This window comes from Oncorhynchus mykiss, chromosome 30 (genome assembly GCF_057628025.1).
Source record: "Oncorhynchus mykiss isolate SJ-2025 chromosome 30, ASM5762802v1, whole genome shotgun sequence".
Taxonomy (NCBI): Eukaryota; Metazoa; Chordata; class Actinopteri; order Salmoniformes; family Salmonidae; genus Oncorhynchus; species Oncorhynchus mykiss.
In genome coordinates this window covers 28,997,913-29,070,001 of record NC_143051.1, presented here as the reverse complement: position 1 = coordinate 29,070,001, position 72,089 = coordinate 28,997,913, and the positions used below count along the sequence as shown (strand labels likewise).

At 42.1% G+C, this 72,089-nt stretch overlaps 2 protein-coding genes across 5 annotated transcripts; both read right to left on the bottom strand.

The window, feature by feature from the left end:
* Positions 1-15,215: 15,215 nt before the first annotated feature.
* On the bottom strand, positions 15,216-23,180 carry LOC110488226 (DNA-directed RNA polymerase III subunit RPC7-like). Of its 3 annotated transcripts, none has more exons than XM_021560362.3 (8): positions 23,068-23,180; positions 22,100-22,248; positions 21,606-21,735; positions 20,892-20,960; positions 20,452-20,508; positions 17,007-17,077; positions 16,744-16,863; positions 15,216-15,926 (listed from the first exon to the last, which is right to left on the bottom strand). In XM_021560362.3, exons 2-8 carry the CDS (start codon positions 22,217-22,219, stop codon positions 15,840-15,842), a joined length of 654 nt encoding a protein of 217 aa, XP_021416037.1. In that variant the 5' UTR covers positions 22,220-22,248; positions 23,068-23,180; the 3' UTR covers positions 15,216-15,839. The 3 variants fall into 3 exon arrangements, with proteins under 3 accessions (XP_021416037.1, XP_021416039.1, XP_021416038.1); XM_021560364.3 differs by having other exon boundaries at positions 22,747-23,140; XM_021560363.3 differs by lacking the exon at positions 23,068-23,180 and adding an exon at positions 22,373-22,662.
* A 525-nt stretch (positions 23,181-23,705) lies between these two features.
* LOC110488225 (transcriptional repressor p66-beta) lies at positions 23,706-66,033 on the bottom strand. Of its 2 annotated transcripts, none has more exons than XM_021560360.3 (11): positions 65,712-66,033; positions 36,276-36,669; positions 35,877-36,006; positions 35,563-35,694; positions 34,790-34,918; positions 33,912-34,079; positions 33,235-33,616; positions 32,508-32,710; positions 32,014-32,124; positions 31,453-31,693; positions 23,706-28,518 (listed from the first exon to the last, which is right to left on the bottom strand). In XM_021560360.3, exons 2-11 carry the CDS (start codon positions 36,659-36,661, stop codon positions 28,382-28,384), a joined length of 2,019 nt encoding a protein of 672 aa, XP_021416035.3. In that variant the 5' UTR covers positions 36,662-36,669; positions 65,712-66,033; the 3' UTR covers positions 23,706-28,381. The 2 variants fall into 2 exon arrangements, with proteins under 2 accessions (XP_021416035.3, XP_021416036.3); XM_021560361.3 differs by having other exon boundaries at positions 31,477-31,693; positions 65,712-65,955.
* Between the last annotated feature and the right edge of the window lie 6,056 nt (positions 66,034-72,089).

The window sequence follows — 72,089 nt, the reverse complement described above, 5'->3', positions numbered from 1 at the left end:
CGTGCTGGCTTTACATTACATCACAGTCCTTTTCGACAAGTTTGACTAAATACAGACCTGAGACTACCCCTCACACCTTTTTCACCTATAACAATTTGCCTGACAAATGAGTGAGGTAGTCCTACTGTATGTAGACTACATGACACACAAGATATTTGATGGATAGATGAATGTTAACTTGACCAACATTTTGTCAATCCAGTTTCGTTAACTAAGTTGACACAGGCATTAGATAACTAGAGTCACAGAAGCGCCAGTATAGGGTAACTGTCTTTCTCTTATGCAAGCATGGATCCTTTCATTCCCAGTATAGCCCAGTCTGACTCTGAAATAGGAAACTGATTAGGTCATTGTGTAAATGCTTAGAAAGAAGAGCTGATCTGATAGCACTATAGGATCTCACGGCAGGGATGATCAAAGTCAAAGCAGATGTGTGTACAAACTACACTGATTAAATGGGGAATTACTAATTGAAATGTATACGGAATTGATGGTGATAAATGGGCTAAAACGTGAATATATCACAGGTTAAAAGTGGATTTAAACATGTGAAGGTTATATTGTTTTAGAAGAATCTAATAGCCTGTATCAAATAAACTCATCACATACTCTATGAGGTGAGATAATGTTTATGACCTTCAGAACATTTGCTATGGTACAACAGGCCCTCGCTTGAGGTGAACTCAGTCTTTTCCTCTCTGCTTATCCTCAACAAAAATGAGAACCCCCATTGGCCGACAGGCGCTATCACTCGCTCTTTGATTGGCTGAAGGGCATGTGCATGCGGCTGCCATGCGAGGAGTGCATGTAAGCATCCCCTGCTGGCAGTTCAGTTCAGGCTCTGGTCTTGAGACAGTACTTTTTTTTAGAAGAGAGGCTTTCTCAAGGGCCTCCCTCATACCACTAATGACTGACTAACTTTGTTTTAAGAGTGAGCTCCCGATTCCTACGTTGGAGCCCAACTTCAAATGGACTGGACCTGAAGAACAAGGTGTGCTAGAAATGTCTCTTCCCCCTCCACTCAATGTGCACTACTAAAAGGTTACTAAATATTTCTTCCCATTTCTTTCATTCTTATGAAACACTGGTTTATCTGGTTCCCATTGAATTTTGCTACAGTACATGTGAAACACTGGTTTATCTGGTTCCCAGTGAATTTTGCTACATCAATCCCTGTTCCCACACTCCTATGGCACTACACCCCTGGGCCCCACTCCAATCTCCCTATCTCCCCTGGGTAGAAGGTACATTGGTGGCTTCCACATAACTCAGTCACTGACCTACATCTTCCATGATTGAGTGGGCACACGTGTCAGTTAAAGCCTATGCTCTTCCTAGACAGGTTAGCTGACAACGTCATGAAAACAATGTGCGCTTTTTAAATGGGGCAGAAGGCCATGTGTTGTTGTGATTCTGGATGGGAAAATAGATAGCAACAATGACAAGAAGCTGCCATGTGGGGAATCATAGGTGGCTCGTTTCAGCTAGACTATCTTGTTGTTGATACCATGTCTTGACTGAGGTGTTTTGACTGATGTCAGATATATGGCGAAAATTCGCTAGCTAGCTAGCTAACCAACAACTGTAACAATGTATTTGAGAGACAAGTGCTCATCGTGCAAACGTATTTATGTTTTCAGTAATATATGTTGTAAACAATCTAAGCCAACCCTGTCTGTTTTTAGATGTGCTAAACAACCAACATATCTATGGCATAACACGGAACTCGTCTGAAACCCAAACTATGCCATTGCCCATTTATTTGACTGTACCCACTGTAGTCAATTCTGAAGCATAAAATGTTAAATAATTACTCCAAACACGTCAGTTAAGATTTGAGTCCTCCTTAGGCCGGGATTCAAAAGTGCACTTCAAGGTATTTTACGCTTGAGCCGATATCCACAGCGTTCTCTCAATGTGAATCCGATCTCTGTGAACATCAAGGAAGTGATCTTTGATTGAATCCCGGCCTAGACTGTTTTGCTATGAGTCTTCTGTTTAAACAGGAGAGAGCTTAACCTAGAAGGGAACACATGAAAAACAAATTATCAGACTGTTAGGTTGAATTTAGACGGTCAAGTTTTTTTTTCCTATTCTGTGTGACCTTCCATGGCAAAATGGGGTTTAATGAAGAGGGAGACAAGATGTTCACTCAAGTCATGAGGGTGAGGAATCCCTAGACCACATGTCTCTTTTCGGTCTGAAGGGGTGTGGAAATCATACAGTTAAATAGTTACATAAACAAGTCTGCATATGCTACTAAAGTTAACATAGCATATTGTTTCAACAAATCTAGTGACATCTCTTTCACGTCATCCACTTTTAGCTTACATTTGCACGTTTTGAACCACTACTTCCCGGAGCACTAAACGAATGTCTTCTTTGACGTCTTCTTTGTTTACCGCAGATAGAAGGCACTTTCATGGTCAAGGACTGTACTGACTTACACATAGACATGAGACACAGGCTGCCTAAAATCAATTTGATCAGCTAACACAGAAAAACTGTAAAATACAAAACACAACACAAGGACTGGTGAAAGATATACGCAGGATGTGGGCTGGTGGAATTTGAGATACTGCGGTCACATGTCTCAAATGGGGTCATGTACATGCTCTCTGCTGAAAGAAGAGAAAGTACCTGCTATTCCATCCACAACACACAGACATAATCTGTAGCTACATGCCAGGTTAAACTCTTTAGGGACAGTTTCGCACGGACACAGATTAAGCCTAGTCCTGGACTAAAAAGTTAATTGGAGAATTTCTAGATATGTTTTTTAGTTGAGGACTAAACTAGACTAGGCTTAATCCAAGTCTGGGATTAACCGGCTATTATCACCCATTTTCTGGATCATAGTAATGAAAGTGTCACGGCTCTCATCGTAATGAGGATCGGACCAAAGCGCAGCGTGGTTAGTGTTCATGATTTTATTTGGTCACAAAACACTTGAACAAAATAAACAAGAGGGAAAACCGAAACAGTTCTGTAAGGTGCATAAACTATACAGAAAACAACTACCCACAAAACACAAGTGGGAAAAGGCTGCCTAAGTATGATTCCCAATCAGAGACAACGATAGACAGCTGTCCTTGATTGAGAACCATACCCGGCCAAAACATAGAAATAAAGAAACTAGAATGCAGACACTAGTCACACCCTGGCCTAACCAAAATAGAGAATAAAAGCCTCTCAATGGCCAGGGCATGACAGAAAGAGTAAAGTGCACTGCTCTGCACAGTAAAATACAGTATACATACAGAGATACAGTAAGCCTATCAATGAACTGAATACTCTGTATTCAGACTGTGCAAATGTGTGAAAAACACTTCATTCTCCTTTAAGACAATTAGAAGATAGAATCAAAACGTCATGGTTAAGATCGTTAACGAATGTACACAGAAAGGGAAAGAGTGTGTCTGTGTGTGTGCGCGCATGTGCTGTATGGGTGCACATGTGTGTTTGTGGACATGCAGAGGCACGCAGAGTGAGGCTGAGCAAGCAGTGAGGCTGAGCAAACACATCCATCCCACACTCTGCGAGGGATCGGAATGTGCTGTTTACCTGAAGCTTCAGCATACCAGGCGAAAGAGAACAAAACAAGAGACACCACGAGGTTAACTCCCCTTGCAAAGTGCTGCTCCACACTAGGTATCTGATAATGACTCACTGTGTTGCTTGATTGTTGATAGGGTTGCAAAACACGGCAGTCAACTGTAACGCAACTGCATTTCAATGGCCTTTTCCATTCATTTGGGATTGAGCCACATACCGGTAGCTGGATCTCCATAATAGAGGACTTAGAAAATAAATATTTCCTGGAAATACACCACATTAGAAGATCTCTAGATGTCTGACAAACTTTGATTTTGGAGTAAACTACCCCTTTAAAGTCATACTCCAGTCTCCTTTTCAGCTCATTTATACCTGAACCTCGCATGGTTCACCAACTACTTCTCTGATAGAGTTCAGTGTGTCAAATCGGAGGGTCTGTTGTCCAGACCTCTGGCAGTCTCTATGGGGGTGCCACAGGGTTCAATTCTTGAACCCACTCTCTTCTCTGTATACATCAATGATGTCGCTCTTGCTGCTGGTGAGTCTCTGATCCACCTCTACGCAGACGACACCATTCTGTATACTTCTGGCCCTTCTTTGGACACTGTGTTAACAACCCTCCAGGCAAGCTTCAATGCCATACAACTCTCCTTCCGTGGCCTCCAATTGCTCTTAAATACAAGTAAAACTAAATGCATGCTCTTCAACAGATCGCTGCCTGCACCTGCCCAACATCACTACTCTGGACGGCTCTGACTTAGAATACGTGGACAACCACAAATACCTAGGTGTCTGGTTAGACTGTAAACTCTCCTTCCAGACCCACATCAAACATCTCCAATCGAAAGTTAAATCTAGAATTGGCTTCCTATTTCGCAACAAAGCATCCTTCACTCATGCTGCCAAACATACCCATGTAAAACTGACCATCCTACCAATCCTCGACTTCGGCGATGTCATTTACAAAATAGCCTCCAATACCCTACTCAACAAATTGGATGCAGTCTATCACAGTGCCATCCGTTTTGTCACCAAAGCCCCATATACTACCCACCATTGCGACCTGTACGCTCTCGTTGGCTGGCCCTCGCTTCATACTCGTCGCCAAACCCACTGGCTCCATGTCATCTTCAAGACCCTGCTAGGTAAAGTCCCCCCTTATCTCAGCTCGCTGGTCACCATAGCATCACCCACCTGTAGCACGCGCTCCAGCAGGTATATGTCTCTGGTCACCCCCAAAACCAATTATTTCTTTGGCCGCCTCTCCTTCCAGTTCTCTGCTGCCAATGACTGGAACGAATTACAAAAATCTCTGAAACTGGAAACACTTATCTCTCTCACTAGCTTTAAGCACCAACTGTCAGAGCAGCTCACAGATTACTGCACCTGAACATAGCCCATCTATAATTTAGCCCAAACAACTACTTCTTTCTCTACTGTATTTATTTAATTAATTTATTTAGCTTATTTGCACCCCATTATTTTTATTTCTACTTTGCACATTCTTCCACTGCAAATCTACCATTCCAGTGTTTTACTTGCTATATTGTATTTACTTTGCCACCATGGTCTTTTTTTTGCCTTTACCTCCCTTGTCTCACCTCATTTGCTCACATCGTATATAGACTTGTTTCTACTGTATTATTGACTGTATGTTTGTTTTACTCCATGTGTAACTCTGTGTTGTTGTATGTGTCGAACTGCTTTGCTTTATCTTGGCCAGGTCGCAATTGTAAATGAGAACTTGTTCTCAACTTGCCTACCTGGTTAAATAAAGGTGAAATATTTTATTTTAATAAAACCTGATTTACTTAACAAAAGGCCCATCTCAATAGGTGGTCCAGGTATCCTCATGACATAGCAAAAAGTGGAAGACATCACGAATACCCAATGAGATCAACTCCTTGAAGTTTGCAGCTGTGTCTAAAAAAAACTATTTTGCTCAAAAACATTTTCCTTAACCTTTAATGTGTGTACTTTACTGTATTTATACATGGGATATTGCTTTTCAACAGTAAAACTTCAATGGACATCTTTAAGCTCTAAACAGCATTGCATGTACCAGAGAGTTCCATTACCACTAAACGTGCACTGTAACGATGCAGCTGCAATGCTTTGCAGGGAAATGACACGGTCCCTCTACCCTAGGCTAATAATAGCATCAATCACGGCCTGTTGAGCTCTGCTGGTTGTGGCAATACGGAGCATGGATGTCCCCAACGTCTCACCATGGGTTCGGGTTGCGCTGTCTCAGTGTCAACTTGTTGACATGGGCTTGGCAAAGGAACCGAATGACGATATATCACAGATTGGCCCTCTTAGAGAGAAGCTTTAATGAAAGGAATAAAGAGGATACAGAGCATGGAGGGTTTTGGCTGGACGCCAGAGAAACAGACCAGGGAGTCCCATGCCTCTGTTCTGCACAAGTGTAAATGAAGGAGGTATAGGTCTCGAAGGAGCCATTTGAGGAAACAAGTAGGCAGAAAAGGGGTAGACTATACTTCAATTTGTTTGAATGATTGCATTACATTACAGGTGTTTCAGGACGCAGAAGGATACAGATTTGTCCAGGTGGATGCTGCTAAGATGCAGCTGCTGAGTCTTTGTTCTGTATGGAAGGACATCAGAAGAAAAACTGGAATCCTCCCAAAGGATGGAAGAAAACCAATCACTTTAGCCACACACTAGTGACCTTGGCTTGTTCCGAGTATCGTACTGTGTTATGGCTAAATACTAGATTTCAGCATATTGTTGTTTTGTTTCTCTATGTTCTCATCCAAAATCATTTAAATGGCTATGGCCTGCTTTGTTGTCGTGGATATTGCATAGGCTCTCTGATACCAATGGCTGTAAACTGCTTTTGAGTTTGGTTGGATAAAATGGAGTGTGCTTCACTTTGCAATGCAACAACCCTTCAAAAGACAATGGCACCTCAATCTTCAGAGGTCTGCCCTTCAAAGTACAGTTACGATTCTGTCGATATCATTGTACTTCCAGTCATTTCCTATTAAAGATGACATGTGATGTTCCTTTAGCTTAGTCCTACATCCATTACATAACATTCATTACCCTACAGCAATGTGAAATGTCCAGATCCACCACAAAAGGTACAGTACGTACAATATGCCAATGAGTTCAAATGACTACGCAATACACAGCACTATAGATTATATATAATGTAGTGCCCTGATAGGTCTATGCCTTATAGGTAGCGATAAAGTCAGCATTAACTTCCTCATTCATAAGCATGAGAGTTCAGTGATCTGCTGCTCTTGTGGAAGTACACTGCCATCAAGTCCTATCGAGGGCCCACATGCACCCACATAGGAAGTGTTGACAGCTAGTAGGGCTTCAACAAAGTGTCTTTTGCGTTAGCTGCCCCAGGCCACAGGCTGTTCCCATGGCAGACTGTTTAGAGCATACAGTAATTGGTTGAATCCAGGAAGTTTAAAGGTCATCATGAGAACTGGGGGACTTCCTCAGATCAGTGATTCCTCCATAAAGAACCTTACCTTTGATGTTGAAAATATAGTAAGTAAGATACGGGATCAGTACAACATAGTAATATAATAACCGAGAAAGAAAATACATTTGTTATTACATATCCAAAACAGAGGAAACATGAGAAACAGAGAAAAGGGAAAGTGTGAAACCGGTTTTACGTCATATGCCCAGTTTACTACAACGAGGTATTTGATTAGAAATATATTTCATATTTACTGACACCTTTGTAAGAGTGAAACACTAATATCCTCTGTTTGTTGAAATAATAAGAGCATGCAGTCTCAGGGTAGCAAGCCCATGTCAGAGGAAGTTGTGAGGAAGCGATAGCTGTAAAACGAACAAACAGAGGAAGTCTAATGCAGACCCTCCCACAGTCAGGGTCCATCCGGACTGGAAACACTGTCGAATAGCTTGTTCTGTTCTGTGGGTGAAACAGCAAGTGCTTTGTAGGCTGGAAGTCTTGTGGGAGTCAGGAGACACGCCACACCGAATTAGCTGAGGAAAAAAGGGTCAGCCTCAGCAAGAAAAGACCACATATGCTCCCTTATCAGCATAAACTGATTACAGGACATAAACATTATAATCCAACTGTGGCTTGATGGCTTTCGCGAGAACCTGATAAATCCTAGATTTAGATTAGTTTATTACACTTGGATTAGTTTATCTCACAGAGTAAGAGAGGTAAAGTAGGAGGGAACCTGTGTTAATCACCAGTGGCTATGTTCATAAAACAGCAAGAGGTCACGGTTTTCTGTTTTGTTTTAAACCAATTACAAGACTGAAAAGACATTGGCTGAGCCAAATATACCAAACAAGAGATACTTTTTTGTCAGCCACACAAAACTTCACTTCAGATTGATCTTTTTTGAAGCTATGACATAAGAGACAGCAAAACTTGAAGTTGATATGGAAATGAGACTGATGCCTCTTGACAAACAAGTAGCTCTCTGTAAACACTTAGATTTTATTCACCATATAAAAAAGACAATACCCACCAGTTTCTCTCCCCACAGTTAGACAGAGGATCAAACAATTAACGGCACAAAATTGACTGGTGTCATTTGGAGCTGTTGCTCCGGGGCCATATGGTGATAACATTGATGTGGCCAAAGTGTAAGACCTCATATTTCAAGCACCGTGCTAGAGATTCGAGTCAGCATGTGGCCTGAGATGTGGGAAGTAGGGCTCATAACTAAGAGGTCAGGAGTTCTAGCACAGAGTAATGGCTCTCGGTTACCCTGTAATACTCCCTTCCTATAGGAATGGCTGAAAGCTGAATTCATAGTTCACAGCCACAGAACTGCAATAGTATGTCAGTCCTTTAGGACATAAATAAGAGCCTCATTAAATTGATTCTTACGAGGCTCGGAAAAGGGTAGTAATGGTCCGGCGGACAATCACGGCTGTTTTAACCTGTTTTCCCTATTCCTGCCGCTAGATTAGGGAAGAACAGATTCATCAACAGACCAGAGAAGCATGAATCTACACTATGGCGTCAGTAAACGTAGGTTTGGGCACACTTCATAGGGATCACCTTGCTGTAATACTCCTGTTGTCCTCTTCCTCTCTCCTTCTGATCAGCTCTCCCCCAGTCTGGTGTGACACCATGGGAAGTTGTGACATGTGCACCCTCTTCGTTCTCATTGGTCAAATCCTCTTTTTTACTTACTGCGTTCTAATCTTTCCGACTCTGGATTAAAGCAAAGTCTAGCCCTGGTCCTATAAGTACCTCCTCTTCCATCCTCTACTTTCACCTGGCTCGATTTGGCAGTGGGGCGGTAACCTGCGCCAGGCGGTGTCACCTGAAGGACGGGGTCAGAACTTGGTGACCTGGGGGTGATGACGTAGAATGAGAAGGATAAAATCGGATAAGCCCATCCGGTTATCCCGCATGCTACCAGGACCGGCTTACCCTTCAATGGTGAAAGAAGCATCCAATTGGATCAGTGCCAGCGCTTGGATAATTGCGGGGCCCTGATTGGATGACCAGCGGTGGCTCAAAGAGGGTGGTTTTATTGGATGGCCACCTGTGAAAAGAGCCTCTGAGCCAGAGAATGAGCTGTGAGACTAGCTGCGGCACGTGTGAGTCTGTGCACTTGACCTGACTGAGAAATCTTGGAAAGTACAGGCACTAGGGAGCAAAGGTGCTAATGTTACACTAACACGCCATCCTTGGACATATCAAAACTCTACTATGGACCTTATGGTTGAGAATATGGGCAAACATACATACATACATACATACATACATCTCCACTGTTTTGACCATGGTAACAAACCGCACCTACCTTGGTCAAAGCTAGTCTCTCAACACAGTGGATATAGATGAGGGTATTCAAGGCAACAATCTTATTGATTAGTGATGAGCTCCTCCAAGCGTGACAGGTGCTTGGGAACCTAACCCGCTTGTGTTACTCAGCAGAACTCAGCTGGGTCAGCCAGGCAGAAAGCTAAACCCATGACAGGCAAACATTGCAGAACTAGCCTAGAACCAAAAGGTTACTTTGGAAACCAAGATCCACACCGGATTTAACCTTATTCAGGGCTGAGGCAATTTCCATTTCAAATAAGTAATGCAAAAGTAAAGATATTCTGTTACTGGAAATACCTAACTTTATTTCCCTTGTAATTACGTTTAGTTTTTTTGTGTGTCATTGTAAACACAATGAGGTATCGTCTACTACCAGGACCAAACAATTGTGTTGAAATAGTTGAAGTAGCTAATTACACTAAAGTACTGTAGGCCTAATGATCGGGGTTTGATATATAAAACACATATGATACCATACATTCAAACAACTCTTGCTCTGGCATGGTGTAGTCTCAGTTTCTGTCACTACTACAATGTGTTGCCTTAGGAGGTACACAAACAGCGTGTCTTTTCACGTTGTCCAAGATTTCATGTAGGTCTTTCATATGGCTTTAGCTTCAAACAAACTAGCAAGCAAAAAATGAATAAACACAAACACATTGGATTGCCCTTGACAGTCTGTGCCCACTGTTTAACTCTATACCATAGAGACAGTCACTCTAGCCACCATAAAGTTGAAGGTAGCTTATGTACAAATGCACACACTGCCACGCACACACAAACATATGGTAGAAGGCCCTGCTGAATGAAGGGCCTGGAAGAAACATGAAGGAGAAAAAAGGACACAATAACAAACTTCTTTTAATGTAACAATATGCACCATTCAAGTGAACCTCACAACTACCGTTAGAGTTGGATGCCCCTTCGTCTTTGTACAGCCATATCTACAGGCATTGTAGTGAATGCAATGCATTTCTTTTGATGACATATGATGGTTATTACTTCAAATAAAGACAGAGCAACGTGTGTTGCGTAACCCCACCGTTTCAATGGTTGGCAGGTGAAAGGGAGAGAAACAACAAGCTCCTCTCCTATGAACTGTTTTGAACATAGTTCAGAAGAGTATACTGCCGCTGTGAGGATGGTGGGGCCATATCCTCGGGAAACCACAATGACAAAAGAATTAACTTTGCACTATCACACTCCAGCTTGTGCCACTTTCCAGTGCTTGTCCCTACACACAACTCTGATGTGAGAGTCTATTTTTCTAAGAGTTCCTTTTCTCTGTAGAGACCCATCCACCCAAAAGGTTTCAGTAGAGGACACTGCACATCATCTTCTGGTTATGTTCTCTCCCACCATTAACAGAAGGCTAACCGCAATACCACTTTCACACTTACAGTAAACGTGATCCTGCTGACAAAATGACCAGCATGGTAGGGGACATAAGAGGTCAACAGGGACTAACCTATACACTGTTCAAACACAAGGTCGTAGACAAAGAAATAAGTGTGCTGCATTGTAAAAACTGTCTTGTGTCGGTGCCAGTACTATGGCCACAGGCCACTCTATAAGGCTGATATTCTTGTGAGCAGTTAAAATGTAGGGGCTGTCAAGAGCTGTAAATTGTCGCCTGCTTGGCCGGCCCTGACCAGACAGTAGAATCCCCTCTGGTTACGTCCCATGGTCTTTATTCATGGGGAGCAACATGGCTCGATTCCAGTGGGATACCCATGGAAGGTGTGTGGTGAACAAGTCCAGGGTTATGTTCATTGGGGACATGCAACAGTAAATATTTTGCAACTGAAAACGAAAAATGCCTTGCCCTTGACCAAGGCATTCTCTCCCTATTTCAGGATGTTTTCTTCTGTATGGTGCCAAATGAACACAACCTTGTTTTGAAGGAGTATTCTGTGATTTTGTTGACCAACTCTTCAGAATCAGTCAAGAAGCTGTTTGTTTACATGTCCTCGTCTATGTAGGTTAAATCTTTTAACTGACTTGCCTGGTTAAATAAAATACATATTTGTACTTGGTATTTTACCAAATAGGGCTATGTTCTGTATACCACCCCTACCTTGTCACAACACAACTGATTGGCTCAAACGCATTAAGGAAAGAAATTCCACAAATTAACTTTTAACAAGGCACATCTGTTAAATGAAAGGCATTCCAGGTGAAGTTGGTTGAGAGAATGCCAAGAGTGTGCAAAGCTGTCATCAAGGCAGTCGCTAGTTTGAAATATAAAATATATTTGGATTTGTTAAACACTTTTTTGTTTACTATATGATTCAATGTGTGTTATTTCATAATTTTGATATCTTCACTATTATTCTAAAATGCAGAAAATAGTAAAAATTAAGAAAAACCCTTGAATGAGTAGGTGTCCAAACTTTTGCCTGGTACTGTACATGAGTCCAAAATGAGAACTGTTTAATCCCCAGCAGTATTATAATTGCACTAGCAACTCAGTGGAGATCATAGGAGGAGTTTAACGTAAGAATAACATTTTCACCATTGCATGTTGTTTTAGAAATACCCATGCCGCATAGTGTACAGAACAAAACTGTGTGTGGGCCACGCATGTACAGTATACCGTCTTCCCTCAGGAAGAAAAACACGATGTAGGAGTCATTCGGCAAGAAGAGCAAGTGAGGTATGCAGGTCTGTAAACAGAACTCATGGTGGTGTGACCGACCGACAGAGGAGCACTGTGGCCTCCACTCCTTCTGTATATGTGACAGTGGGCGGGGCTGCCACCATGTATAGAAAGGCCCACTGAGCTTTGACTTTGTTTACCAATGGCTGTGGCTCAGATACTGAACTCATCAATGACAAGAACACTCAAGTTCTATGAGTTGACAACAACAGGAGGGGACATCTTTGCCAGGGGTTAGATCTGTGTATGCAAAGGAGAACATTTGCTACATGCTGTTGTGAAACTCATCCTACACTAAACAAAAATAAACTCAATATGCAACAATTTCAAAGATTTAACTTAAAAAAAGATTTTTACTTTGTTTTCCCCTAAGCAACTGATACCCCTCCCCGAATTGGAGTTTACTCCAAAGATTTTACTTTGTTAGTTAATATAAGGATATCAGTCAATTGATAAATTCATTAGGCCCTAATATAGGGATTTCACATGACTGGGTATACAGATATACATCTGTAGGTCACAGTCAGATACCTTCAAAAATAGGAGTGTATCAGAAAACCAGTCAGTATCTGGTCACATGCATAGAGTTGATCAGGCTGTTGATTGTCCCACTCCTTTTCAATGGCTGTGCGAAGTTTCTGGATATTGGTGGGAACTGGAACACGCTGTCGTACACGTCGATCCAAAGCATCCCAAACATGCTCAACGGGTAACATGTCTGGTGAGTATGTGGGCCATGGAAGACAAGGGACATTTTCAGCTTCTACGAATTGTGTACAGATCCATGTGACATGGGGCCGTGCATTATCATGCCGAAACATGAGGTGATGGCGGAGGAGGAATGGCAAGGATGGGCCTCAGAATTTCGTCACGGTATCTCTGTGTATTAAAACTGCAATTGTGTTTGTTATCCATAGCTTATGCCTGCCCATGCCATTACCCCACCGCCACCATGGGGCACTCTGTTCACAACGTTGACATCAGAAAACCGCACGCCCACACAATGCCATCTGCCCGGTACAGTTGAAGAACACACTTCTCCAGCGTGCCAGTGGCCAACGAAGGTGAGCATTAAACCACTGATGTCGGTTACATTTATACTTCTTTTCAGTACATAATATTACTCACTTTTCAGAAGATGTGACACTAGATAACTTGAACTGAAAGCAATAAAGACTGCAGCAACTATTAATTTGGAGGAACAGTACTCCTTACCTCAGTCTAAACCACAAAACCATAGGCAATACAATGTAAGGCAAACAAAGTTGACCTGACATGAAGCAACGTGTTGCTCAACTGGTTAGTTCACACACATATCTGAGGAAGCTGTGCTGTTTACATGTCTTTCCCGTGCCTTTAGATAGAGTAGGCCTACTGTAAACATTTAATTCAACACCCAAAACATTTGCAATACAATGGTATGCACTAGCTCGTCTGACTCTGGGGAAGTAGATTAAGGGCCTCATTGACAAAATCACAAAGTATCCCTTTAAAAAGCAGCCAGGGGCTATGCAGAGTGGGCTTACACACACAAGCAGTTGATTTGTTGCGCACAGCCTGTGTTGACTACACAGTTTTCTGTTCCTAAAAAGGAACTAACCCCAGGACTAACTCCCGACACAGTAGCAATGGGTATCATTTCCCTTAGCAAATAGATGAAAACATACACTGAGCATACAAAACATTAAGACAGACTGACTGGGTGAAATTATGACCTCTTATTAATGTCACTTGTTAAATCCATTTCAAATCAGTGTAGATCAAGGGGAGGAGACAAGTTAAAGAAGGATTTTTAAGCCTTGAGACAGGGATTGAGTATGTGTGTAATGGGCAAAAATTGGCAAAATTAAATGGAAGTGCCTATGAACGGGCTAGGGTAGTAGGTGCCAGGCGTAACGGTTTGTGTCGAGAACTGCAACACTGCTGGGTTTTTCCACGCTCAACAGTTTCCTGTGTGGATCAAGAATGGTTCACCACCCAAAGGCCATCTAGCCAACTTGAAACAACTGTGGTACGCATTGGAGTCAACATGGGCCAGCATCCCTGTGGAACGCTTTCGACACCTTGCAGAGTCCATGCCGCGATGAATTGAGGCGGTTTTGAGGGCAAAAAAACAGGGGGGGTGGGTACACTCAGTTTGGTACACTCAGTGTATTTCTCCATAGTTTAGATGTGCTCTAATGAGGGAACCGCAGAGGGACCATGTCAACATGTAAGGCAACACTTGTGGATATGTGCATGACGTGACAAGTGCTTTGGCTTAAACACAAATGACTTACACCCAGCAGCAGAGGAGATGGAGTTCACCTGCAGTAGGCTAGTCTGGATCAGGTCTAGCAGGCTGTGTGAGGATGATAATGAATCACACAAGTGCATAATGCACTTTTTTAATAATAATTATTATTTGTGGGGTGATTATATTTGTTGTTACTCACAAGTGTGTTATTTGCATATCCCAACGCCCCCCTGAGTCACCCGCAGGGAGTGGGTCACTATTTTCTAGAGCCCCTAGAGCAATTAGGGTCAAGTGCCTTGCTCAAGGGCAATGAGACAGATTTTTCACCTCGTCAGCCTTGAGATTCAAACCAGTGACCTTTCAGTTACTGGCCCAACGCTTTAACCTTGAGGCTACCCACCTCGTTTGAGTGTGATTGATGTTGTTTAGATATAGAATTTCTCAAAATCAAATGGTTAAAAAGAAGAAGACTTACAGGGCTGATATTCTGAGTAAAAAAAAAAAGCATGTTTTTCAAAGCTAGTCACGCAATGTAAACTTTCTGCCCTAGACTAGGCTTACATTTTAAGGGTTGTCTTTTCACCTTGGACGGCAGGATGTTAAACGCTGTTCAAGGAAATGGAGGATCACTCCCTTTAACGGGTAGAATAAAAAAAAAAAACATTCTGGGAGCTCACCACTATAAATTACCAGGACGTTGGCTGAAAAAAAAACACTTTTAACATGTCATGAGTTTACACACGTTCACACCCAATTCCATCCCTGTTCCTTTTAAATTGGCAATGGTGAATAACTTTGTTTTGTCAACTGCATAACCTACCAACTACACACAGTGAACATACACCACACCTGATTTACCTTGGAGTAATATGCCATCTGCTGGTTGGTTGATACAAATATTTACTCTGGAGCTATAAAATGTATTTAGACTCAAATGAAACACTTTCAAATTGTCAACCGGCATAACATAATTTGACATTACAGGAAAAACCTATTTAAAAAGAATACACACCATTTTTTTGGATTGCAACTATTGTTTTCAACATTTGATTGTCGTATACACTTAAAAGAGACTTACACCAAGGAATTACAAAAGCTAAAATACCTCTCTAAAACACGTCTTTACTTTAAAAACCGTAGACTGCTGCAATTGTACGTGTTAATTAAAACCATCAAATCCGTTAAAGTTATAAAAGGCATCAATATCCTGTAAATACTTCAGCTCCCATTACTACCTCAACATAGCTGAAGAAAGGGGAACAGTCAGCATGACTAGTTAGGATCTTTGGCACTTTAAATCACCACACACAATAAGAAAATGTCTGACCATTCTCTCTAGATGTCTACATTGAGCCACTGTTTTCACCAGCTGTCACCATCTTCCATGTCTTGGATCTAGGTTATCACATAGCAGTATATTGTTCTTTCCATGTTTTAGACTATACCGGTCAATGTCTGTTCCCATGGCCAATGACTCCACAAGTAATTAGAATACTGTAACTATGTCCGCAGGGAGGATAACGCAAAGCCGTCTCTTTTTGTCTATTCAGTGTTATCAACACTCTTACGGTCTCTCAGTAAGTGGCTTCGTCCATGTTGTCATCACTGTCCCCTCCAAACTCCTCTCCATTGTCAAAGTAAGACATGATGTAGTCGGTATCCTGGAACACAGATGATGATGATTATTGAGCTTTGCAAGGAGGAATGATAGCCTACCAAGTGAACAATGGCTCCCCGGTCCACTGGCTTCTCAACATCTTTTTCATTTTTTCACTTGTCTGTGGCTCCTTAGTATAGTAGCTAGCAAGTTTGATTTGCGCTGTTTTTAGCATGTTTGAAGGCATCTTACTTCATCTAAATATTCCTCCTTTGTGAACTTGTATAACATTTCTGTCAGTATTCTTTTGGGGAGATTAATCTAGCAAAACACCGTAGAAAAATACAGATGTGTGTCACAAACTCAATGGCACGGGAAACTTTGAAGGCTGGACCCAGTTGACAGAATGTGGCAAGTTCGCTAGCTAGAGCGCTAGTTCAAGACAGACAGGAAGAGCGGACAGAAGACTAAAAAGGACAACCTGAACCATGCATAGCCATGGTGACTTACAGAAGATATGCATTTCATCAGGGTATTTATTAGCTGTTGGCCAATGTGCCCGGCAATATCTTTATTTTCATCTTTTATTGACCAAAAGATGGCTGTTACCAGCTAACAGACTTGTGATTAGAAGGTGAGGATTTTACGGAGCCTAAACACACCTTAGACACCATTTATGCACCTTTTTTATTTTGTAAATAGCTTTTGAGTAGCTATTACGATAAATTAGCGTTGTTAGCATTAGCTTTACTCACCAACCATTATCTTCACTGGCATTTCACACATTTTTTTACGACTAAATATCTGACCATAACAATCAGATTCAAAGCGGAACAAGGTATAAAATGTGACGGACCTCATCAGTCGGCATTACCCCTTACCTCTTCAAAGTCTTCCTCATAGTCCTCTTCATCTGCCTGTTCTTCTTCCTCGTTCGTCTTCTTTTTCTCCTCGTCCTGCTCTTCCTCAGAGTTCACCGCCTCTTCTTTCTTTTCAAGAGTCTGAAGAGTGTGTTTCCAAGAAACATCAAAACCAGGGCAGGGTACATGCATATTAGCCCCTAATTAGGAGTAACTAAAAGGTTTGTATTTCTGATCTCTAGTCTCCTTTTGAAGAAAGGTTAGTCGTTTCTGTAATATCCTACCTCTAGCTTGGTGAGAATCTCCTCTTTTCCTACAAGAGGCACCTTTGTCCGTTTAACTTGAGGTGTGGGTCCTAGAAGACAAGAATGGAACATGAAGGTTAGCTTAAAAGTAAGTAAATAAAAAAATCAGAACTGACGTGGCAACAAATGGAGCAGGACAGAAGCATGGCCGTAACTAAACTCAACGCAAAAAAAGAAATGTCCCTTTCTCAGGACCCTGTCATTCAAAGATAATTCGTAAAAATCAAAATAACTTCACAGATCTTCATTGTGACGGGTTTAAACACTGTGTCCCATGCTTGTTCAATAAACCATAAACAATTAATGAACATGCACCAGTGGAACGGTCGTAAAGACACTAACAGCTTACAGACGGTAGGCAATTAAGGTCACAGTTATGAAAACTTAGGATACCAAAGAGGCCTTTCTACTGACTCTGAAAAACACCAAAAGAAAGATGCCCAGGGTCCCTGCTTATCTGCGTGAATGTGCTATAGGCATGCTGCAAGGAGGCATGAGGACTGCAAATGTGGCCAGGACAATAAATTGCATTGTCCGTGCTGTGAGACGCCCAAGACAGCGCTACAGGGAGACAGGATGGACAGTTGATCGTCCTCGCAGTGGCAGACCAAGTGTAACAACACCTGCACAGGATCGGTACATCCAAATTTGAGACCTTTGGTTCCAACCTCTGTTTCTTGTGAGATGCAGAGTAGGTAAACGGATAATCTCTGCATCGGTGGTTCCCAACATGAAGCATGGAGGTGGTGGTGTGATGGTGCATTGCTGGTTACACTGTTGGTGATTTCTTTAGAATTCAAGGCAGACTTAACTAGCATGGCTACCACAGCATTCTGCAGCGATACGCCATCCCATCTGGTTTGCGCTTAGTGGGACTATAATTTGCTGTACAATGACCCAAAACACACCTCCAGGCTATGTAAGGGCTATTTGACCAAGAATGAGAGTGATGGAGTGATGCATCCGATGACCTGGCCTCCACAATCACCTGACCACAACCCAATTGAGATGGTTTGGGACGAGTTGGACCGCAGAGTGAAGGAAAAGGAGCCAACAAGTGCTCAGCATATGTGGGAACTCCTTCAAGACTGCTGGAAAAGCATTCCTCATGAAGCTGGTTGAGAGAATGCCAAGAGTGTGCAAAGCTGTCATCAAGGCAAAGGGTGGCTACTTTGAAGAATCTCAAATATATTTTGATTTGTTTAACACTTTTTTGGTTACTACATGACTCCATGTGTTATTCTACAATGTAGAAAAGAGCAAAAATAAAGAAAACCCCTTGAATGAGCAGGTGTGTCCAAACTTTTGACTGGTACTGTATGTTTTCGTGTATACAGTGTGGCAAAAAAAGTATTTATCTCAATACTTTGTTATATACCCTTTGTTGGCAATGACAGAGGTCAAACGTTTTCTGTAAGTCTTTACAAGGTTTTCACACACTGTTGCTGGTATTTGGCCCATTCCTCCATGCAGATCTCCTCTAGAGCAGTGATGTTTTAGGGCTGTTGCTGGGCAACATGGACTTTCAACTCATTCCAAAGATTTTCTATGGGGTTGAGATCTGGAGACTGGCTAGGCCACTCCAGGACCTTGAAATGCTTCTTACAAAGCCACTCCTTTGTTGCCCGGGCGGTGTGTTTGGGATCATTTTCATGCTGAAAGACCCAGCCAAGTTTCATCATCACTGCCCTTGCTGATGGAAGGAGGTTTTCACTCAAAATCTCACGATTACATGGCCCCATTCATTCTTTCCTTTACACGGATCAGTCGTCCTTGTCCCTTTGCAGAAAAACAGCCCCAAAGCATGATGTTTCCACCCCCATGCTTCACAGTAGGTATGGTGTTCTTTGGATGCAACTCAGCAATCTTTGTCCTCCAAACACGATGAGTTGAGTTTTTACGAAAAAGTTATATTTTGGTTTCATCTGACCATATGACATTCTCCCAATCTTCTTCTGGATCATCCAAATGCTCTCTAGCAAACTTCAGACGGGCCTGGACATGTACTGGCTTAAACAGGGCAACACGTCTGGCACTGCAGGATTTGAGTCCCTGGCGGCGTAGTGTGTTACTGATGGTAGGCTTTGTTACTTTGGTCCCAGCTCTCTACAGGTCATTCACTAGGTCCCCCCGTGTGGTTCTGGGATTTTTGCTCACCGTTCTTGTGATCATTTTGACCCCACGGGGTGAGATCTTGCGTGGAGCCCCAGATCGAGGGAGATTATCAGTGGTCTTGTATGTCTTCCATTTCCTAATAATTGCTCCCACAGTTGATTTCTTCAAACCAAGCTGCTTACCTATTGCAGATTCAGTCTTCCCAGCCTGGTGCAGGTCTACAATTTTGTTTCTGGTGTCCTTTGACAGCTCTTTGGTCTTGGCCATAGTGGAGTTTGGAGTGTGACTGTTTGAGGTTGTGGACAGGTGTCTTTTATACTGATAACAAGTTCAAACAGGTGCCATTAATACAGATAATTAGTGGAGGACAGAGGAGCCTCTTAAAGAAGGTCTGTGAGAGCCAGGTCTGTGAGAGCCAGAAATCTTGCTTGTTTGTAGGTGACCAAATACTTATTTTCCACCATAATTTGCAAATAAATTTATAAAAAAATCCTACAATGTGATTACAGGCCTCTCTCATCTTTTTAAGTGGGAGAACTTGCACAATTGGTGGCTGACTAAATACTTTTTTTGCCCCACTGTGTGTGTGTGTGTGTGTGTGTGTGTATATCTTTTTTTTTTTGGTACACAAAGAAAATCAATTACGGGTCAACATCTAAATATTGCTCCCAGCGTTGATCAAAGCACAGAACAGTCATATTTTTGATCTGACAGAGTTCTAATTGCGCCTGCCTCTTTGCGAATGAGTGGAATCAAGAACAGTTGTTTGTTGGTTGTTAGCCTGCGTTCCCCAGATTTGCCTTTTTAGCAGCATTTTCACCACTCTCTCAAAAGGCTAACTCCACCCTCTCGCACCACAGGCCGGCTCAAGTAGGCAACAAGAGCTGCTGCTGACAGTGTGTTTGCGCGATACCAGACAAAAAGCTATTTTAAAAACGTCCCGCGACTCCTGCCGTGTCTACAGACATCCCCCAAACAAACAAAAACGGACTCACAACTGGTAAATAGTCGCTTATGTCAGTCAGGTGACTAGAAATGTATAGAAATGCAATAAATGAGTTTCAACTTAAAAACAAAATTCTTACAGACGTCACTTAAACTCAAAACCTGTTTAGGGACTTGACAGGAGGTTGGAATCAGTTCAATCGTGGCATATGTCTCACAAGGAATTCAAAAACCAAAGTAAGTAGCTAAGCAAATAAGTAAATTAAATTTCACTGAGTATCTGAGAAGAAAATCTCAATTGAAAACAATACATGGCTTACAAAGTTTGAATTCCACACACAAGTCCTTGAGATAAAGCACTCACTTTTACCCCGAGGTTCTCTCACTTTAACACAAAGCTCTTTAGGCAATCTGCTCCAGTCTGAAACAGAACCATAAAAAAAGAGAAACACGTTACCATAGAAAATACGCATTGCATAAAACACACCAGAAATGCATCACATTCAAAGTATGAGGAATAATGACACCACAGCACAAGATTATAAATCAGATGAGTTCAGACAAGAAATTGACTGTCTGGCACCATCAGCTGGACATATACCAAAACTGCATCAAAAGAAAATACCAGAAATAGGACTGACCCAGTCTGGCTAGGCTAGGGGTGCCACTGAAGAATACTAGCAGTAGGAAAGTGGTACAGGGAACAAAAGAGTTCATAAAAGAGACAAATGTTCTGTGATCAGTTGAGTGCAGATTCTTACAGCCTGTAATTCCACAAACCAGCCCCAGCCAATCATCACTCACCTGGGCTCCACTCGATGGTGCTGTCCTTGGGCTCTCCGCTCTGGTACTTATCAGAGTAGCGATCGACATCTACGTGGGAAACAGCAGCAAGATTATAACTAACAATTTCCTATTCATATAATACCAACCAGGGAAAATTGTAGAACACAACTACAAAACCTTCTATACCATTTGTCTGACATAACAGCCGCCATAACTGGGTACTTTTTTACAAGCATTCAACATTACGATTATTGTGAATGCTCTAATAGAACAGTTTGATTTAAATATTTACATGCCTTGCCCTTACAATCTGGTTTACATGTTAATCAGGCTACTAATTACAGCAATTATATAATCTTTGGGAAGCCTATTTAATTATGACAAAAAAAACTATTTCACTTCATTCACACCAATGACGTAACAAATACTTGCAACATTCTTTAAAAGTTTACCAATAATATTAACCACACAACTTTGGAAGCTAGCTCAATCATGGTTAATAACATTCTATGATTTCTCCACCCTTTAAACTGAGACTCTGCGATATGACGTTGCCACGAGCAGCACCGCAGTTGAGCGCAATATAAGACGATGTACTCACCGAATATCATAGAGTATCTGTGCATGTGCACTTCAATTGCTACAACATGATAACTATCGGACCAAAACGGCAGAACAGTTTAGCCTCACAGTTGTTGCTGAAATCATCCTGATATTGCCATTTTACTCTACCTCTTTTGGGAGCAGCCCGTCTGATGTAGAAAGGCAGGGTCTTGGTGGCGGCCCTCAGCTCCTGTTTCAGAGCAAGCATGTACTCCACCTCCTCTCCTGTCTGCAGGGGCACAGGCTGGACTGGCATGGGCTGAGGTTAAGGAGAGGGAACAGATCAGGGGACTGGGTTGCTATCGCATCACAACACTAGCACTAAGCAAACATGTTACTAGATTTAAATTACTATACAGTATTTAATAATACTGCAAACTGTTTAAAGGATGGTAGGCTATATAATGTGTCTAAACCAGACAGTGTCCATACAAATCATACTGTACATGTACCTCAGAGAGAAAATTGCCTTGAAGAGAAAAAGAAAACATTTACGCATTACATTACTAGCAATATTAGATAAGTCATTATTTTAATTTTGTGATGCTCAAGAGCACTATAAGCAATTGTGGCAAGGTGAGTCCAGACTGTGTTACAAGCCCTGACTCCATGTGCACACTCACAGGGAAGAGGGGTGAGGGCTTAAAGGTGGTGGGGGGCAGGCTGTCCCCCCTTCCTATGCCCACATCCTCCAGGTTGAAGGTCATCTGTCCCCTTCCACGACCCCTGCCTCTTCCAGCCATGGGGATGGGGATGGGTATGTTGCTAAATGCTGAAAGAATCGTGGGAAGAAAAAAAATCAGATAGAGGTAGCCAAACAAATACACATAGCAACCAGTATTGTGGATATCTAACTCGCATTTGGGTGGGCTCCCAACACTAGGCTCCCAATTTACCTTTGTTTACAGATAACTGGTAACATTAACTAGCTAACTTTGGGTAGATACCGTTCGTTAGGTAGCTAGCACTCAATTACAGCATGGAAGTCCATACAAAATAAGAAAGCTAGCTAGCTATCGCACTTCACCCTGGCCCTACTGACTCTTCTGTATCGTTCTGGAATCTGGAAAGTTAATATCACACATGATTAAACCAAATCCTTAGCAAGCAAAATATATAGCTACAGTTTGCTATGATATTTGAACTGCCGGCCAGTGACCTCTCCAGTGCAGCATTGTGCTTGTTTGCATAGCCTGCTAGCTATTATTGTCTGGCATTCAAGCAAGCTATGTTTCGCAGCTGTTCTATGACATTATACTTTTTCACGAACCTACAATGTGTCAGTTGAGATCGTAAAATATAGAGCCAAGCCCTGAAACGCACAGTATAAAAACCAAGCCCAACAGAATCCAACCCTAATGTCTTATTTTTCCCCCAAAACCAAATATCTTGAATGGCTAGCTAACTTAGTAGTAACGTTAGAAATGCTGCAGTCTACAGAGCCCAAACCAGATCCACTGGCTTGATAGCGATGTAGCCAACGTTTGCTAGCTGACGATTACGCTTGCAGGCTGAGCGTTCTAATAAACTACAGTGCAGGTTATAATACGTATGTTGTTTTCCCTCTTGACACATACATAGTTTATTATACCTTAGAATATGAAAATTGATTTCTGAGTATGCCCACACGTGCACAGACAGCCGGATGTTTTCAACTGGAGTCCACGTGTGTTCCGTCGGCATTGAATGTCTCAGGAAACACATTCTGTGCGCAATAGTTCCACCCTACTGTCTGTACTAAAATAATAAATTGTTACTTTAATCTAGCATAATAGTTTCCCCACAAAAGAAATGTGCTAGCGTTTTGTAGCAGTTGTTCATTTATTAATTATTCTGTCTGAGCTATAAGGAAAAACGTCTCACAACATATTCGTGCTCCCCACTGCCACCATGCAGCACTATTATACCTTACGTTTTAAGATTTGGGATTGTTTGAGTAAGAAACTGACGGAAAGGGGGAAGGATGGAAATCTAGTCAGTGGCACAACTAAATGCATTCAACCGAAATCCTCTTCCGCATTTAACCCAACTCCTCTTAATCAGGTGTGTTGTGTTTAGTTTGGAGTGAATTTTATATTTGCAGGTAAGCTTTGTGCTTGTGTTGCTGAAAAGGTTAGCCTCTTAAATGGCATGTAAATGCCAAATTATTACTTTACACATCTACCCCTATAGACTTCACAGGAAAACAAATGTTTTTGTAGAAAACAAGTCATAAAATCCAGAAGTAAATCGTTCCATCCTTTATTAAACATAGCTTGCAAGAGATAAATATTACAAAGTTATTTCCTCCAAAATTAGCTTATTTTTTCAGTCAATGCATAATCGTTATTAATCAACTGGCAGTATTCAAACAGCATTAATATTTTTTATTTTATTTTTTCTTTGAAGACAGTTAAATATCAAGTATGTGCAAAAGGTCAGGATTTATATTTGAAATAAAAAACAAAAAGGGATTTCTTTTCTAGGATAAAAATGAATTCTCTTTTCACCCATTCCCCAGATGTCCATTCAATTGATACAGATTGATAATGACTCCATGACATTTCTTTTCTCACAAATGTAATTTACAACATCAACATTATGCAATGTTTAAACGGAGGAATTGCAGTTCATTTTACATGTATAAAAGAAAAACTTCAGCATATTCACTTGAAAATGTAGAAAATTATTTGCAATGAATACACCCCCCCTTCAAAAGTTCCCTGTATTTCTAACAATAACTAATATGCCAAGAGTACATTAAAGGATACCAATAAAATAACATAATACATTTGTTTAGCCAGGAAATGTGATCAATCCTCCATAAGAATAACATCCCAATTAGTACACCCCATAACTACGACACTGTCTTGATGGGCAGCTTTATCTGCCTTAGAATGTTTTAGACATAACCCTATTCTTGAACTCATTTATATGGGAGTCAGTTTGAATATTGTCAGTTTGAAACTACATGATAATTCCCCCAAAACAAATGTTGACCAGAACAAAGGTGATAAGGGCAAGATTTCTCTCATCTCCAACAGCTCCTAGTACATTAGATTTTAAAAAGGTAAAAACAAATAAAAACATTTTACTTTAATTCAATTTATATTTTCCAATGGAAAACATGAGTATATTTTCATATTCATATGGAAGAAAGAAAAGGAAATGTAATTTTTATACCTGTCATTTCAGACATGGTTAGCCCTGTAGTTCAATACAGAAATTGAAATCAACAAAACACAGAGAGCTGTTTCGGAGTGAGATCTGTGGATTTGATGACTCCTCCGGGGTAATACTGTCTGTCAGTGGTTTGATCATGCCACGTCCTCACAAATTAAGTCTGCATGGGTTCATCCAAAGTAAGAAATACACTGAACAGTGTTGAGTTTCTAATAGAACATACATACAACAAACATACGTGAACCTGACATTCTTCAAGCTCAAAGCCTGTGGAATGGATTCAAACTATCAGAACAATGATCACTTTTCCGGCAAACACTACAACATTTTTTTTATATATATATATATATAAAAAAAAAACATACATTCAGGGATAAAATGTGTCTAAAAGAAAGAATAATAATAATCCCATACATTTTGCACATTTGTTACACAATAATACACAGTGATCACAAAACAAAATGACAACTTTCACTATATTCATGGCTTTTTGTTTGCTTTTCTACACAATATACCATTTATTTTTTTATCGAAGTGAGAAAAAAAAGCTTATGTACATTAAGTCATTATTAGTTCTGACATAGCAAATATCATGTAATTTTTATTTCAGTCAATAAAATGTTTGATTAAATTTGATTTTTTTCTTGAAAACGTAAAACATAACAAACAAAACAAAAATACTTAATTGAGACATCAGAAATAGGACATTTAAAAACCCTAAAACAGTTGACATTTCAAAAAAAGATTGTGGTTGAAATTACAAAAGGTGTGTGGATGTGTCTATTAGTCTGCAAGAGAGAACAAGAGAGAAAGGAGCTTCAATATACAAGTCCAGCTTCATAGCAAAAGGATATAGAAAAATGAGACAGCCGAATCAAACATATGAGGGGATGGGAAAGAAAATGTACCCCGATATAATAAAAAAAAAGTAATGACATCCTATTCTAACCAACCACAAAAGAGGGAATTGATTGACAATTCTATAAGCAACTAAAACAAATCTCTTCTGAATGTATAAACTTCCATTCACATCTATATATTGCACCTGCCAATCAAACCAAAAGGTAGTTTCATAAATGACTTGGTGTGTGTTCAGTATAAATAACTTACGAGAACTAGGAAAGGGGACTTGAGATTTCATAGGCCACTGCATGAGTGCACTTCACTTGATACACAAAATCTGTATCTAGTGTGCAGAGCTTGTAACCAATTTAATGTAAACCTGTCATGTCAGGCCTGCTAAACTGTGCACACCTAATGATAGTAGAGTGTTACCTATCATGAGATTGATCCAATCAGTTGATTACTCCATTTCAAAGAATCCATCTTGATTGGTTCAGCTCCTCAAAGCTTCCACTCAAACAGTGTTTGTAATGCCATAATCTCTCAGCCAAACCTTACAGGTTGTCAGTGTGTAAGAGGATGACAAACCCCAAATTCCACAACTCTTTGAGGCCAGTGAACAATACAGGTGAGATATTTTTAAGTGCCAATATTATTGCAGTGTTGCCATGGATCTTTCCATGGTCCTTTGGCTTTACTTAAGTCTTTCTATGGCCATCAGGATGGTGATGTGCCCTAACCCCTGATTCTACAACCTACTTGACCAGATACTGACATAATACGCTGTTGAGCCATTGGCCTACAGATGCACATTTTCTATGTCATTCAACAGTTGACCTAAATTCCTGATACAGTGAGAGGTAAAATTGAAAATATGGTTTATAGCAGTTACAGCAGTAAATAATTCAACAATCCTTTAAAACGCCTGAAATAAAGACTGAAACCTGTGACCTTGAACCTAGCACAAACTAAAAGTCCTGTCTGATCTTCCCAACACTAGCCATAAACCCCTCATAGCTTCTACATGTAAATACTTAGTTCCTATGCCAGCCAGACAAACCCAAAATGAATTGAAGATCTGCTTGGTCTACCTCTGAGAAATACTGCACATTGACTGAACACTGCTTTAAAATGTATTTTATGACCTGTAGCAAACTTGGCTTAGCGAGTCTACAGGACTTCAAAACCAAACGGAAAAACAAACACAGAAAGTGCTGCTGGTGAAATGTACGTGGCAGTGGTAAGTGTTGACAGGCGTGTGAGACCGTGCTCATATGACCGACGTCCCAAAGGTCAATGGGGGGCAAAAAATGGACAAAAATCACTTGTCACTGCCAGTGTTAACAAACTTGTTCAAATCATTGAAAAGAGTAAGAGGGTTAACCAATTGAAAGTCATCTGATAAAGTCCACATGAACACTCTGGACAATGGTCTCTCCCGACTCTCTTGTAGACAATCAGATGACATCCGCACCTTGGGGGACCTGTGAATTGTAACATTCTTATTCTCTTTTTCAAACGTTTTTTTTAATTTCTTTATTTTATTCATAATAAGAAAAGTGCTCCTCGAGAATGAGGCATCTCGTGTGCATTGCCTGAACACGATGATTGATCCACGTCTTTCCCATTTTAAAGATAAATCCATATCAGTCTCCTTTCTCTCAAGCTTGTCATCGATACATAATCCATATAGATATTTGAATAGTTTCAATCTGTTCACAATTTTTTGATAATTATCGTCTCCTGGGGCAAGTACCTCTGAGATACGCAGCCTTTTCTAGAGACGCCGCAAAAAACGAAAAACGACAATCAAGAAACCCAACAACAAGAAAACTAAAAACGTGCCACCGCCAGCTCGAGTCCTCACCATTTCCCTCACAGTACCACAAGGAAGTTGGGTTTAGAAAGGATTGAAGTCTCTGGACTTGAGGCATTGAGGGGCAATGAGGGATGTTGGGTGCAGCTTTCATGACCCCATTTTCAGGCCAGTGCCGAGCACCGAGATGGGACGATACACCAGACTCCAAAATGGCTGCCACGCTCCTCCTCTCTGCAGGCCACTGGTGACACGGCATGTATTTTTTTCTCTCCGCAAACACCGGTGTACTTTCCTGTGCTTATTTAATTGATTTGTTTATCTATTTATCCACACTTTAGTGCGCACTTTGTGGATCCTGTCCTTGCTCCCATTAATACTGTGTCAAACAAAAATATTAATAGTGCTTCCTGGTTATGATCCATTATCTTTGCTGGTCCACTCAAAGCAGGGCAGTCAGTCATTGGACCAGTGTCCAGGTGGATCCGGTTCATTCCGCATGATCTCTCTCTTACATAGCGGTATGCCCATCTCTTTTGATGCTTTAAAAATCTTAAATTAAAGAACCGCACATATGGAGTGTAGCAGGGGAGGAACTAAAATACAATTATATGTGAAAAGAAAAACAAAGATATCCTAAAGCAACCCTGCAACAGTACCCCCTACCTCCCCCCAAAATAAATCAAAGTAAGGGTATGAATTGAAAGTGAGGCGCTCTACGTAGAATAACAATAGAAAAGCTTAATAAGTAACTGAAGCTGTAACAATAATCATAATAATAATAATAGTAACAACAGTAATAATAGTAGTACAAATTATTTGAGTCTTCGCATTAATTTTTGCTATAGTAAGAAAGTCGAGAAGATGCACTGACAGTTTGGTTGTCTTTTGTCTGGCTGATTGTGTCGTTTCTCAGGCTGATTGTGTCGTTTCTCATGGGTTAGTTTAGGTAGGCACACGGACAGGCACTGCATGCAATGGGGTGGGGGAGGTGGTCAAGTTTTTTTTGTGAGGGCATGGTGGCGGGGGGGTGTTGAAGGTGGCCCTTGGGGTGGGGATTGGGAGGGTGGGGACAAGGGGGGGTTCATTTCTGTCCGTTGATGGACTGTGATATGGAGCGTGGCGGGATCATGTCCAACAGGTACTCCCTCTGGCGGTCCGCTAAGCTGGAGCCTTTGTTGGCCCCGACCCCTCCTTGGTTCAGGTAGGCAATGTTCAACCCTGGGAGAGAAGGAGAAAGCAAGAGAGAGAGAGAGAGCAAGAGAGAGAGCAAGAGAGAGAGCAAGAGAGAGAGCGAGCGAGAGAGCGAGAGAGAGAGAGAGAGAGAGATCAAGAATAATAGAGAAGGAGAGAAAGAGACCGAGAGAGTTCAAACAAGAGGTTGAGAGAATGAACAAGGAAAGGGAAGTTAAAAGGACAGGAAGAAACACAGAGGAAAAAGAGAGAGAGGAAGAAAGAGGAACACATTTAATAATAAAACATATTTAAAAATTAACAAAATGTTCCAGAGTCTGCTGTGTCTGTTGTCCACCAGGGATCGGGTAAATTCCAATTTAATTTGACACGCCAATGTAATTAACAAAACGTTCCAGAGTCTGCTGTGTCTGTTTTGTCCACCAGGGATCAGGTAAATTCCAATTTAATTTGAATCGCCAATGTAAAACTTCAATTAATTTACGTTGAATTCAATTACAATTTCAACAATCTTCAAATTATGGAATTTGACTGTACACATTTTTTAATTCAATTGAAATTGTAAAACAAATATTTGGAATTGAATTTAATATATTTGTACATTTCACAGTTAATGCACTCAATACAAAAAAATTTACTGCAGGATTTGTTCACAAATGATTTCAACTTGGATTTCTATATGTCCAGTATAGCTAGGCTGTCTGAACAGTGACATGATCAGCCTGAGGGAATTTAATTGGAATTTGTGGAATTATTGTTATTTTGAATAACCTAACATTGGAATTGAGAGGGTTTGAATTCCCTCTGAATTCAAAGACTGACCTGGAATTTTAATTGAATAAAATCAAATTTTCAGAGAGAGGGAATTTAATTATATAGAATGTAAATTGTTTAATTAACCCCAACCCTGCTGTCCACCTGACCTGAGATTAGATGTTTGTTAGACAATCATAGGTATGACAATTTTTATTACAATAATACTTTTTTAAAATGTATGCTCTCTGTATGGCTATCTTTGCAAAAATGTGTAAAGCCCATCGTGTCTCACTCTTACTTTGAATGCTAACCATTTGGACAACACCTTCAAGTAAAATGCATTATAATGCTTTTATAATACATTTTAAGACTTGTCATAAGCACATATTACCCCCATATTATCATAATTATCTCATGATCGTGACTAAATTAAAAAGCCATTTGGGAGCAGTTTAAAATGTTTCAAATTTGCTACATAGAGAAACATAACTTATTATAATAACACATTATAACACATGCTTATTACATTTGAATCATTTAGCAGACTCTCTTATCCAGAGAGACTTACAGAATTACAAACATTTTTGTACTTTTTCATACTGGTCCCCCGTGGGAATCAAACCCACAACACTGACATTTGCAAGCACCAAGCCACACGGGACCAATTATATATACAGACCATTCGGAAAGATTTCAGACTTTCTCCACATTTGTTTTTACGTTACAGTCTTATTTTAAAATGGATGGATTAAATAAAAACATTTCCTCATTAATCTACACACAATACCCCATAATGACAAAGCGAAATTCAGACCATTTGTTAGGAGACTCGAAGTTAAGCTCAGGTGCATCCGGTTTCCATTGATGATCCTTGAGATGTTTCTACAACTTGGAGTCCATCTGTGGTAAATACAATGCATTGGACATGATTTGGAAAAGCACACACCTGTCTATATAAGGTCCCACAGTTGACAGTGCATGTCAGAGCAAAAACCAAGCCATGAGGTCGAAGGAATTGTCCGTAGAGCTCAGAGACAGGATTGTGTCGAGGCGCAGATCTGAGGAAGAGTACCAAAACAGTTCTGCAGCATTGAAGGTTCCCAAGAAGACAGTGGCCTACATAATTCTTAAATAGAAGAAGTTTGGAACCCCCAAGACTGTTCCTAGAGCTGGCCTCCCAGCCAAACTGAGCAATCGGGGGAGAAGGGCCTTGGTCAGTGTGATGACCAAGAACCCAGTGGTCACTGACAAAGCTCCAGAGTTCCTCTGTGGTGATGAGATAACCTTGCAGAAGGACCACGGAAGCCACTCTTCCGTAAAAGGCACATGACAGCCCGCTTGGAGAACCTAAAGGACTCTCAGACCATGAGAAACAAGATTCTCTGGTCTGATGAAAACAAGATTGAACTCTTTGGCCTGAAGGCCAAGCGTCACATCTGGAGGAAACCTGGCACCACCCCTAAGGTAAAGCATGGTGGTGGCAGCATCATGCTGTAGGGATGCTTTTCAGCGGCAGGGACTCGGAGACTAGTCAGGATCGAGGAAATGATGAACGGAGCAAAGTACAGACATGTCCTTGATGAAAACCTGCTCCAGAGCGTTCAGGACCTCAGACGTGGCGAAGGTTCACCTTCCAACAGGACAACGACCCTAAGCACAGCCAAGACAATGCAGGAGTGGCTTCAGGACAAGTCTCGGAATGTCCTTGAGTGGTCCAACCAGAGCCCGGACTTGAACCCGATCTATCTCCTCTGGAAAGACCTGAAAATAGCTGTGCAGCGACGCTCCCCATCCAACCTGACAGAGCTTAAGATGATCTGCAGAGAAGAACAGGAGAAACTCTCCAAAAAAGGTGTGCCAAGCTTGTAGCATTAAAATTCAAGAAGACTGGAGGCTGTAATCAATGCCAAAGATGCTTCAACAAAGTACAGAGTAAAGGGTCTGAATACTTATTTAAAATGTGATATTTTGTTCAATGTAAATGAGCAAAAATGTCTAAAAACCCTGTCATTATGGGGCATTGTGTGTAGATTGACAGACACATTTTTAAAATTAATTTTAGAATAAGGCTGTAATGTAACAAAACTTGGAAAAAGTCAAGGGGTCTGAATACTTTCCAAATGTATTGTATATACAGAAGGGACCAGACTTCTAACATGTAATGGCATTATATCTGCAGGCTTTTAGGCCTAAGTGAAGTGTTACCATAAGGGGTTCTCAAAAACCCACCGGGGATGTTGTAGATCTGGCGGCGGCCATCATGCTGGATCCGACTGCTGCCACCGCCGCCACTAGTTCCGCCACCACCACCTCCACAGCGCTGCTTCCCCGTCATCCCCAGCAGGCCGCTGGCCACGGAGAGCTGGGAGGCCTGGGCGAAGTTGGAGAGGACGCCCCTCGCCGAGCTGGAGAGACCCCGCTGCATGGAGGCCTGAGGCTGGGGAGCCTGAGGGAGCAGAGGGTTAGAAAATCAGTGACCTCCAGATATGTCGGTCCAACCAAAATGGTTTTGGTAACATAACGATTTAAAATATAATATGATATTGTGCCAAGACTACAGTCTACAAACGCTGCAAGCTACAGACACACCCCAGATTTAAATGGGGCCTATAGATGGTTGATTGAAGCATATAGCTGGATCTACGCAACAGATTGGGGTGGGCCAAGGACTCATTTCAATATAAAAAAAATGGACAACTTTTGAGGTCTGACGACAACCAACAAATAAAGGTTTGTCACTAAGGTTTCTTAGTGTAGGCCCGTTACCTGACGCAGGGCGTGATGTCGGATCATGGTCTCAGCCTTGCCGACGTTGGGAACAGTCGGAGCCGTGCTGGGGGAGAGGGCCGCCTGCTGCTGGAGCCTTTGCTCAATCTCCTGTTAAACATGCGGAGAGCGAGAGATAAGGGTTGAGACAATGAACAACAGATGGGAAGAAAATGTTGGGACAGGGAGAGAAACAGACAAGAAATTCAAGTACAAAAGGACAGCCGCACACACTACTGTAGAAAGATTTCAACAGTCAGAGCATGTCAGTGGTCAAGTGGAAAAAGTCAATTGGTCCACGCCGACAGCTCAGGGTACTAGAACATAATAAGGTCACACCCTCTGACAGCTGTCAAAAGAGGTCAGCCACAAAACGTACTTATCATTAAAACACATGTAGTTTGTAACATTCCTGCATACTAGTATATTTGACCTAACCCTGCTGTAAAGCCTGTTGTGTATCTCTTTAATCCATGCTTTATTAAACAGCTGACCTGCTCCTGCTGCAGGGCCTTGACGAATGCGTTCTTCAGCCTATTGGTGTGCTCCGCCTTCAGGGCCTTCTTCTGATTGGACGTCATGCACTGCTCGCAGAGGATACGCCCGCCTTTCTCCTGCTTCCAGTGTGGGGTGAAGTCGATCCTGCACTGGGCGCAGAAGAAGGGCTCCATGCGTGACAGCGCCCCCCGCAGCTTACCTGATGAAAGGCAGGAAAGAGGCAATTATTACAGGTTTTGGTTCTTAAATGAACTTGTTTGAGGGGGTTAGTTTAAAAAGTCATTGTCAAGGTTTTCCAGATTTCTATGAAATATTACCTATAATTAATTACAATATGAGCAAAATAGTTTCCTTCCAAATTTAATTAAGAATGGTGTGGGCGTATACCGGTCATTACAAATATGCATGCGAGTAGACCAGTGATTAACGAGCTCATCCTCAGGAGAAAAAACCCAAAACATTTTTAAACAGTCTATTTGAGATACAAGTTTGAGTTGGGGTTTAAGTGTTTTTTTCCCCCACCAATTTATGCTTTTGCCACAAATATGAGTATAGGATGAGTTAACATTATTTGGGAATAAATTAACAGAATATTAAAAGTTAGATTTTCACTGGACAGTTACTTTAAGCACATTGAGGCACAGAATCAATAATCTTGATCATATAATGAGTAGTTATTTGGGATGCAGTGAGATTTGGAGCGGTGCCTGTGCAGTGGCTCACCCTGGCTGTCGATGACGCTCTGCACCACCTCCTCCAGGCCCACCATGTAGATGAACTCGCTGTTGGCCGCCGACGGCAGGAAGTGCAGGAGTGGGGCTGGTGGCTTGGGCGGCGGGATCTCCAGCAGGGTCTTCTCCAGCTGTTTGCGCAAGGCCAGCTTGGCTGCCGCCTGGCTGCTGGCCTGGTCCGCCAGGGAACTCACGCCGGAGCTGCCGCCGCCACCTGTGCCGCTCGACATGGTGGAAGGGCTAACAGCGCCCATCCCGCCGCTGCCCATCCCCACACCGGCCACGCCACCAGCCGCCGCCTGCATGTGGGCCAAGTTCATGTAGATTGCAGAGGAGCCTGAACGCTGGGACGCCGTCACCTGCTGGCTAGTGGCCTGTGGTGCGTTCAACACACAGGGGAAAAGACCGCACAGCGGAAAGACCGTGAGACAAGTTGAAGTGATTGCTATTATTCACACAGAATGGTCCTCTGGGTGGTCTTTATGACTATTACACATTCTCAATGAATGTAGTGGTACAAGGAATATGGTGGAAACTTCCTCCAGCCATGCTTGCACTGATCCAATGCTTTTAAATGCAGGAGGTGGAGTGACTGAGTGGATACTCATGGGTGAAGAATAGAGAGTCGAAATGCAACCGGAGTTCGCTGAAACGTAGAGAGCACCATACCTGCTGGTAGCTGACGTTGCTCATGCTGCCCGTGCTAGAGCGGCTCATGCCAGACTTGGAGGGCATTCTCTGGCCCTGCAGATGGGACGGGTTGGGGGCGATGACCCTCTGGGACATCATCATCGGGGGCAGGGAGGCATTGGCCCCCGACCTGATGACTGTGTGACCCTGTGGAGAGAGGAAAGGAAAGGTTAGAGGAAATTAAGAGAAGGAATGTCCAACAGGGATGGAGGAAGAGGGACAGAAAAAGGTGAGAAAGTGATAGAGAGAAGAGAGGGTTAATAAAATGGGGAGAACCATGACAGGGTAACAATTAAATGTGGATACGTTTGAATTAATTCCACAAATGAATTGACCAGGAATCCACATTTGCTACACTGAGTGTGCCATTGAAATACAGGGAGCCAGTCAGCCACCAACATAATGGGTATATGTTGTACCGTTTGTTGTCACTAGAGGGCAATAGATAGTTACGTGGCCTTATCACAGTTCAGACAGTCAATGTGAACTGCTTACATAAACAGCTGACCTGACCAACCCAGTCCAATTCAAGGGATCATGGCTCAAAGCACTGTCTTCCATATATAGATGTAAGATATCACCCTAACCAGGAACCATATGCTTTTCAAAACACAAACATGATCCAAAGAGTAGTGAAATAGTTTTGCCGAAGCATGCACACAGAAATTAGCATACAGTATTGATCCTACAGCGATGGTATGTAATGCATTACAAGACGTTCCAACTGAAGGAGAAATAATGCTTTTGGAGCTGTGGATAGCAGGTTTGACTCAAGACCAGGGGTGCAGGTTGTGTTCCAGTCAGGCTACTGCCAAAATCACTGCAATAAACAAAGACACACGCACACACACACACACCTGTGCAGTGCGGAGGTTCTGGGGCTCCGGGGTGTGCATGCCAGGGCGCACCGGCAGCTTTCCCATCCCCTGTGAACTGTGGATGGGGGACGGCTGCACCGAAGAGGGGCTATTCTGGACCACAGGTACCTGGATTGGTTGGAATAGAATAGCTTGAATTTAAAAACAACAATAAAATACAATAGAGAACTATATAAAGATGATAAATCAATTGCTGCAATATATTATAAGTTATGATACAACATATAAATATTAAGGTCAGGTCTGGCAGAAGAATGTGGCACACACACCCTCTTTCAAACAGAGACACAAACCACACACAATAACATCACTGATACCCTATAACAGATCTATGCTATGTTTACTCCTGCTCTGACATTGAGATGTTTAGTCTGTGTATCAGCACAGTTTCACTACTACCTCAAATAGGGGCCTTGGGTAACACTGCTACCTGAGGGGCCGTTCACATTTACACCGTGAGTAGAGGTTGTACTAGTATCAGGCTGTTTAGGTGGCTATACACTCAAGCAAGAGTGGCATTTAGCCTGTATTTTGTGAGATACAGTAGCCATTAGAATATTTGACACCCTTTTTGATTTGTTACCTGTTGATTATCCAACGTAAAGTGACGTAGTTGGCTAAGGAATTCAAACACCAGTATATTGTCACATACTAGGGCGCTGGGTCTCATTTGACATTTTCTATAACGATATATCAATCTACTTTCTGAATTGAAAATGAAATATGGAATCGGTGTCAATGCTGATACTAACCTTCTGCACAACGTTCTCCTTCTGGATCTGGCTCTGCCGAAGCTTCTTGAGCAGCACCAGACGGGCCTCCTCCAGACGCAGCTCTTCCCTCAGAGCCTTGATCATCTGCTGTCGCTCGTCGCCATTCTTCCCCTAGAACACATATGGTACACACTCACTTGTTTATGCATAAGACAGTGAAGGGCTGACAGGACTGACAGGAAAGGTTGGAGGAGTGTGACTATGTGGGCAGTGGGTCAAATTTGAACCCACACAGACTCTGGGGTCAGTGGCTCTAACCGCTAGACCACACAGGCTAAGTGGTGACAACGTACCTTGAAGATCTCCAGGTTGGCCTGGTGCAGCCTCTCTCCGGGGTGGGGCGTTCCTCTGGGACTGGAAGCCTCGTTGTCCGACAGGATGATCACGTCCGGGGACGGAGTGTGTCGCTCGCGGTCCACGTCGCTGGAGGTGGGAGAGAGCACGATCAGCGACGAATGATGACTAACAGAGGATGAATGGTGTACTCTGTTTAGCACTACATAGAGCTACACAATACTAAACAGGTTACAACAATATGCATTGTACATGTATAAGGTGTTTTGGTTTGTAAAAATCGGCCTTACGTGCCAACTAAATACACTTCCAAAGTCTACATCTTCTGAACAACTCATTTCAATCTGCAATTACCCACAAATCACCTGTCCTACGTCCATTTTAATCATGCTTCTTACCCTCTTCTGGCGCTGAAGTCCACTGGTTCGTCCACCATGTTCTCCTTGCCATTCTTGCTGGGGCCTCCGTGGCCCCCCAGCCTCCCGTTCATCTTCTCCTCATAGGCCGCCGCTGCGCCTGCCAGCATACTTTGGTGGTGGTGGTGGTGGCGGCTCCCCCCCGGCCCCCCTTTGCTGCCGTCCAGGGATCCGGCAGCCACCGCTGCCGCCCCTTCCAACGCGGCCAGGTCCTTGCGCTTGAGCAAGGCTAGCATCTTGAGGCGCTCCATAGCCTCGTGGCCCTCCATCTTGAGGCGCTTGGCCAGGGCCTCTTCACGCTCCTCGGACGTCTCCAGGCCCCGCTTGAGCAGGTTCAGCCTCAGCGCCTCCTCAGACATCCGCTCCATCCTGAAAACTAAGGAAGGGAGGGAGGAACATGATGTTCAATTCAATGCAATTTAAATCAATTCAACCAGATATTTTAAAGCATTTCACAGATACTTATGAACCATGGTTGAGAGTGAGCCTATGTGAAGATAACACATCAAAACGAACAGTCTCACCCTGCAGCTATGTATTTTATAGTGAAAATAGAGGCTTAGTTGTTCTTTCTGTGTGCGTGCGTGCGTGTAAAATTGAGAGTGTGGGATTGCTAGTTTCCTGACCGCCCACTGATTAACTACTCAATCAGGCAACTCCCTGACAGCATCGAATTAACTAATTACACAAGCATTACATTTAGATGATACCAGTCATATTCACCGCTTGATAGCACTAATATTCACCCCTTAAAGTCAACATGTTTGATTCTTTCAAAGGAGGGATTTATTTTATTTTATATATATCTGAAAGCCTACAGAGTTCTCATCCTCTTCGGTGAATCTGTGAGTCTGAAAGTGAACTCTTTCACCTTGAGTGAATGGGGGTATTCTTATTTCACAACATCACGAGATGACATCAGGTGCATTGACCAGTGACTTAAGTGACAATTACGTTAATAAGTGGATGACGGTTATTCATGTCGTCATATTAAAACAAGTTCCTATTCACCAAATGAATGCATGAGAAGGAACACACAAATAAAACAAAAGTGTGTTAAACATTGATCTGGCATTTTAAAGTAACCTACATTGTTGTTCAAGACTTTAGGGCAGGGATCATCAACTAGATTCAGCCGCGGGCTGATTTTTTATTGAGGGGATGGTCATGGGGTCAGAAAATAATTACAAATCATTTGTAGACTGCAAATTGGCCGCAAGAAGCCAAACAGATAGAATATTTGACTAAAACAATTTCCAACCTTGCTTAGATTTGTATACGATCACATCTCTCTTTATTATGAGTGGGAATATTTTGGGGCAGATTCCCAAAATTAAAATCACATGGAGCAGATTTGCTGGTGTTTTTAAGAGTCTTTTAGGTCCAACAATAACAAATAAAATGTTTTTGCTCAGAAAACTTGGGGGCCCAAATAAAATCACCCTTGAGCCAAATTCAGCCCACGGGCTGCTAGTTGGGGAACCCTGCTTTAGGGGATGCTTGATGAATTCCATTGTGTGGGGTTTAGGCCAGTAACCGAAAGGTTGCTGGATCAAATTCACGAGCTGACATGGTAAAAATCTGTTGTTCTGCCCCTGAGCAAAGCAGTTAGACGTGGATGTCGATTAAGGCAGCCCCCCCGCACCTCGCTGATTCAAAGGGGTTGGGATAAATGCGGAAGACATATTTCAGATCTAGGCATTCAGTTGTACAACTGACTAGGTATCCCCCTTTCCCTACTATGTGGATCACGCCAGTGAGGAAGACTTTGGTTGGGTGGCAACCAATGACCTCTCACAAACACGGCTTTGTCATGTGACTGATTGCTATAAGTAGGCTGACTGAGCATTTGGTCCAATCAAAAGCCTGCGTCAGGAATGCAAGCTGGAAGTGCAAAAAGCCTCAAAACACAGACACAGTAATTGCACGTTCACTGAATAAGGCAACAATATCAGATTTTACGTTTTGCACATTCATCTTTAAAAATCACGCGAAAGGAGCCCTAGGTCTGTACCGTTACAGTACAGCCGTACAATCTAGATTCCAAAGAAAGGTCCAATAATATCCACATAGGAAGAAACATTTATCAGAGGCCAGTTTCAATCCAGATCACACTAGATAGTGGATGTTCAATGTGGGGTGGAGAACATATGAGCATGACGTCATACGCGTTCAAGTGCCCCTGAGTTAAATTGTGTGCACACATACAGAGTCTGTTCGGGTTTGACCATGTCACGTACAAGTGATCTAAATGATCATGTGTGTGCGCGTGCTAGTCACACTAGGTTACGCTCGCCTGGGTGGGCTATGGATGGCCCGAGGACAGACGCACTAGACAGTGTGCGTCAGCTTTTGTCTACTGGCAACTCCCTATCTGCCCAATACATTTGTATTCCAGTCAGCATAGACAGCAAGCCTGAGATTAAGTGCATTACTATCAGGTGTTGCACTGCACAGTGAGTGCTCTGACGTCTGCATTGGTTCCTAGAAATCTTGCTCTGCATAGAGAGGAAGCACACAATTCAGAAATGAACTTACAAAAACCTCTCCGCTGTCTACAAGTAGACAAAACACAAGATTGACGTTAAAAAGCAGCAAAAGACATGCAGAAAATAAACACCTGCAGATCAAAAGCACAAGATGTTGGTGACACCCTGCGGAGTACATTTACATCTATGGATGTATGGCTGGCTAAGTTAGAAATCTTCAGGTATTTCCCGGATTTTCTACAACAACAAAAAAAATCTAGGTTTTCCCTGGCAGCATATCTGTATGGATTTCCATTGCAGATAGACAGCATCTGATGAAAAACCATCCCAATTAAGAAACTATCTAGATTCGTATTCAGACAATGCGCGCGGAGAGCCGAGCTCATTCTTAATAACAGAGGAGGCCTTCAGTGATGCATATATGAGTGCACTGCACCAACAGTCAAACAGTGCTGTAGTAGTAGCACCATGGGTGATGCCTCGTCTGTAGTCACACATACCACCTCAATGCAGGTGTTCCGTCATATGACGCTTCCCCATCACAACAGGAGTCCATGTGTGTCGTAACTGTTACCCTTCCAGTTCTGTTATGTAAATGAAAAATAATACCTTTTCACAGGGGAATGCTTCAGGGCCTATAAGTTATACAGTAGCATTATTATGGTACAGTGTTACCACTGACGCTCTGACCTTATTCCCCTTGGTGACAGGCACGGAGGCTGCTAGACTAACTGCTCTGTGTTCAGCCATGTTGACTGATGGGGTCTGATTCGCATCTGACCTCACAGAGATGGAGGCGTTTGACGAGGTACGGTACGAAAAACACAGTCTCCAGATACACCAAAGGACCTCTGACCGAAAGTCAACAGCGAGCAGACTTCCACCAAAGACTGGCGGCTGTGTTCCAATGAATCCTCGGTCCTCACAATGCATTCCAACAGTCTCCTTTCTTGTGAAGTATTCCGTTTTTTGCCTATTGCTTTAGCACCAAGGTGTCAATCCTGGTTCAAATGAGTCTCACAAAACTTGAAAGCGAAGAAAGACTCCACCACCAGTAAAGTCATGTCCAGATGTTAAATGGTCTCAAAGACAAATGGATCCCAACTGCCAAAATAGAATAACTTTATCACAAAGAACCTTCCAAAGCATAGATGAGAGTCTCATCTATGCATGGGGCTGTTTCCAAATCACATTTACCTACAAACATGGAGTCAGACATCGAACTGTGTTACAAAAAGGATCTGGATCTGAGCTCCTGAACACACAACTCTCGGACCACACTCGCCAAGTGAAGGGCAATGTAGAGGACAAGCGCCTCAAGGGAAAGTCTGTTTATCTGGCTTCTCAATACAGTCCCATTCTGTTTTAAACTATTAGAGACAATCAGATACTCTGACAAAGGTCTTTGTAAGACCAAAAGCTTAGCACATTAAATGACTGAAATGTGCATTGTTCGAAGAGCGCAGAGACTCTTTTCTACAAGTTAGAGTCCAAAATGTTCTCAACTTCAACACTGAATCTCGTTAGATTTATTTGTCCCTCAAAGGGTCACAGTACGCAAACACCTGCTTTGAACTGACCTTTGTAAGACTGAGCCATCAGCAATAGTAGTTCACTTGCAACATTGTACAGGAACCATCACTAATTAATCCCAAGGGCACAACATCTAACTCTACAAAAATGTCATGTAACGAGAGCCTCCTCAATTGGAATTCAAATAGAGATTTAATTGGCCCCTTTTAATCACTTTATCACTTCCCTGATAGCGGATTATTCCTTGTGGTGTCGTTTTATCATTCCCCCTCATCTATAGCATTATCTTATTCTTCTGTCTGGCACCATTAAATCCATTCAGCCTGTCATTCTGTTACATCTCAATATTATCATCTCCAGATCTGAAGCAGTTCCTTAAAAAAAAGTGGAATCTTTAATGATAACCTACTATCCCCTCCTCAATAATAGGGACTCAGGGAATGCCGGGGCAATGCAAGTGCACATTCACCTGGTTTCATTTTGGATGCCTCAAAGGCATGATGCGAATCACAGTCTCCATTTCGCGTAAAAAAATAAATAAACACCCTTGCAACCTCCATGCCAAGCCACCCACCTCTAATAAGAGACAGAGGAAGAAGAAGGGAAAAAGGAAAGCACAAGCACGTGCATGGCCAACAATGGCACTGGCCCGAGCCAATCAGAGTGGCTACTGTGGTGCACGTCAGTCTCCCCCCCCCCCCCCCCCCCCCCACAGTGCCCCCGTCCGCCTTTACATAATATAATGACTGTTTCAGTCAGCTGCTACACAAACCAGACTCTTTCTACCCAACAACCCTCTCCCCCTTATCCTTCCGCCTAAAACGAACACCCCTGCGCTCAACCTCTGCCACGCCCCCCCCCAGCTCCCCCTCCCTCCTGCACACGCGCACTCCATGTCAGACTCAAAGCTTTGGGCACTTTGCCAGCCAATGCAGCAGCAGCTAAGGGAATCGAAAAGAAAGAAAGAGACTGTACGAGAGGGAGAGCGAGAGAGGGAGGAGAGACAATTTGAGAAAAGAACATCATCCCCTTTACCCCAAATCGCAATTTTTCCTTTAACCCCCACCCTTCTCTCTGTATAGAGTTCCTCACCTCACGTTGCCATTGATCCAGAGGGATTCCACAGCAATGCACACACACACACACACAGTGGTTGTTACAAGTAGCATAGTCGGACCACAGTGACAGTGAGGAGACGGAGGGCAAGAGGGGCCTCCTACCCCAAAAATTCAGCACACAGGGAATTAACAGGCCATGCCAACATAAGGCACTCTTTTGTAACCCCCTTCATCCACCCTCCCCCTCCTCTTCGGCATTCTACTACAGCTGTGCCACACCACAAAGAAGTGTGCATAAGCGACCCCTCCCTTCTCCTGCACCCTTCCCCCCCAAAAAGTAAAAAAAAAATCCCTCTCCCCGTAGTTGTAAAAATAAAACACACATACTTACTTTCTGGGGGCCCCTCGAAGGTACTGAAGGTACTGACCCACACAACTGGCTTTATTTTTTATTTTTGGAATGCATTTTCATTACACTACCCTTATCTAAAAAAAAGTGTGTGTGTGTGTGTGTGTGTGTGTGTGTGTGTATGTGTGGGGAAGAGAGGTAGGGGATGGGTAGGCAGATAGAGGAAGATTGAGCAGAAAAAAGATGAGCGCTCTGACACGCTACCCTGACATAATGCCAACCCTTAATTCCCCCCATCACCCATCCCCCCACCGACACACACCATTTTCTTTATGCGCACGCCACTGCTGCCTGTCGATCAGATCAGAGCACACACGCCAAAATGTCCGCCTCTTTTTTTTGGGGGGGGGGGGGGGGGGCACCCCAAAAATCCACCACATCGAGACACCTTAACGTCAATATGTCTGCACAATCGGTCTACCAATGCTGCTTGGCATAACTGGTTTGGAGAGTTGACCAAACAGGACAAATGCCAGATGGTGGGGTACAATAGTAATAAGACCATTTGCAACCACACAGTGGAATCTGCAGCTCATTTCACGCATGATCTGCATCATGACAATTAATTTGGCTGATGCAACTCCTGCACCTCACCGTCCCCAACACGCTGGTGGCACCACATCTTTTATCCAGGGTGAGAGAGAGAGCGAGAAAGAGAGAGACTTTGAGGGAGAAGACAGGGAAATTCTTCACCTCCTTCTGACTCAACTTCACACAAGACTATGAGATCTTCCTCTTTTTCAAATTTCATTTTTTAAAACAATTTGTTTCGGCTGATGGTGGGGGCGCTTATTGCAGAGGCGCAGGGGGGGGGGGGGGGTGTGTTTGCCATCACCACCCCGCCCCCTCATCTCCATCCTGTGATCCTGGCCAAACTCCCAAAAATCTCTGGCTCTACCCATCCAGCTCGTCTGATCACCCACCAGCTCAATTGGCTCAATTAATCATTTTCCTCTTCACCGCATCGGATGCCAAGCGAGCGTTACGGGCATACAAAATGGCCGCCGTCGCCATAACCCAAATGGACACTTACCCTTGTGAAATGCATATATTTGTCATTATCAGTATCATAACAGTTATCCTCATGACCGTATAAAAGTTACGGTTACGTCTTTAAGTAATGTATAGAATCACAAGGCTGTGGGCTGTGACCCAGTTAGGAGTTATTAAAGCCTTGTCACAGGGTCAGACAGGGTGAGCATTGCAAGTGTCTGGGGATGCGGGTGGCTGCTTGTCTCGGGGATCTTTCTGGAAATGCATGATCCAGTCCTGCTATACCCACTTGGCCTTTTATGTGGTTTGGAGGCACTACTATGTACATATGCTGAAATCAGGAGTCTAATTTATTAACTAGCTTGCGTAATCCACAGACTTCAAATCAAAGTTGTATTACAGCGTTTCATGGCATTTCTCCAAAGACTAAGTTTATGCGGTTGAGGTATAGGTGCCTATTTGTAATGTTCTGTGAAGTAATGCCGAGTGATTAACCAACATTTCGGTTATTTTTATAAAATTAACTTGACCTAAATTGGTTAAATTATTTGAACTCCATTTTGTTTGTTTATTTTATGAGATTTCAATGCTCACAATGTTATTTTTTGTTGATACATTAGATCCAGACAGAACTGTGCAATGTAGTAGGGAGATGTGGCCAATATTCTACATAGTTTAGCACACAAAACGTGGTAATTAACTGCAATTACCATAATCCATTGTGCATCTATTTGTCTGGTCTGTTTCTTTTATGCCTGCTACTGAAGAGACAGAAGAACGTGTGATTGTGAGGGGATATAGAGAGCAGCTGTTGCTTCACATGATCTAAGTGATTGATAGTTGGTATAGAGCATTCATGAAAGTATTCAGACCCCTTGACTTTTTCCACATTTCGTTAAAATTATTCTCACATTGATTGAATTGTTTTTTCTCTCTTCAATCTACACCCCATAATGACAAAGAAAACAGGTTTTTGGTCTTTTTTATTATTTTTTTTATAAACAGGAAATATCACATTTACATAAGTATTCAGGTCCTTTACTCAGTACTTTGTTGATGCACTTTTCGCAGTGATTACATCCTAGAGTCTTCTTGGGTGACACTACATGCTCGGCACATGCTTGTTTTTGGGGAGTTTCTCCCATTCTTTTTTGCAGATCCTCTCAAGCTCTGTCAGGTTGGATGGGGAGCGTTGCTGCACAGCTATTTTCAGGTGTCTCCGGAGATGTTAGATCGGGTTCAAGTCTGGGCTCTGGCTGGGCCACTATAAGGACATTCCGAGACTTGTCCCATAGCCACTCCTGCGTTGTCTTTGTTGCGTGCTCATGGTCGTAGTCCTGTTGGAAGGTGAACCTTCGCCCCAGTCTGAGGTCCTGAGCGCTCTGGAGCAGGTTTTCATCAAGGATCTCTCTATACTTTGCTCCGTTCATCATTCCCTCGATCTTGACTACTCTCCCAGTTCCTGCCGCTGAAAAACACTCTCACAGTATGATGCTGCCACCACCATGCTTCACTGTAGGGATGGTGCCATGTTTCCTTCAGATGTGACACTTGGTATTCAGGCCAAAGAGTTCCATCTTGATTTCATCAGACCAGAGAATCTTGTTTCTCATGGTCTGGGAGGCCTTTAGGTGCCTTTTGGCAAACTCCAAGCAGGCTGTCATGTGCCATTTACTGAGTAGTGGCTTCCATCTGGCCACTCTACCCTAAATGCCTGATTGGAAATGTGAGAACCTTCCAGAAGGACAACCATCTCTGCAGCACTCCACCAGAGGAACTCTGGAGCTCACCCAAAGTGACCATTGAGTTCTTGGTCGCCTTTCTGACCAAGGCCCTTCTCCCCCAATTACTCAGTTTGGCCAGGCAGCCAGCACTAGGAAGAGTCTAGGTGGTTCCAAACTTCTTCCATTTAAGAATGATAGAGACCACTGTGTTCTTGGAGAACTTCCAATGCTGCAGTATTTTTTTGGTACCCTTCCCCAGATCTGTGCCTCGACACAATCCTGTCTCGGGGCTCTACTGAAAATGTCTTCGACCTCATGGCTTGGTTTTGCGCTGTAAACTGTGGGACCTTATATAGACAGGTGTGTGCCTTTCCAAATCAATTGAATTTGCCACAGGTGGACTCCAATCAAGTTGTAGAAACATCTCAAGGATGGTCAGTGGACACAGGATGCAACTGAGCTCACTTTCGAGGAAAGGAAAAACAATTTAATCAACTTTAGAATAAAGGCTGTAACGTAACAAAATTGGGAAAAAGTGAAGGGGTCTGAATACTTTACGAAGGTACTGTACTTAAAAGAACTACAAAACAGTGATTGTCAGACAGCATAGGCAGCAGCTCTATAGAAATGATGATGACTTGGAATCAAATAAGTCATCAAATAAAACGAACAAACACAACAACTGAAATATTTTCTTAAGGTCATGTGAATAAATGATGGTTAATAAGTGATAAGCAGCAATGGGCCGTCACTACAATCATGCACATTGTTTTATTCTGTGTTACAGCATTCAACCCAAATAATCAAAAGTGAAAAGCGTGATTATTTTTTAATAATCGAATGGAAACCGAATTGACTTCAAATAGCACTAATCACTCAGCACTACTGTGAAGTGAAAAGAGAAGTGTTGAGTCAGTTTCTCTGAGGCTATAGGGCAGAAATCTTTCAAATTTGAGCTCAGTGCCCATGGCCATTGATGGCTGACCAATCTCCAGTTTCACATTCCTAGTTCCAAAGCAGGGTAGCCATAGACATAGGTTGTTGTGCTTGTGCCACAGATAAATATAAAACTGTATGAGGGATAACAAGGAACGTAGAAATACTGGCTCTCCATTGTGATTAATGGATTTCTGAAAGACATCCAATGAAGCTTTCTCAAACTGGTGAACATTTACTAACCAGCTGAACATTGCAATAATGCTATTGGAATAATGACACCTGCCATCATGTGTAGGTCATATCACTTGACAGATTTCCGTTGCTGAAAAATGCTTCCTACACGTGACTGGTGTTTTTAAAATTGGCCGTGACCCACGAGTATCCCTCACGTATCCTCAGATTTTGAGTACCTCTGAATTCCACAGGCTGTTTACGACCCTAGTATCAAGGGATCAGATAAGGGCCTATTTTCATTAGTGTAGCTGTATGCTCCGAACTTCTGAGGGATATTTATGATTTTCAAAATCGGCGGCAGACCTGCATTTCTGCACAATGGAGACAAAGTCCAGATTTTAAAATGGTTTAGCTGCCCTGCTCAGGGTTGAAGGTCAGTACGACAAACAGCCAATCCTTTGTGATTAGGATAGCAGTCCTATGGGGTTCCGCAAAGCAGAGCCGAGACACAGTGAGCTCGCTTTCACAGGCGACAACGCACTAGATGAGAGTGCAACATCCCCAAGGGCACATAAAGCAGAAATATTACTTCAGCAGCAGACACTGGCTTCATGATCTCATACTGCAGCCATTCCTGTGCCTCATAACTCCACAGGAGACGATCACAGGTGACAAAACACCATAAAGGGTCAGAAACGCTGGGGTTGCAGAAGTCCTATTTCTGCCTTTCCCTCCATTTCACTCAAAATCTCTCCGGTTTAATAGCATTTGCAGATGATCCATCCATTCTTCTTGCTTTTATAGTGCTTATAGTTCAGGGAAATGCATTATTGGGGAACTTGAGCTTACGGTTCGCAGCGCCAAAATGCCAGAGATGTAGAGTTCCAGTGCTTCATTTGAGGCCAAAGCTTGGTTTCTACAGAGCTTTCCTACAAGAGCCCGAAACCCATTCCTTGTTAGTAATTATCTAACCTTGTATTGGTTTCCAGGATTGGTGACCCAAAAATCAACATTGATTGATGAGTTCATAAAACAAAACGGTAATCTAGTTTGTAGAAATCAATACTATGATTGGCATTGGTCTTCTGATTGGAATGAATCTCTTGATGCAGTTGTACGCAAAGAGAAAAGATCACACTACTGAATCGGCAAATGTTGTAGGCAGAAAGACAGTGGCGGAAGCATACAGAGAGAGCGTCTAAATCCCATACTTCGAGCAAATGTAGAAGAGATGTAGACAACCCCATTTTATCAGTCACCAACTCTGTTTAAAAATGATTATTAACAAATTCACTGGAACACTAAGGCAAGGCAGGGACTTGGAACAATGCACCGGTTAGCTTTAAGAGTTGCTGGGAGGTATACTGTTAGCTTGGCTTTTTGCGCTAATCGTTGTGCAACTACAAAGAAAAACTAAACTGGTGATGGTAGTGGATAAACTGATTCTGAGCTACAAGCTACAACTTCAATAAGGCGACATTACATGGTATCAATAGCAGCTAATGCCGACTTATGTGAAACCATTTACAAATAAATAATACAATCCATCAACACAAAATCTACACATTTAAAATACATATTTTCTGGAAGAACTGTCAGTGCTGTGGTTATGGTACATACAAATCACAGGTAAAGGTCATATTAGTTGGACAAGAAGTGGCAGTCCATAGATCACATTTATTATGCTCTTTTAGCATACATTAAGATAACGAATGTTAATACAGCCTCGGACAGAGCAGTGACATGAGCCCATTTAACTCCAATCCAGGTTCTCATCACTGGTAGATAGTTTTGTGTCACATTATTGGGTGATTTAGTTGCCATGAAATCAACAAACTGCTAGCAAACTACTAAAATACGTATTGGTATTGGACAATGTTTGTTGTTGGAAGGGAATTTGAGGCCAACCGTATCACAATTGTTGTGCTGATGAAGATATGTCTGGGAACATGAAAAAAAAACTACAAAAACTGCACAGCAGCTTTGAAAAGCCAATGGAAGGTCTGGGCAGGAGCGCCGTGGTTAAGCTCATTGGTTAATGTATTAATTGGACCTACATCCTGATCAACCCACACACTGGCAGCCCTGCCATATATTACTCAGATCTGGGGGCTGCTGGGAATATGACCAGAATTTGCATACGGTTAGTTTCTGACACTAATGAGGCCAATTAGGCGGATGGCGCCCATGGCCACAGAGTTGTAATTGGTTGGCTTGAACTGCTCAGGAGTTATGGATAACAAGATGTGGGATTGAAGCCAATAGTAAGCACTGCAACTGTGAGATGTTGACAGACTTACAGCATCTTATTTCATATTGGTGGTTCTTGTTTATATACCCTCAGGTTGAGTAAGCCTATCAAGAGCTAGACTGACAGAGAAAAATCAGTTTCACATCTCAGAAGCAACAACATCCACATAAAAATGGCATGGAGAGGTGGGCTTCCAAATAAATATAAACACACACACACACATATACATATATATACATATATATATATACACACACACATACACATATATATATGTATGTATATATATACACACACACACACACACACACACACACACACACACACATACATACATATATATATATATATATAAACACATATGAGCACACCTGCACACCAACATAAAATACGAGCCATCTACAGAACACCAAACATCAAAGATACTCAACACCAAATGTACGCGTCTCGCCTCCCGCATCGATACACACCTCCCGTTCCCACCACCCCTGCTCAGGCACAACACTTAAACACACCTCTGGTCTTCATTAAACAAGACAACCGCTCATTGTGGTAGTTGCCACGACAACCGACCCCCTTCTATTTTCAAGCCATGCCACTAATCAATTCCTGTTATACTGTCGCCCGAGGGAGGGAGAGAGGGAGGGGTGGCTAGGGAGGAGGAGGGTGGTAGTGGTGGTGAAGAGGGTGGGGAGGTGGGGCTGGGCAGCGGCAGGGGGCAAAGGGGAGGAAGTGTGTGGGGGTGTGAAGTTGGGAGACAAAGAGCCAAACGTGAGCCCCGAGATAGCTGACTGACATGGCGGAGCTCCACAGTGGCCTTGATGGACCATCCATGGTAAGCAGCAAGTGGCAACACTATCTGGAAGAGGAATGAATCCTCAACCATGGCTGTGTTCATCAGTTTTAAAATATAGGTTGGAAATATTTTTTGCAACGTAAAACAAAAACATCCATCCTTTCAGTTAAGTCAGTGTTCTTCCAGTTGGTGCCAAATGAACACAACACAGGATTTCCTTCAAATAAGTCTGCCTCACAGTCTGTGTTTTTGGAGACTACTATACGGACGGTAACGGATGAGAACCCATGGTTACCAATCACAGACTAAATGGGTCCAGGACCCAATGAGTTTAGGTTACCTAGCAGAGAACAAATGGGTCCAGAACTCAACGGGTCATGGTTCCCACAGAACCAGTTATCCACTGCTGGAGCACACGTTATAAAGAAGACAATGCAGGTCAGGCCAAAATACAGACAGACAATCTGTACGCCTATTGAAAGGACACCAAACAATGTGTTTTTTTCCCCTTCCATAAGATGAGCATACACTAGCTCATCTGAGGCCCGATTAAATAGGCTAGTTTCCATTATTCAATTTTGGAAAAGCATAAATGACAATCCATGGCCACAAAGATCAGATGGGAAGAATGCCCATTAACTAAATGTGTCGTCTCAAAGACAGGTGTGGGATATTCATAGTGTTACCCTAAACACCATATTCCACAGTACAACCAACATGTTGGACAAATGTTTAGTATATACTGGGATCGTGATGACATTGGTTACTCTACCTTCAGCTCCAGTAACTTCTCTACATTGAACCTGAATGGGAAATCACTACATTAATTTCAATAGAATATATATTTTATTCAGCCCTTCCAGGAAAACCAGGGAAAAAAATGACTGGGTACCGAGGAGTGAATATTAAACTGACAATTTTCAAATTGTTAAACTATTTTATCCAAAATGATTTAATGTCAAATTCGTTTTTTGAAGAATAATTTTAAACAAAAACTCCATTGCGGTCTCCACTGAAACATCACGCTGTTTTCTGGCCTACAGTGCCTTCAGAAATAAGTCAAGGGGTATGAATGCTTCCACCTTCTGTTGTGTTACAGCCTCAATTCAAAATAGATTAAATAGATGTTCTCCCCTCACCCATCTACACACAATACCCCGTAATGATAAAGTGAAAACATGTTTTTAGAAATGGTTGCAAATCTATTGAAAATACAGAAATATCTAATTTAAAAAAGTATTTACACCCTAGTCAATACTTTGTAGAAGCATCTTTGGCAGTGATTATAGCCGTGAGTCTTTCTGGGTAAGTCTCAAAGCTTTCCACACCTGGATTGTGCAACATTTGCCCATTATTTTTTGAAAAATTCTTGAAGCTCTGACAAATTGGTTGTTGATCATTGCTAGACAACCATTTTTCAGGTCTCACCATAGATTTTCAAGTAGATTTAATTCAAAACTGCATCTCGGCCACTCAGAACATTCACTGTCTTCTTGGTAAGGAACTCCAGTGTAGGTTTGGCCTTGTATTTTAGGTTATCGTCTTGCTGAAAAGGTCTGGTGTCTGGTGGAAACCAGACTGAATCAGGCTTTCCTCTAGGATTTTGCCTGTGCTTAGCTCCATTCCGTTTATTTTTTTATCCTGAAAAACTCTCCAGTTCTTAACGATTACAAGCATACCCATAACATGATGCAGCAACCAATATGCTTGAAAATATGGGAGAGTGGTACTCCGTAATGTGATGTATTTGATTTGCCCAAACATAACACATTCTATTCAGGACAAAGTGAATTGCTTTGCCACATTTTTTGTAAGATTACTTTAGTGCCTTGTTGCAAACAGGTACATGTTTTGTAATATTTGTATTCTGTACAGGTTTCCTTCTTTTCACTCTGTCAATTAGGTTAGTAATTGTGGAGTAACTACAATGGTGTTGATCCATCTTCAGTTATCACAGCCATTAAACTCTTTAAAGTCACTATTGGCCTCCTAATTAAATCCCTGAGCAGTTTCCTTCCTCTCTGGCATTGGTTAGGAAGGATGCCTGTATCTTTGTAGTGACTGGGTGTAATGATACACCATCCAAAGTGTAATTAACAACTTCACCATGCTCCATGATATTCAATGTCTGTTTTTTTAATACATTTACTCATCTACCAATAGGTGCACTTCTTTGCAATGCATTGCTTAAAACCAAGTCCTAAAGCAATGGGACTCCGTAAATCTTCCTCAGATTATTACCAATCCCACAAGGTATGACTCGAAACACCCAGGAAAGGCTACTCTTCTTGATGTTATCCTCACAAATAATCCTGATAGGTCATTACAGAAAACACCAGACTGATACCTTAGTGATCCCTGTTTTACAGCCTGTGTTTGTAATGGCTGCTCAGCGAAACAACCTGTCCTGATTTGTCATAGACGATTACTAAAAAACTTTAATGAGTAAGCCTTCCTTCATGAACTGGCCTCTGTAAAATGGTATAAAATCAGCTTGATCCCCTCTGTCGAAAACACTTGGACCTTCTTTTTTGATATTTTCAGTGATATTGTTAACAAACAAGCCCCCATAAAGAAAACGAGAAAAAAATAAAAATAGGTTCGGCCCCTGGTTTGACCGTGATTTTGCAGTTACTCCACCTCAAGAATTTCATTTGGCGAAAGGCTTGGCACACGCAAACTCAGTCCGACTGGCTTTCTTTCAGGTAAATGAGAAATAAGTGCACTCAGGCTATCCGGAAGACCAGAGTTAGTTACTTTAAGGAGCAGTTCTCTCTCTGTGGGTCTAATCCCAAGAGAGAGAACTTTAACCGTTCTGGAAAATGGTTAAAGACCTGGAGAATAAACCCTCCTGTTCACAGCTGCTCATGTCCCTTAAAGTTGATCTGGTTGTTACTGACAAGAAGCACATGGCTGAGCTCTAAATCACCACTTCATGAAGTCAGGATTCCTATTTGACTCAGCCATGCCTCCTTGCCCGTCCAACATTTCCTCATCTCCCACTCCTTCTAATGCGACTATCCCCGATGCTTCTCCCCTCTTTCTCCCCTGCCCCGCTACAAAGTTTCTCCCTGCAGGCAGTCACTGAGTCCGAGGTGCTAAAGGAGCTCCTGAAACTTGACACCCCAAAAAACAGTGCAGTGTATATAGTCAGAAAATCTGCTGTCTCAGCCACTGAGAAAAAAAATCTGCTGTCTCAGCCACTGCCAAGGCTCAATCCTTGACCCCACTCTCTTCTCAATTTACATCAACAACATAGCTCAGGCAGTAGGAAGCTCTCACATCCATTTATATGCAGATGATACAGTATTTTACTCATTCTGGGGAGGGGCCAGCTGTGTTAAATGCTCCACAACAAAGCTTTCTTAGTGTTCAACAAGCTCTCTCTACCCTTTACCTTTGTTTTGGAGGTGTTCAGAACAAGGTTCTGGGGTTTGGTAAGAAAAAAAATGACCCTCTCCCCACAGGTGTGATTACTACCTCTGAGGGTTTAGAGCTTGAGGTTGTCACCTCATACAAGTACTTGGGAGTATGGCTAGACGGTACACTGTCCTTCTCTCAGCACATATCAAAGCTACAGGCTAAAGTTAAATCTAGACTTGGTTTCCTATATCGTAACCGCTCCTCTTTCACCCCAGCTGCCAAACTAACCCTGATTCAGATGACGATCCTACCCATGCTAGATTACGGAGACATCATTTATAGATCGGCAGGTAAGGATGCTCTCGAGCGGCTAGATGTTAATTACCATTCGGCCATCAGATTTGCCACCACTGCTCCTTATAGGACACATCACTGCACTCTATACTCCTCTGTAAACTGGTCTTCGCTGTATACCCGTCGCAAGACCCACTGGTTGATGCTTATTTATAAAACCCTCTTAGGCCTCACTCGCTCCTATCTGAGATATCTATTGCAGTCCTCATTCAACACCCATTCTGCCAGTCACATTCTGTTAAAGGTCCCCAAAGCACACACATCCCTGGGTCGCTCGTCTTCTCAGTTCGCTGCAGTTAGTGACTGGAACGAGCTGCAACAAACACTCAAACTGGACAGTTTTATCTCAAGCTCTTCATTCAAAGACTCAACCATGGACACTCTTACTGACAGTTGTGGCTGCTTCGCGCTGTTGTCTGTGCCCAATCTTGTTTGGACCATGTTGTGTTGCTACCATATTGTTGTCATGTTGCTACCATGATGGGTAGTCATGTGTTGCTGCCATGCTGTGTTGTCGTCTTAGGTCTGTCTCTATGTCGTGTTCTTTTGTCGTGATGTGTGTTTTGTCCAATATTTATATTTTATTATTTTTTGTATTTTTAATCCCAGCAGGAGGCCTTTTGGTAAACCGTCATTGTAAATAAGAATTTGTTCTTAACCGACTTGCCTAGTTAAATAAAAAGGTTAAATAAAAATAAATAGGAAATCTTTCCTGGGTCTTTGTGGTTGAAATGTACCGCTCGACTCAGGGACCTTACAGATAATTGCATGTGTAGGGTACAGAGATGAGTTAGTCAATCATAAATCTGGTTAAACACTATTATTACACACAGAGTAAGTCCATGCAACTTATGTTTACTCCTGAAATTATTTAGACTACCATAACAAAAAGGGGTTGAATACCTAGACTCAATACATTTTTGCGTTACATTTTTGATTAATTTGTAACAAATTTAAAAAAACATAACTTCACTTTGACATTATGGGGTATTGTGTGTAGACCAATGACAGAAAAAAAAAACATTGAACACATTTTAAAATTCAGGCTGTAACACAACATAATGTGGAAAAATTCAAGGGGTGTGAACACTTTTTGAAGACCCTGTATTCAGACAGATAGGTTCCATTTCGGAGTGTGGGTCATATGGACATGACGTTGTGCTTTCATAGATGCTGATTTTGGTGTGCATATGCCAACCATGGAACCCTTTCACTTTAAGTGAGCCATACACATGCATGTCGACATACAGTACTGTGGCGTATACATTAGGCAGCATACAGATGAACTAATTATGATTTTCACCGACACCGGATTCTCACTGACCTATGTTACAGTAACGTAACTGCATAACATTGACTAGTGACACTGCTATTCGAGGTACTCTGCCTCTTCACGGAGGAATTGGAGAGGCAAGGGTAGAACAAAGGGCATTGAGTCAGAACCCATCCCAAGTCATTGGTTTAGCATGAAAACAAGTCTACTCTAATGAATAGAGTTTCGTTCATTGAGAATGTGTGGTTACCCCCACGATTACCAAACTGCGTTGAACCTCTGTAGCCTACTAAATCCACCATATGTATTTCTGGATGTGGCTGTGCGTTTCTCAGACCCAACACCCAAACTTTGTCACTGTTTGCATAAATTAGTGTCCTGTTCCTTTAAAAAAGCAGAGTTACAATTCTGTTCACTTTTATTTTTTTATTACCCAGAGTACTCAGCGCAGTCAAAATGCGAGCGAGCCAGTCTAAGCCGGTTTGTAACCTCAGGGTATGGAATTATCTCTTAATATGTAGCCGTTAGTGGTCAGGACGTCACACGAAGACAGGGAGAGAGAAAGAGTCAGAGTGAGGTTGGGAGGGAGAGAGAGGAGTGGGGAGGGGGGGGCAATGAAGCCCCTGTGCTTTCAGGGCAGAAAGAGGAAAAGCTACTTCTTGCAAGACGCTGATTCTAAACCTGGCATCTTGACAAAAAGGGATCATTGCGGAACTTCAGACCACAGGGTGGGGCATACGTTGTTTAAACAAAAAAAAAAAATTCAATAGGAAAAAATGCTGGAACATAGGCCATCTGGAGAGACAGAGGTAGCAGTGAGATTTATAAAATGGGGCAGTGAGGGTATCGATGTCTTCAGTGAAGACATCAACACATGCCTATAGACGCACACAAAAGGCACAAGAAACACATCACACCAAACAGACATACAGGCAGGTTTTCTACATTAAACCCTGTGAACCCTGACCCCTTGAATCACATAACTGATACTCTTATGCCGGATGCACACTACACAACTTTCAAAATCCTAACGTCGTTGAGCCTCTCACATTAAGTGACCGTATTTCCTGTATGTTTTTGTCTTGCCAACGTAGTGGTGCGCACGCTCAACGTTCTGGCACAGATGGGTTGTCACACACTACAAGATTCTTCACTTGGTCATGAGGATTCTCCATACCACCATGCTGTCTTGCGAAAAAAACAATGATGTGATTAGATTGATTAGACGCTTTGGTTAAAGGCAAGTATAAACACATACTAATAGTCATGGCTCCTGCTCGAGAGTCTACAAATTCTGGGTGACGCGAAACAACCTCTCACAGGCTTCTTTGACGAGCTCTCATTGGCTATTGCTGATCGCCATTCTCAAAAAAACTTGTCATTGCACATCTTACACTACAAGAGCATTGCAGATTTTGTTCCGATAAAATCAAACATGTTTGAAAATATTGGGATCTCTGGGACTGCTCAAAGACAGGATCGGTAGCCCTGAGAGTGCGTCTCTAAACCGCTCACATTAAATGAGTGTCGGTGACGGGCCACGCACCCCGAGTAGGGAACTGGACAGACAGTGACATTCAATAATGCCTTGCACTCTCTTGCCTGCATCTAGCTGATATAGGGTGTAATCATTAGTTGCAAACGAGAGTTTCTATTGGACAAATTCAGGTATATTTATCCCCGTTTTGTGCGGTTGGCTTCCATTTAAGAAACGTTTTCAACAGAATTAGCGGAAAGAATACACCCCTGATCACACAGTTCACTTTCATAGCAGCCACATTGTATTCCGTCTCACATCTCTCCTCTCAAATTCTCCCTTTGCTTGAGTACTTCAATGCACAACAAATCAGCTGTATTTGACCAGACGAAGACCTTTCCAAGCCAAACCGCAACACACAGCCTACATCGTTTCCACCATATTAGCTAAAGTAACGTAATAGAACTAACGCGTTAGTAAACCCTTTACAATCCCGCAGTAAAGTTAGTGTACAGTAAGCCGTTACAACGGCGGCCCCGGTGGCAATTCTTTAGTAATATCAAAAGCTTACCTCGACTTGGAAGAGTTCCAGTATTGTGTTGCAAAGTTATAGCGAGCTAGCTAACATAGCATCCCTCTGTTTGAATAGCGTGTTTCAGCTGCATTTGCTAGCTAAGTGAGTAAAACTGAGAGTGTCAAACAAAATAAAAAAAATCTCTAGCTTCTTTATTTTGGAAGAAAATAATTTGTTCAAAACTGTTCACCTATTGTCTTTCTCCGAGTCAACTACCTCACCACAATTTATACCGTGCAGTGCTAGCTAGCTGTATCTATGCTTTCAGTACTAGATTAATTAATTATTATTAATTAATTAATTCTCTGATCCTTTGATTGGGAGGACAACATGCCAGTTCATGCTGCAAGAGCTCTAATAGGCTGAAGGACGTCCTCTGGAAGTTGTCAAAATTACTGTGCAAGTCTATGGATGGGGATGAGACCCATATTCCTCCTAGGTTTTGTGTTGAAGTCAATGTACTTAGAGGAGGGAAGCTTGCAGTCCTCCGGTTACTGTTGAGGCTACTGTGCGGTTGTGCTGTTGAGGCTACTGTACACCTTCATTGCAAATAATGTGTTTTAATCAATTATTTGTGACATGTAATTATATTTAGTATAGTTATCTAAAAATTTGAACTTTAAATGTTTTACCATTTAAATGTGTATTAAATTCACTGAGGAGGATGTTCCTCCCCTTCCTCCTCTGATCCTTCACTTGTATACACTCACACACAAAAGGACAACACAAGATCCCACTATACAGGGCCAGGTGAAAATAGTTTACAGGAAGAGAGAAGGGAGCTACAAAGACGGAACGTCTGAAAACATCTTGCTCGTTTCCGATGCCTTCTGTGGGCTGACACCACAAACAGAAAATATTTGAGGTCTGGCCACCACCACACAAAGGTGCCCTACCGCAGAAGGCAAACTGTAGTTCTCATCATGGTCAGCTGATGCTTCCATAAAGGACAATGATGAGGAAATATCTCAAGGGGCAGAATAGCAATCTGTTCCAGTGCATAAACATGCTCATATGAGAGGGAGAGGGCTGTGGTTAAAGACAACGAGGACATAGCCCTGTATTATCATTAGCATTAGTGAGTAGCACAGGTGAAGGACATATAGTCACATGAAGACAGTGTTTCCAGACCTGGTCCTCAGGGACCCCCAAACATTGCACATATTTGTTCCATTCCACCACTCATCAGCACACCCGATTCAATGAAACAACGGCTGAATTGACTAGTTGAATCAGATGGGCTAGTGCTGGAATCAAACACATATAGTGCATTTGGAAAGTATTCAGACTCCTTGACTTCCATATTTTGTTAAGTTACAGCCTTATTTTAAAATTGATTCAATTGTTTTTTCCCCCTCATCAGTCTTCACACAACAACCCATATTGACAAAGCAAAAACAGGTTTATGCTAGTTTATAAAGAATACAAAAAACTGAAATGTTACATTTACATAAGTATTCAGACCCTTTACTCAGTGCTTTGCTGAAGCACCTTTGACAGCGATTACAGCCTGGAGTCTTCTTGGGTGTGACACTACAAGCTTGGAACACCTGTATTTGGGGAGTTTCTCCCATTCTCTGCAGATCCTCTCAAGCTCTGTCAGGTTGAATGGGGAGTGTCGCTGCAAAGCTATTTTCAGTCTCTCCAGAGATGTTCGATCAGGTTCAAGTCCGGGCTCTGGCTGGGCCACTCAAGGACATTGAGACTTGTCCCGAAGCCACTCCTGAGTTGTCTTGGCTGTGTGCTTAGTGTCGTTGTCCTGTTGGAAGGTGAATCTTCTCCAGAGCGCTCAAGACCTCAAACTGGGGCACAGGTTTTCATCAAGGATCGCTCTGTACTTTGCTCTGTTCATCTTTGCCTCGATCCTGACAAGTGTCCCAGTCCCTGCCGCTGAAAAACATCCCCACAGCATGCTGCTGCTGCCACCACCATGCTTCACCATAGGGATGGTGCCAGGTTTCCTACAGACGTGACGCTTGGCATTCAGGCCAAAGACTTTAATCTTGGTTTCATCAGACCTGAGAATCTCGTTTCTCATGGTCTGACAGTCCTTTAGTTGACTTTAGGAAACTCCAAGTGGGCTTTGATGTGCCTTTTACTGAGAAGTGACTTCTGTCTGGCCACTCAAATCATATTTTATTGGTCACATACATGCGTTTAGCAGATGTTATTTCTGGTGTAGTGGTGGAGTGCTGCAGAGATGGGAGAACCTTCCAGAAGGATACCCATCTCCACAGAGGAACGCTAGAGCTCTGTCAGAGTGACCATCCGGTTCTTGGTCACCTCCCTGACCCTTCTCCCCCGATTGCTCAGTTTGGCCGGGCAGCCAGCACTATGAAGAGTCTTGGTGGTTCCAATCTTCTTCCATTTAAGAATGATGGAGGCCACTGTGTTCTTGGGGACCTTAAATGCTGCAGACATTTTTGGGTACCCTTCCCCAGATCTGTGTCGACACAATCCTGTCTTGGAGCTCTACGGACAATTCCTTCGACCACATGGCTTGGTTTTTGCATGCACTGTCAACTGTGGGACCTTAAATTAGACAGGTGTGTGCCTTTCCAAATCATTTCCAATCAATTGAATTTACCACAATCGAACAGGATGCACCGGAGCTCAATTTCGAGTCTCATAGCAAAGGGTCTGAATATTAATCTAAATAAGGTATTTCTGCTTTTAATAAATTTGCAAAAATCGCTTTGTCATTATGGGGTATTGTGTGTAGATTGATGAGGATTTTGTTTAAATTTTAGAAATATGTCTAACATAAAAAAAACAGTAGAAAAAGTCAAGGGATCTGAATACTTTATGAATGCACTGTACATTGAGAAACGCTGTCCTGAAGGAGAATCTGAGATGGACGCCATAGAGTCTCCTTCACCTACTGGCCTTAGTTCTCTTTACACTAGGACACAGAGAGCAAAGAAATGAAAACTACAGTATAAGTGTACTGGACTGGTGTTCACTGTTAACAATTCTGTTACTACTACTTTACTTTTCTGGCTGACTCATAACAGCACAGACATCCCTACAAAACAGTGAAGGGGACAGTGTTTGGATGACAGGGAATGATACACATGACAGCCAGGACACGTCCTGACTGTCAACATTGGGAAAAGTTCAACATTGGGGGAAAAAAGGTCAAAAGAGCGGGAAAAGGCCAAAGCCGTGGCAGGATACGCGTTCCACAAAAGGTCACAGCGTCAAAGTGGTATGTGTGTGAAAGGTATATTTTGGTGGACAAAAAAAAAACATTGTAGAAAGTGACAATTAAATTCACTTCATTTAACAAGACGTGGCACACCATAACATTGAAATTATTTTTGTAGGGCATAACTACGTCTAAGTAATTTTCAAACTACTTTTTTTTTGTTGAAAGATGTGAAACGTACACAGTGCAACAAAAGGAGAGCTACAGTAGTGTAGCACACCAGCCACATAATCTACCGCAAGAAAATGTGAGATTCTACTGCCTGCCGGATCTGGGAAGTGTTAAAAGAAGGGAAACACCTTCTCATTGACAGGGGGGAAGAGTTACTTATGTCAATATATAGTGTCACTTCAGACTCTTGAGACCAATATAGAAATTCCTACATACAAAACCTGCCTACACATCACCCCCTCTCTTCATCAACCCAAGTCTGAGGGGGTACTGTTGCATAATTGTCTCCTCATCTACATGGAGATGCTACAAGTCTATAAAGCAGTATTTTACACATGGTCATGTAAAAAGTAAAAATTTAATGTAACCTTGTTGTTATCCCTCCATGTTCCTCCCACTGTCAATCCATCTTAATTTGAGTGTCATGCAAATGATAACCGGACCAAGCATAGACACCACTTCTTCTTCAGTCCATCAGCCTTTCATTTTCCCAGCTCATCCCCTTCATGCACACCTCCCAGCCTACCTTTGCAGTGAATTCATTTTCATTTTAAGCTCTTAACAAACAAAAAACACAATTACTCAAAAGGGAATACCCAGAAATGGGGATGTTGTGAAAGCCTACTGGGAGGCAAAACTACTCATCCAGAACAACGGTGCCAATTAGCCACCATGGTGCCATACGCATTTAACCTTTATGGTCACTGACACAATGGCAGAGGTTCAACACAAGAGAACACAGTGGCATTAGGACCCCTGTGGACCTAAAATGTTCTTATGAAAGGAGTCATTCAAAAAGGTCTCACTTTGTCTGATCGAACCAATTATAGGCTACTCTGTTCACACTATTGAGCTGAACGGTACTGGGCTGAACGGTACTGGGCTGAACTGGTTACACATCCATCATCTTTGCTGGAACTATGCTGGAAAGGACAATGTGAAAACAAAAGACATATTCCAGCACAGCAAGGTTTGGGTATTTTACCAGATAAGATGACTAAGAAAAAATTATTATTAGTTACATGGGGAGAGGAGGGGGGGATGAATGAGCCAATTGGAAGTTGGGGATAATTAGGTGACGATAATGGTATGAATTTAGCCAGTACGCCAGGGTTAACACCCCTACTCTTACTAGAAGTGACATGGAATCTTTAGTGACCACAGAGAGTTAAGACACCCATTTAATGTCCCATCCGAAAGACCGCACCCTACACAGGGTAATGTCCCCAATAACTGCCCTGGGGCATTGGGAGATAATTTTTTTGGACCAGAGGAAAGACTGCCTCCTACTGGCCCTACAACACCACTTCCAGCAGCATCTGGTGTCCCATTCAGGGGCCGACCAGCACCAATCCTGCTTACTTTTGGAGGCAAGCCATCAGTGAGATGCAGGGTGGTATGCAGTTGTCTGAAAGGGTATGAGTCATCTGGGACCTGGTGTGATGCTTGGCGACCACGTGTTCCACATGAGTTCCACAGCTGCGTTTTGCTTATCGAGCAAAAACGTTGGGGAGGTCTGCTAATTAAGCGTCGCAGGGAGCCATTCATCTGGGCTGATTGTTTCTGCACAGGGTTTAATCAGCCTCGCGTGAAGCCCACTGAACAACACAGCCACCCCCATTCAGGTGTTAACAAGGCCGTGACGCCAAACATACACACTTAACATGCAAAACCAAGCATTCTTGAGACCCATTCGCAAACCAATTACATCCCATGCTGCTATTGAATTAAATTGATACTCTTCTTCTGGGTTTGCTGGCTAAGGCCCCGTTAAAAGAAGGGGCATTCCAAGGTGAGTAGTAAAGGTACCTTTTTCTTTGACTGACAACAAATAGGCCAATGCAATACCTGTGTAATATCTGTGGGAAAGTCTAGCCAATTACTTTCCCATCTCACTTCCATATTCAAACAATGGTTTTCGGTAAACCAATGGCTATGTGTGAGTATGTATAGCCTGCAGCTGTTGGGGATTTCATATAACCTACACATTTTTCGTTCACGACTTGCACTGAACAGAAAGCACATTACAAGCAAGGGTATCCCACAATGCATGCCTCGGCACTCCTTTGGGAATGCCCTGGCTCTCACTAAAACTGAAGTATTTTTCATTGATACTCACCAACTTGAACAGGGACTGGTTTCAATTATAATTATTTCAAGGAACAGCATAGGTTAAAGGTTAAACCATAAACTATATATGCAAATAAGGGGACATCACTCGCTGTGCTGACCTTTCATGACCTGTGGACAGCGAGAAAATGGCTAAAACCAACACGGCATTACAGTGATTTTCTCAATACTAAGTTACCGTACAGGTTGCAATGTGCACAATTGCATTGTGAATCAACTGCAATATTGTTTGAAAAACATTGTTACTGGACATGTCAGAAAAAAAAATAGTAAGCCTGTGAGGACACATTTTTCTGCACTCTCCTTTCGTTTTACACACGTTGCTATGCAAGATGGTTCCCTTGTTTATTGCTACACTTCACATACATTCATTAACATTGCACATATCAATCAATAATCTACTGTCGACAAGGCTTCTCCCCCTCAAAGGATTTTCACTGGGGCGGATTCTTAAATAAACTTCATTTTCCTGATTAAGATGTAATTATACAGATTTCTCTCCCCTCAAACGGAGAGCGTTTATATCTTAATTTCAAGTAAGTATGGACCCCTTAATGAGCATAGATTTTAAATGGGGTCCCTCTTCCACGACTGAAAACACAAGGACGGCGTTTCATTGGACAAAGCAGCTTTCAGAAGATATCACAGGCTTGTGTACTGGGTATGACAATCCTTTTGCACTGCAAATGTATTTGAGCTTAAATAACATAGGCCTACGTGAATGCTGGACAATAACATAGCAAAGCTAGTGGTACCAAAGCCGACTGACAACTGCAAATTTGACCTCCTTTAAATAAAAAATTACAGCTCCCGTCCTAATTTACCCTACCTCCTCATAAAATCATCGCTGATAAAAACTTAAGTGGAAAAGCCGCTGAACCATAGCTTCTCCAGACCAATAAGTGGCACACTCTCTGTTGATATTTTGCAGAGAGCTTCCTGTACACTGTCGTAGGAAAGTCTGAGGTAATGGTGTTGTCATGACTCTGCTTTTGTATAGAATCAAATCACATTTTATGTCACCTGTGCTGAATACAACAGGTAGACCTTAACGTGAAATACTTACTTACAAACCCTTACCCAACAATGCAGATTGTTTTTTAAAGTAAGAAAATATTTGCTAAAAAAATAAATACATTAAATTAAATAAAAATAAGAAAAGTAACAAAATAACTAACAAGGTTATATACAATGGGGTACTGGTACCAAGTCAATGTGCAGGGGTACAGGAACCAACAGCTGGTGAATAGCTGGTGTCAAGGCACACAGGCTTTATCTGTGAGAGTTCCAGTCTCCTGCCAAACCCAGGGCCATTGAGTCAATCGGGACATGCCAACTCAGTGGTAGGGTCATCACACACACACCAAAAGCGAGGGTCTCTTGAAACAAGCACTGAGTGTCTGAGTCAATGGGTGAGTGCAATCAAAATTGTACTTTTTCCCAACACCACATGAGAAAAATACCTTCCCTATAAAAAGGTAATGAGATCAATATTAGGATAGTCAATATGCGAGGGACTCCACCACAACATGCTCCTTTCATCAGGGGTCATTGTGGCTGGATCCTAAGTACATCAGTGGAGGGCACCTGGTCTATTGTTACCCAACCGCAGGTGCACTTGTCGCTTATTTAGAGCCTGTCACTTTGTTGTGTTTGAACAAAGGGGGTGTTTAAAGGACAGCCTGTTTATTTTCTAACCTTTTTTCTTTTGACCAAGGTCAATGATCCTGAAGCATAGCCAAGGCCACTTACATTGAGTTCTGTTGTGATCTTTCCCTCCAAAAATGATAAAGCCTACATAAACTGTCCAGTTTGTCTGATATAGGCCTACAATCTTCTTATAAGCCATGTTTGTTTGGAACATATTTGTTCCCAGGAGAGGAAGCAGTTGCTTATCCTTAAATGAGATGCAGAGGCTGATAGTTTTAACGGATTATAAAAATGGCATCTGTAGGTTCTATTGAGCCAAGGGACTGGCTTAGCCATGATGTGATAGATCTGAAATACTGCATTCATGATACACATCTACAGAAACCAAACCGTGTAACGTTTAACAAGGCATTAGCTCGACCTTTCTTTGTGGAACTGAATCTGTACCATGGGAATTTGTAAGAGTTGAATCTTGGCACAACGTCGCATCAAAAATGCAGGAGGACGAGTGACGGAGGCCTGATGGGCATTGCTACACCAGGCAGTCAGTTGTGATAAGGCACCGTGGAAATTAAAAGTGTGCACACTGTGAAATCCCTTCATGGGCAGCTCCAGTCTGCTGGAGCACATCAATTGTGTTAAAGAACTGCAAATAAATAAAATAAATAAATAACATTGTTTGTCACATACTACCTAAACTGAGCAAACACTCCTTGATTATGAACTATCGATGCTCTATATCAGGGACAGCATTCACAAATATGCTAAAGCCACCCCCCAAAAATTACAAGACATTTGTAATGGATTCCTCTTCTACCCCATGTAGTTGAGTGTGATCAGGGCCATAGGTCTCTACATACAAATACAGTGTGGGAAGGAGCAGATGGATGGTAGAGTGATACACATTGGGAGGACATGGCGATGGCTGTTCCATCATTGACAAAGCAGTGCCGTAACCGTCCATTCATACTGCTCGACAGTGTTCAACACCAGGGACTACCATTCATAGACTGCAGACTTTCATTCATAGAGAAAGGGAGAGAGAAAGGTAGACAGAAGTGAGCACTGGATGTTCCAGGGCTCAGAAAGTACTGTACTTCTATATTTTTTTCTGGTAGAATTGAGTGTCTGGTGGGTGACAAAGCACAGGTGAAATACATCTCAAAAATGTATTGTATGCTTATAAAGACAAAGGGAAAAGTAAATAAACAAATAAAATCTTCAGACAACAAGACCCAAGATGCAGGATCCATGTTTAGATGTGTTTATCCTTCATTCTTGCATATCTTGGATTGGTAAAGATACAGCTGGTTATGCATCTCTTTTCCATATATGACTGAAAGAAAATACTTCCTCTTGGCTGAAGTTTTAACTCAAAAATAACTTGACATTGCACCTGAATACCCCTGTGTAATTCTGAAGTTGAGACCCCAAAATAGAGCAGACATAGGGTATATTTGAAACTTTTAGGAATGGGTCCTCTTGCGTTCAGAATGGGCCCACCTGTGTTCCAACTAACAGCAGTCTTCATCAATTCCGCTGAGACTTTTCCTTACATTGTTCCGTAAACTGTAGCATATAATTAGACCTATATAGACACTTAGAGCTCCCACGGTCAGATTAATTCTTAGAAAGTAATTCAATGAGTGAAGAGTAGAATAATTGAAATTTAATTCAATCTCAGTCTTTTGGCAATCTGTTAACCATCGATAGGCTAATTTAATGGGTTAGGACTATTCTCATTGGGAACAAATGTATATTGCAATTTAGTCTCTTCCAACAGCTGCCTGGCAAGTGAGTCTACATATGGGCCACGAAATGTTGCCAAAGCCGCATGAGTATCAGACAGTTCAGCTTGTCCCGGTTCAGTAGCCTTGGCTCTACCCAAACCACCTATATAAATAAATTAGGCGCTCTCTCACTATTGACTTTTCTGCTGCACCGAAAATAATAGCCAGCACATATTAGCTAATTTGCGTTTCTTTCCTAACGTCATCTAGGCATCTACTGCCGTTTATCAGTGGCTGCCCGTTGGTTACAAACAATACATACATTCGCGTGAATTAAATTTCAAGTCTTACATGTCAAGCGTCAGGCAGCCATTTGCGTGCATATGGAACCAGTTGAGAGCACGTCCTCACTTACATACATGGCTGATGCATTTTCGGATTTTTTCCCCTAATTGTACAGCCATCAACTACAATGCACACTAGCTTTGGCTACTCACTGCGCTCTCCACACAGCTCTGTGAAAGTACCGCTTGGTCTTGTGTCTACAAGTACCACTACATTGGTAATACACATGGATAATCTTAATACAAGGGGTTTTAAAGCGAAAAATGTGGGTATATTTGGAGGATTTTACCGTGTGCACATGCACTGCTTGTGTAGCCTGCCGGGCACACACAGCGCATTCTCCACCAATATGAGTTAACCCCTAGAGACTCGAGATGAAACAATGAAACGGATTTGAGACATTCACTACAATGTTGCTATTACCCGCATCTTTGATATTTCTCTAAAAACGTTCGTTTATTTAACATGCGTTCTTTATGACAATGCGCGACATCTATAAAAAATGCCTATCAAATTATCCCAGACCTTGATTAGTCACTTTCAACCGTTGGTTGTTGATGGCTTGCAAATAAACTTGCAACAATATACGAACCATGCTATGGTATTGTTTGTCTTTGCGCCACATTTAACCCCGAGTCACCCCTATAACGTTGGATGTGATTATTACTACCCCAAGTAGAGTTCACTCTACCACCCGTAAGAATCCAAATCCTGCCGCCGCAATTTCAAAAATGATATTCCATTTTAGCTAGGCCTCATCCATATCCTCGGACTCACCTGACTCGCCTTTACCCCTCAGGTTCCACAAGCTCAGGGTTCTCTTTCCGATCCTGAAGCGCTGCAGTAGCTCCTCACGACCAGGCACCGGCAGGCAACACAAAAGCTCTGATTGGGCCTCAACGAGCGCTCATCCCCTTGGTCTCAGCCCAGACAGACGGGTTATTGGTCGGCGGCTGTGTCGGAGGCGCGCCCCTATTATTATAAGGTGTGTGTTTTTGTCTATGTCTAGAGGGGAGGGGACAAAAAGCACTGAAATGATGGGAACTAAATGGCTTGTTATGGGCGCCGTGTCCGCAGTACAAGGCAAGAGTACTACATTGACAGATAAAGAGTGGACAACAGTATTAAGTCCCTCTTCATTCAGCCATGGCCATCGACTGGATCTCCGAGGAACAATGCCCTTTCTACGACTCATCTTGAACCTAGTATTTTCGTGACTTGTAGAATCGCTTTTCTACCAAGAAGAACACCCGATTAAACGCTTGATAGTCTGCCTATACGGCAGTAAATCATATGCGTAAAAGCGGAAATTAAATAAATCAATTTGGTGTTATATAATTTATATTTTTCAAATTGTAACTTGTTTAACACAATTTAGGAATTGTCAAAATAACATATAGTCTATATACAAGGCCTACGTATAATGCATATTCATAGACAAGATCATGTCACATCTGTATCCTATCCTTTAGGCTACAATAGAAATGAGATCGATTATTGTGATAGCGAATGGATGAACGATGACACGATCAATAATGTATAGCCTCTCTGCGTTGAGGCACGAACAATAAGATGCCTGACCTACTTAACAAACTATAGCCTAATCGAAAGTAAATGTTGCATCTACTAAAATATGTATCTTTGGAACAAAAATAGGATTGTTAGAGCATGGATTTGACTCGAAGTATTGATGAACTCCACTTTAGGCCGTGCGTAAAAGGCAAGCAATATTGTTCTTTACAAAAAAAGTGAGTGTATATTACTGGAAACTTTCGAAGTTTAACAGTAAACTACCAGAATGTTGGTATCTTTCAAGGATTTTATGTAATCTAGCACATGACATGTAGTGTCCCTTTTGGGTACTTCAGATTATTACAGGTGTCTGTAATTATCTCGGGCCCTCTCTCTGGTCATATCACATGTAAAATATATGAAATAAATAAACAAGATGATAATTAAAAATGATCAATGACAAAGCTGTTAAATATTATCCTAAATATAAACCATACATTTTGTAAATACCATTGATGTTTAATATGAGGCTTTCAGCATATCATTTATATTTTTTACACACTTTAATTTATTTTACTATGTAAATATGTGTTTGTTGTCAATGTTTTGGAGTCAAAATAGTGGCAGTTGTGAAAAAGTCAATAGTTGGACAACTTGCAGAGGTCATTTAAAATAGTGCCGCTATTGAAACTCATGGACAATATGGACACATAAACATGAGTGCTATATGGAATACGTTTTATAAAAGTTATTCAAGTATAAATTACCAACGTTACGATAGATTTCCATAGATTTTCTGTTAATTACCAAAATTACTGAAAGATTCCAGTAACTTTGGTATATTACCGGTAGCTTTGCAACCCTATGCAGGCTTGCAGAGCTGCAGTTTACGCTATATTAATCGCGATTGTGTTGATATTTCACTGTTAAAACAATTACAATGTTTTGCAACAGCAATAACTGAGCCCTCTAGCGGCATGCAAAGAAACCCTCGCTTGGCACTTGGCCAACACATGTGACCGTACAGTCAATATACTACATGTACTGTACAGTCCTATCAGGCGATTATATAAAACCACAAATACTATATGCTACTCATGTAAACCCCCAGTGATGTAATCTTGAGGTTTTACCATCTTTAAATAATGGCTTTGACATCAGTTTTTTGTTATTTATTTACCATAAATGTTATATTACACTATATAGAATTCATTATTCACGATTAAATATGAAACTGGGTCACATTAGTCTTATAACCTGAGCTGGCTTAGCCATGTCCTGTAAAATATAATTTCACATTATCAACCAATGATGTATTCATGATGGCAAGGCCAAAGGGTCACACATCTTCAAGTCATTTGTTTGGTCGAAAGTCATTAACCACAAAGAGTAGCCAAGGAAACCTGGTTAGGGAGCTTTGTTCACTAATTGACATTAATCAATGGGATGAGGTAATGCCTCAAAACCAAGCCGACTCTTGCTCAGGGTTCTTCAGTGAAAATAGAAGCTTCACCACTCTTTATGGGCACAATATGATGACTGCAGTTACCTTTTCATTTTTAGAGTGTGTGTGTCTGTGTGCGTGTTCAGGGTGTGTTTGTGCATTTATTTAACCCCGGCTAAATATGAGAAATACATCTGCCAAACATCTGAGAGTTTTTTCTTACTGTATCTGTTGCCGATTACTTCTCTCTTTTCTCTCTTTTTGGACTCTCTCATCATTTAAACATAAAAAAAAATATTTAATCAGGTAAGAACAAATTCTTATTCACAATGACGGAACAGTCAGTGGGTTAACTGCCTTGTTCAGGGGCACAATGACAGATTTTTTACCTTGTCAGCTCGTGGTCAGTTCCTGGTTATGTCCCCTACTCTAAATAGAGACACTAAGCTTTCCTTATTTTTATGATCCAAATCATATCAAGTAAAATAAAAATATATTTGTCACATGTGCCGAATACAGCAGCTGTTGTATTCTTGGCCATGTACTATTATAATCTCCACCCGGCACAGCCAGAAGAGGACTGTTCACCCCTCAGAGCCTGGTTCCTCTCCAGGTTTTTTCATATGTTCCTGCCTTTATAGGGAGTTTTTACTATGAGCCCTTCATGAACAATACTGAGTTTTTAAACACTAAGTAAGAAAATGTGCTAAATAAACAAAAGGAAAAATAGTAACACAATAAAACAACAATAACAAGGGGTACCGGTACCGAGTCAATGTGCAGGGGTACAGGTTAGTCCATAGCCACCCGGTCATCTCTCTAACTTCTGTACTGTATTGTATTTTTGAAACACATTCAGAGCCTTTCCCAGAAGTGACCTATCACTGCTGCCCAAAAATACCCCACAAAGACAGGAAGTCAAGCCATTTTTGTGAGCCTGCTTTGTGTTCTAGAGTGGTAATTTCCCTCTACGACTACTTAATTACATTTTGTATTATACACGAGGCAGTGGGTTGTGCAATGGTATGTACAGTTGAAGTCGTAAGTTTATATACACCTTAGCCAAATAAATTTAAACTCAGTTTTTCACAATTGCTGATTTAATCCTAGAAAAAATTACCTGTCTTTGGTCAGTTAGGATCACCACTTTATTTGAAGAATGTGAAATGTCAGAAAAATAGTAGCGACAAATAATTTCTTTCAGCTTTTATTTCTTTCATCACATTCCCAGCGCGTCAGACGTTTACATACACTCAATTTGTATTTGGTAGCATTGTCTTTAAATCGTTTAACTTGGGTCAAACGTTACGGGTATCCTTCCACAAGCTTCCCACAATAAGTTGGGTGATTTTGGCCCATTCCTCCTGACAGAGTTGGTGTAACTGAGTCAGGTTTGTATGCCTCCTTGCCTGTATGTGCTTTTTCCGTTCTGCCTACAAATTTTCTATAGGATTGAGGTCAGGGCTTTGTGATGGCCACTCCAATACCTTGACTTTGTTGTGCTTAAGCCATTTTGCCACAACTTTGGAAGTATGCTTGGTGTCAATGTCCATATGGAAGACACATTTGTGACCAAGCTTTAACTTCCTGACTGATGTCTTGAGATGTTGTTTCAATATATCCACATAATTTTCCTGCCTCAAGATACCATATATTTTGTGAAGTGCACCAGTCCCTCCTGCAGCAAAGCAGCCCCACAACATGATGCTGCCACCCCCATGCTTAATGGTTGGGATGGTGTTCTTAGGCTTGCAAGCCTCCCCATTTTTCCTCCAAACATAACAATGGTCATTATGGCCAAACAGATCTAACAGAGGACATTTCTCCAAAAAGTACGATCTTTGTCCCCATGTGCAGTTGCAAACCGTAGTCTGGCTATTTTATGGCGGTTTTGGAGCAGTGGCTTCTTCCTTGCTGAGTGGCCTTTCAGGTTATGTCGATTAAGGACTTGTTTTACTGTGGCTATAGATACTTTTGTACCTGTTTCCTCCAACATCTTCACAAGGTCCTTTGCTGTTGTTCTGGGATTGATTTGCACTTTTCGCACCAAAGTACGTTCATCTCTAGGAGACAGAACGCGTCTCCTTCCTGAGCGGTATGACGGCTGCGTGGTCCCATGGTGTTTATACTTGCATACTATTGTTTGTACAGATGAACGTGGGACCTTCAGGCGTTTGGAAATTGCTCCCAAGGATAAACCAGACTTGTGGAGGTCTACAATTTTTTTTCTGAGGTCTTGGCTGATTTCTTTTGATTTTCCCATGATGTCTAGCGAAGAGGCACTGCGTTTGAAGGTAGGCCTTGAAATACATCTACAGGTACACCTCCAATTGACTCAAATTATGTCAATTAGTCTATCAGAGGCTTCTAAAGCCATGACATTATTTTCTGGAATTTTCCAAGCTGTTTAAAGGCACAGTCAACTTTGTGTATGTACACTTCTGACCCACTGGAATTGTGATTAAGAGAAATAATCTGTCTGTAACAAAATTGTTGTAAAATTGACTTGTCTCATGCTCAAAGTAAATGTCCTAACCGACTTGCCAAAACTATAGTTTGTTAACAAGACATTTCTGGAGTGGTTGAAAAACAAGTTTTAATGACTCCAACCTAAGTGTGTGTAAACTTCCGACTTCAACTGTATGTACAACATACCAGTAGGAACGGAATGCGACATAGTCCCCTGCGCCGAATGTCTCCTTTAACATCCATGCAACCGCTGTACTGTCAGAGGACCATGCAGGGCACAAAGCGTGAGAGTCAGAGTGTTCTTCTCCGGGGCCTGCTCTCAATCATTCATGTGAATTTGAGCACTGCAACTGGACAAGAGATCAACAGAAACAGATAAATTATCTGGAGGGTTGCAACACTGCAGTAGTCCATCAACCAACCGCATTATACTGCATATCCTATGATTCATTGTACCTTTGCTCTGAGAGAGGATGCTGTCTGATTTATATCATGCATTATTTAATCTGTGCCTTAATGCACATTGCTCAAGACAACAGTGTCATTTAGATATGAATCTTGTAACCCCTTCCTTTTGAATATTGCATTTGTCAACTATTGGCCCAACAAATGCTGTTTGTAAAGCTCCACATTTCCCTGCAAATCCTTCTTGAAAAACACCAACACTTTACTTCCTCTGTGAAGCTGGCCAGATAATTCAGTTGTGATTTCCTACAATGCGGATCATTCACTGGATTTAGGTATTAAATAGATTTGAGATCAATTTCACACATGTCCACTGTGATTCAACAACATGTTCTCTAATGGTTGGCCATTTTGGTTTGACAAGGAAGAGAGGGGAAGTCTTATTTTACATGGCTGCACAGAACTTACACCTTCACAGTCATGTCAGATCAGTGACTCCTCAAATGAAGGGAGGAAAAACGCATATTCCAAGTATTTTCATCAGAGACACTGAGTGACTTCCTGATCCCATTGACGCCAAAGCTCTCCATCACATGATGTTGGGATTACGGGTTATGAAATGGGGGTTCTTGAGTACATGACAGGAAATTACAGTTAAATGGGCGAGGGACCGCTCAAAACACTGCAGATACGGAGGGAGATACACAGTAGTGTAACCTAGGTCATGTTCAGTTGGGGAACATTTTATAAGCGATTGTTATTGGACAAGTACAGGAAGTCCCTCCCTATTCTAGTCAGTTTTCTTCGTCATTGGTCAGTTCGGTGTCTAATGAACACAACCCTTGCCCTTCCCAACAATTCGGAAGACGTAGGCCGCGATTCAATCTAAGGGAACTATACAGCCTTCTAAATGACCTTTTAACGTCAGTTATAGTGCAGCGCCTTGCATTGAATCCCAGCCACATTCATTGTTTACACCACTGGAGATTCTCCTGACATTCCAATAAAATAGTTTGGGTCATTGGCTAATAGGCGATTAGCATGCATGGAAAAGAACAACTGTGTGATCTCCAACCTTGATTGATTGCTGATGGGAATTGCAGTCAGTACAGGTACATTCTGCCACTCACATGGTTGTCAGGCAGTTGCTTTACCATGCAGGTACAAATGCTTACACTGGGTCACCAATACAGTTACACTGGGCCACCAATACAGTTACACTGGGTCACCAATACAGTTACACTGGGCCACCAATACAGTTACACTGGTCCACCAATACAGTTACACTGGGCCACCAATACAGTTACACTGGGTCACCAATACAG

Bases quoted from the DNA above. Each gene is read 5' to 3' on its own strand.
- LOC110488226 (XM_021560362.3), bottom strand. From the start codon at position 22,219: ATGGCTGGAAGAGGCAGGGGTCGTGGAAGGGGACAGATGACCTTCAAC. The intron at 20,509-20,891 runs GTGAGTGATGAT...GTTCTGTTTCAG, and splicing joins CACCATCGAGTGGAGCCCAG to ACTGGAGCAGATTGCCTAAA. The intron at 15,927-16,743 runs GTAAGGGGTAAT...TCTGTGTTCCAG, and splicing joins ATGAGGAAGACTTTGAAGAG to GATACCGACTACATCATGTC.
- LOC110488225 (XM_021560360.3), bottom strand. From the start codon at position 36,661: ATGGAGCGGATGTCTGAGGAGGCGCTGAGGCTGAACCTGCTCAAGCGG. The intron at 36,007-36,275 runs GTAAGAAGCATG...TCCCACCTCCAG, and splicing joins GACTTCAGCGCCAGAAGAGG to CGACGTGGACCGCGAGCGAC. The intron at 32,711-33,234 runs GTGAGCCACTGC...GCCTTTCATCAG, and splicing joins GAGCGTCATCGACAGCCAGG to GTAAGCTGCGGGGGGCGCTG.